This window comes from Rhinoderma darwinii, chromosome 13 (assembly GCF_050947455.1).
Source record: "Rhinoderma darwinii isolate aRhiDar2 chromosome 13, aRhiDar2.hap1, whole genome shotgun sequence".
NCBI lineage: Eukaryota > Metazoa > Chordata > Amphibia > Anura > Rhinodermatidae > Rhinoderma > Rhinoderma darwinii.
The window spans coordinates 20150792-20222880 of record NC_134699.1 but is presented as its reverse complement, the minus strand read 5'-3'; the positions used below and the strand labels follow the sequence as shown (position 1 = coordinate 20222880).

The 72089-nt window shown below is 45.2% G+C and overlaps 1 protein-coding gene across 4 annotated transcripts; it reads right to left on the bottom strand.

The window, feature by feature from the left end:
* Window positions 1-42116: 42116 nt before the first annotated feature.
* Window positions 42117-69659, bottom strand: LOC142665978 (keratin, type I cytoskeletal 47 kDa-like). 4 transcript variants are annotated; one of them, XM_075845823.1, is made up of 9 exons: window positions 69231-69659; window positions 45204-45332; window positions 44758-44840; window positions 44521-44677; window positions 44185-44346; window positions 43944-44069; window positions 43241-43461; window positions 42873-42907; window positions 42117-42328 (listed from the first exon to the last, which is right to left on the bottom strand). In XM_075845823.1, exons 1-9 carry the CDS (start codon window positions 69267-69269, stop codon window positions 42186-42188), a joined length of 1095 nt encoding a protein of 364 aa, XP_075701938.1. In that variant the 5' UTR covers window positions 69270-69659; the 3' UTR covers window positions 42117-42185. The 4 variants fall into 4 exon arrangements, with proteins under 4 accessions (XP_075701938.1, XP_075701937.1, XP_075701939.1 ...); XM_075845822.1 differs by having other exon boundaries at window positions 69162-69657; XM_075845824.1 differs by lacking the exon at window positions 69231-69659 and adding an exon at window positions 53658-53710.
* Between the last annotated feature and the right edge of the window lie 2430 nt (window positions 69660-72089).

Genomic DNA, 72089 nt, shown 5'->3' with positions numbered 1-72089 from the left:
CCACATGCTATAAAACATGAGCAAGCAAGGGAGATGTATACCTGCCTGAAGACCTTCTCTACTACTGGTGTGGCTGTCACTGGAATGGGTATAAGGCTTTTTTTTATAGGACCTCCTTTGCTGTCTGCCGGGGGGATACGCAGGATTTTGTTGAGAGGTATGGTCATGGTTACATATATATATATATATATATATATATATATATATATATATATATATATATATATATATATATATATATATATATACATAAATAGATTCACATGCATCCAGCAATGCAATCAGTGGCATCATTATAAAGTGAATAAATAAATAATTCCAAAATAAAAATAATGCTGCCATACTGTAAACATGACTAATGCCACCATACAGTACACATGAATAATTCTGCCATACAGTACACATAAATAATGCTGCCATACTGTACATATAACTAATACCACAATACAGTATGCATAAACAATGCTGTCATACTCTACATATAACTAATGCCACCATAAAGCACGCATAGATAATTCTGCCATACTATACCCATAACTATTGCCACTATACAGTTCACATAAATAATTCTGCCATATTGTACCCAAAACTAAAGCCACCATCTAGTACACATAAATAATGTTGTCATACTGCACACATAACTATTGTCGTGATAGATAGATAGATAGATAGATAGATAGATAGATAGATAGATAGATAGATAGATAGATAGATAGATATGCCAAATATAGATAGATAGATAGACAGACAGACAGACAGACAGACAGACAGATAGATAGATAGATAGATAGATAGATAGATAGATAGATAGATAGATAGATAGATAGATAGATAGATAGATAGATAGATAGATATGGGATGGATGGATGGATGGCCATGTCTTCAGTATAATAATCCCCAGATATTTCTGATATGTTTATGTGTGATAATTACAGCATGCCAGTTGCCAGTGTGATTGGCACCAATACAGAATATACAGACACCACTCCCATCAATTTTAGTTTCCCAGAGGAAGTATTTTCCTGGAACATGATCTGTCTGGATCAGAGAAAAACATACGGCACAATAAATCAAAGAGGAATAGACAATTAGATCTCTAACCATCTAAAGATGCACACAGAGATTACATTGATGATGCCAAGAAAGGACTTTCCTGAAGTCTACAATTTATTATGTTGGTAAAAAAGTCCTCCATATTGCCATAGAGAACAAAGGACCATGATAAAATGAACTCCATGGAAACATATGTCTCAGATTCTGTGCACAGATATTATTAACCCCTTTACCAGTGGCGGATTATCATTAGGGCGGTTCGGGCGGCCGCCCCAGGCCCAAGGCTCCCGGGGGGGCCAAGACTCCCAGGGGGCCCATGGCCTGCCGAACCGCACATGATCTCACGGGCCCCCTCATGCCCGTTGGCGTCACTAGCACCGGAGAGGGCCCCGGTGCTAGTGGCAGCCACATTCAGTGGCGTAACTATAGGGGTCACAGCAGCCAGGGGGGCCCGCGGCCCCCCGCACCACATCAATGAAAAGTTACTATAGTAACTGGGGCCTATGTAATAAACTACCCGTCCCCTGTTACCATAGTAACTGACAGTACTTACCCCTCCTCTTCCTGGAGCGCATCAGAGGTTCTGACGTCACAGCGCTATGCACAGCGCATAATGTCACGACACTATGCGCTGTGCACAGCACCCCGACACTTGATGGAGTGAGGACCTGCGGGCAAAGAGGAGGTAAGTTTAATTTTAGTGTCTTGCTGAAGCTGATGGGTCGGGGTCAGACACCCGGGACCCCCGCCAATCAGCTGTTTTGAAGGGGTTGCAGCCGCTCGTACGAGCGCTACTTCCCCTTCATTCCGGTCACTTTCTCACACTGAATCGCCGACACGAACGTGTCAGCGATTCACAGTGTGAGCAAGTGAGGGAAATGAAGGGGAAGCAGCGGTGATGTGAACAGACCGCTACGGGGATGTGGCGGCCGCCACGGGGTAAGGTAAGTAAACTGTATATATTTTTTTAGGTGGGGACTATCGCTGTTTGTATATTCAAGGAGGGGGGGATTGCTCCGTTACACTATATACAAGGGGGAGTGCTGGATTGCCCTATATACAAGGGAGAGGGTAGCGCTGTGTGGGCCTGTATACAAAGGGGGGAGTGCTCTGTGACACTATATACAAAGGGGGGGAGTGCTGTGTGCACTATATGCAAGGGGGGAGCGCTGTGTGGCCCTATATGAAAGGGGGAGCACTGTGTGGCCCTATATACAAATGGGGAGCGCTGTGTGACACTATATACAAAGGGGGGAGTGCTGTGTGAGACTATATACAAGGGGGGAGCGCTGTGTGACACTATATACAAAGGGGGAGGGCTGTGTAGCACTATATACAAGGGGGGGCTGTGTAGCGCTATCCACAGCGGTATGTGTGTGGCGCTCTTTATAGGGGGTGCTTTTTGGCGCTATTTACAAGAGGGGGAGGGCTGTGTGGCACTCTCTATAGGGGACTGTATGGCACTATCTATAAGGGGCTGTGTGTAACGCTCTCTACGGGGGGTGATATCTACAGGGGGCTGTTTGTGGCGCTATCTATGGGAGTGTGTAATATCTACAGGGGGCTGTGTGTGGCACTATGTACAGGGGGCTGTGTGTATGTGGTGTTTTACAGTGTGTGGTATTATTATATTCAGGCGCGCAGTGTTTAGAAGAAAAGAGGAAAAAAACTACTAGAATCTGAGACGTCCTCACCTGTGAGTCACTAGATTTATAAAGAATCTGTCACCTCTCCTGACATGTTTATTATAGGAAATCCTTGTATTTCACAAAAAGTCTTTCTGCAGTCCAGGACTGATAGACAATTCCCCTTGTCAGGAGGATGTGTTCCTGCACAGTGTGATACTGTCAGTATGTAGGGACACAGCCCTGTGACAAGGGGAATCGTAACACCCATTTGTTAATGCTTGCCCAAAAAGGTAGTGTTAAAAATAGTTACGGCGGGGCACGGCAGCAGTGCGGAAGGGGGGCCCAAGTTTGGGTAACAGCCCAGGGTCCATGGTCTACTTAATCCGTCACTGCCCTTTACGAGCACCCACAGTGTTTGGTATAGGGGAGACTGGCTGTATGGAGCGAGCTCATGGGCTGAGCCTGCTCCATACACTGCGGGTGTCAAAATAACCTTAATCCCAGCTGTTTAACCACTTCGATGCCACAGTCAATAGCACCTAAGCTGTTAGAAAGAGAGGGCCAGCCCCCTTCGACAACCCAGTGGACCACCCACATCGTGATCGAGGGGTACCGATGGTTGTCATGGCCCCCCGGTCTGTCAACTTTGTGCTCCTATTAAACTTTGTGCTCCAACAACTGCAATCGAAGTTTAAAATAGCGACCGCGGCATTTAACTTGTTTACAGAGGCAGGGAGCTCCCTCTGTCACCCAGCGGTGGCCCGCAAATGCAATCGCGGGCCTCCTATGGGGTGTCATGGCAGCCGGGGGCCTGATAAAAGCCCCCAAGTCTGCCCTGGACATATGCCAATAGATTGCCTGTCAGATTTACACTTACAGGCAATAATGCTTTGGTATACTAAGTATACCAAAGCATTATAGCAGCGATCTGAAGATCGCATAGTAAAGTCCCCTAGAGGGGCTAAAAAATAAGTAAGTAATGTGAAATAAAAATTATTCATAAAATTACAGTAAAAGAAATAAAAGTACACATATATGGTATTGCCGTGACCGTAATGACTCAAACAATAAAGTTAATATGTAATTTATCCTGCAAGGTGAACACCATAAAAAAAAACGCAAAAAACAATGGCGAAATTGCTATTTTTTTCCATTACCCCCCAAAAAGTCATAATAAAAGTTAATCAAGAAGTACCATGTACCCCAAAACAGTACCAATCAAAAGTACGTTTCGTCCCGCAAAAAAAAAAAGCCCAAAAAATCACTACATTGATGGAAAAATAAAAAAATTACGGCTCTTGGAATGCGACGATGCAAAAATAAATAATTTTAGTTCAAAAGTGTTTTTATTGTGTAAACGTCGTAAAACATTAAAAAAAACTCTACAGATGTGGTATCGTCGTAATCGTACCGACCCATAGAATAAAGGTAACGTGTTATTTACACCGCACAGTGAACGGTGTCAATTTAAAACACATAGAACAATGGCGGAATTTCAGGGTTTTTTTATTCCCCCCAAAAAAAGTTAATAAAAGTTAATCAAAAAATATGTACCCCAAAATCGTGCCATTAAAAAGCACAACTAATCCTGAAAAAAACAAGTCACCAATGCATTATATGGAACATTAAATGGTGCGATTAAAAACTACAACTTGTCCCGCAAAGAAAGCCCTCATACGGCTATGTCAATGGAAAAATAAAAACGCTATGGCTCTTGGAAAGCAAAGAGGGAAAAACAAAAATGAAAAATGCCCTGGTCATTAAAAGGTTAACATTCTAAGATGCTGTAAGGGGTCGTCTGGTTTAGAAGGCCCATTTAGGACCCTAATCTATGAGCCAGAGGTAGAGGGACTAGAAAGAGTGTCTCTCGCTCTGGAGGACCCGGTACATCCATGCATTATATGGACAGATCATTAATATTCACTGTGGTGGCGCTGCAACTCTTGGTGCTGGTTTCTCTTACCGTTTTTGCAGGACAACCTGTGACCAGCTTGTCATCAAGGGAACGTTTTGCATAAGTTTGCCCATAAGGGCAGATGCAGGTAAATCAAATGCTCCACATTGCTCTCCCCAGCGGTGTCAACAAAATATAGGATCTGTAAACAGCACCTATATTCTTTCAATGGAGAGAGGGTGTCCACTATGCTCTCCTAATGGAGAAAATGCAAGCAACTTTAATGGTGACAGGGAGAGCAAGCATGAGTACATTTGATTTCTTGGTTTCCCTATATAATCCAAATCTCTTCTACCCATAAAGGAGGTAATTCAGGTAATGAATAAATATTAAATTGAATTGGTATAAAAAATATTTATTTAGTTTAAATTGATCCTTTATGAATATTACTCTGAATTGAAATGTTTTCAGATAATTGTAATTACGACCCATGAGGGATACATTTTTGACATAGTGAAATGCAGATTTAAAGGATTTGTCTGGCTTAGAAAACTAATTTTTAAAAACCCATTTCTAAACTAATAAAAGAGGTCCCCATTTATGACACTTATATATTAGCGAGAATGTAAAGTGGCTGCAAAGATCATCCCTCACTCTGGAGGACCCGACATCTCTACACATTACAAGGACAAACCATTGATTTTAATGAGAACTCTGTAATACTTCACATCCCCTGTGGTGGCGCTGAAGAGAAATTAGACACTTGATGCTGGATTCTCCCACAGATTACAGATGATGGCCAAGGGTCCCAGCAACTGGAAATCCTTCTTACAAAGAGGGCAACCCTTTAACTTGTTAGTGACTGACAGAGCAGAGCTGAGTAATAACTGATACCAGGAGTGAACCCACAAAGGCAATTCACATGATAAAAATAAAAAAAAACATGCCAGTTAACATGCCAGTCTCGCTTCTTAAGTAAAACCACCCACCTGTGACTTAGATACAAACATCAAGGCATACAGAATACAATACTCAAAAGCCATGAACAGAGATCAGCAAGACCATGGACTCACTTAATTTCCAATTCAAGATCTCCATCAATCCCCTTGTAAATACCCCCATTAACTTAGTGACTGCCAACTCACATTTCTTAAAGCAGCAGTACCCTGATCCAGCATACAATCTAGGGCAATGTCATCGTCTCCTTAGAGAGTCCTTTATTATATATCATTAATATGTATATTTATAATTGTCCGGAAACTTTAATGTTCAGAGAACCATTATAACTATAGACAGACGGACAATTTTCTAAAAGCTTTCTAAAATGTTCCAAGAGCGCCCTCTTCTGAGAAGTAGCTGTAGTTACACCCTGAACCTCAAGCTTAGAGAAGTGATCCTTCCTGATCAGAAGAGTATGACTCACTTTTACAAGCAACTCAGTGTTTGATATGAATATATATATGTATTATGTAACCTGGATGAACATTTCACATAAAAGGAACATTCAACAAGGAATCTTGGAAGTTTAGAACTCTGTATATTGATATAGGTCAGCAATTTAAAGGGGTTTTCTGATTTAGAAAACCCATTTTTAAATACCCGCTTCAGGACCCTCATCAAATGTCATCTAGAAAGAGCGTCTCTTTCCCTCCAATACTGTATCGAAAACCCTCAGTAAGACGGGTGCATTAACCATCAAGATTGGTGTCATGCTTTTTACTTAAAGGGGTTGTCCATTTCAGAAACCCATTTTTAAAAACTCTATTATGGAATTATGAGTGAACAGAGGGGGTTCCTCTGTTCAGGATCCTCATCTCTTGGAGGATCATCGCTCTGGAGGACCTGTCCTGATTACACAGACAATCCATTGGGCTCTGTGTAATGCTTAATTTCCCCTGTGGTGGCAGTGCAGGAAAATTTAAATGGTGGGGAGGGGGGGCACTTAAAACACAAGGGAATGAGCAAAGTGCTGCTTGGAGGAACACACCTTTTAAGGGGATTTCCAAACAAAATGTAAAATTGAACATATATTCGTTTTTGCCAAGAAATATACAGATCAAACACAGGTCTAATATATAGTGAAGTAAAAGATTGAAACATTGACGATGTTGCAGTCATTTGGGACTTCCATGCCATTCGGAAAGTTCACAATTATACTTGTATGTCCACCCAGGATAGGAGCTTCTCTTCATCGTGGACAAAGAAGTGACAACCAACCTGTATTTTGTCACCAGACCTGGAAAAAAATGCAATTATTATCTGAGCCAAAACCTCTATTTTGTCCAGAATTCCCGTTATAGTGAGGAAAAACACCATTTTTTTTTACTATGTATGCCATGCTCCTTTAAATATATAGGCCACACCCCCAAAATGCACCCAACCTAATACCCTTGAAGACATAACAGTGCAGCAACTGTACCCCAATAACCGTGTCAGAAACAGTACCCCCATAAAAGTGACAGCCATGGTGCCTCCCCCCAAAACTAGTAACAGCCACAGTGCCCACTTTAAAGTGCCAGCTACAGTGCCCCTCTAAAATGCAGTTATATAGTCCTCTTTAAAGTGCCAGTCACAGTGCCCTTTCTCTGTTCTGGGGTGGCTGTGACACCATTGGTGGTTCAAGGATGGCAACAGGGACTGGCATTTGTCAAAGTGGGTGTAGAGAACCAGGGAGCATAGTCTACTCTTGCGGGAGCCCAGGAGCTCTCAACTTTTTTTTGTCTCCCGAACACTTTGCTATAGTAGACAAGTATGATCTTAAAATGTCTGAAATTGACGACTATTAAAACAATTTGTAACGCTTCAACGCTTTCTCTACAGTGTAATTTATCAAAAAGAGCGCTTAAAAAGATCTTGATGCAATACCACTTTGTATCCATAGGTGGTGATAATGAGCTGTGTTCTGTATCCTGCAATAGAAACCTGCCACACCCAGTTTAGTAATAGGACTATGTTTTAAATATGAGCCAATCAGAAATTTCCAAGTGGCATAGCTCTAAAGCTATGTGATGTCTTGTAGATACATGAGAAAAAAGCGCAGACATTTCTCGTGTTCTGAATGTGTAATATAGTATGTCATGTAGCAGTCGAGTAATGTCCTATCCCAAAACAGAACATTGTTCTCATCTCAGGACGCGATTCTGATAAACCTTACATCTCTCTAACAATAATTGTGAGCCATTGTAATTTGCTCAGACAGTATAAAGCTGCTTTTAAGATGGTAGTGGGCCCCCTACCTACTGGGTCCCCGAGAAACTGTACAAGTTTATATATGTTATGTCTGCCCCTGCTGCTGCTGCTGCTGCTGCTAATAATACTAATACAGTTGTGTTCACTCTTACCTTTGCTGGAATTAGGACTCCAATTTCTCATGAAACCATTTCAATACAATATTGCGATATGCTAGCAAAATCCTCATCAGACTGCAATACACATTACAGCCACTGGGTGGCCACACATAGCACAGACATCTCGTGACAGAGTATCTTGAAATCATGATGTTGTTTTTTTAACGCTGGTAATATACTGTATTAGGAATTCCTATTTTCTATAAATATTAAAGATATTTTAAAGGGGTTGTCTAAACCATGATCATCCTTACCCTCTGATAGTCAGAGGAGATTAGCTACAATGAGTGGCTCTTGTTCTGGAGGCCCCATCCCGTGTGTGCATAACATGGACAGCTCATTAATTGCAATGGAAACAGTGTAATACTGTATTTCACCTGTGGTGGTGCTGCAGGGAAATTGAACACTTGCTGGCGGGTTCATCCACAGATTCTATCTGATCATTGGGGTCCCACTGTGATCAGCTTATTTTCCGGAGAACTTTTTAAGTAAAAGGAGTAGTCCAAAGCAGAAAACCCTTTTAAGGAAAATAAAATATGAAACCAAGGACAACATGTTAAAAATAAGCGTAAAGGTGTTTTCTAGTTTATATGACTAAAGCTTATTGACTACACATTGACATGCTCTGCAGCTTTTTCATATATTTTGTTTATCAATTCTTCATCATTTTCAAGATCTCTGCTTGCTATCAGATAATTAAAAAAAAGTAATTCTTATTTAAATTCAGGCTGAAAACCTGTCCTGATCATGTCCTGCTCAGTGTATCAGAGCTCTCTTTTGTATCTGTGTCATTTGGATATAATCAGGAGAGGTTTTCGGCATCCGGATGTAAACAGGAATGTCTCCATTCACTAACAACAAGCAGAGTTCTTAAAAAATGTAAGGCACAACTATAAAATATAGTCTCATATATTCAGCTAATATATTTTACAACTATAATCAATTTGGAATCCCGCCCAAATCCTCTTGACATTGTTTTCTCCCACTATATTGATGTTTTATGTCTGATCTGTTGATCTGGATCAGTAAATTCACACATCATGCTAGGGGAATACCATCTGGGCAACCTTTGTCTATATGCCGTGGGCATATGGCTGACATGGGAGGGAGCCTTTTTCTGAGGACCCCCCTCCTCTATTAGCCAGAGGAGATCTGCTGTAGAGAGTGGCTAGCGCTCTGGAGGACTCATCACAACCTTATAAATGGTTTCCTATTCATTTAAATTGGCGCCAAGTAATACCACATTACCCCTGCAGTGGGCGCAGCTTCTCCACCGCTGACAGTTGATTACCCGACAGTTACCTGATAAGCTCAGTGATTGTTGTCAATTGTGATCTTTGAGGCAAAGGGGTCTTCAAGAAAGGATAAGCCTATCTGAGGCTGACAAAAGGAGATCACTGCTGGTATTTCTCACTTTTTGGGTTATTATACAAGTACCCTTTTATTCCTCATTGATGACATGATCTGTGCAGGCAATGATAACATATGCGATTGAAGGTGGGCATGGTGGCGGGCAAAGCAATCCCAATTCAAGGACACATTTAGTCATGGTGGCCATATAAAATCATAGCAAGTATAAAACACAGTATGGCGCTGTATGGCATACTGCATGCATTGAAATTTATAGATGGATGCTGACGTATTTTTGGTTATATTTTCCCACGCACTTAGATTAAACCGCAAAACATAGGAACTGCCTCAATACTTGTACCCATGAGGCCGGGTTCACACGTAGCATAAATACTGTGGATTTTCCGATTTCATTGAGGAAAATCCGCAGCACAATGCAGTAGAGTGTGGATGAGATTTGTTCAAATCACACCCACATGCTACGTAAATGATAAACGGAAAAAACGCTCAGAAATTGACCTGCGGTGCGTTCTTTTCATTTGCAGCATGTCAATTGTATTTGCGTAATCGCTGCTTTTTTGTTGCGTTTTTTCCCCATTGAATTCAATGGGGAGGTAAAACCCGCAACAAATAGCAGATGTTGCGATTTTTACGGTGGAAAAGCTGCGATTCCGCCGTAAAAATCTCAACTCAAAAAAAAAATCTTATACTTACCCAGAAATCTGTGCTTCTTCATCCAGGCCGGCCTCCTGGGATGATGTTTCAACCCATGTAACCGCTGAGGCCAATCACAGGCTGCAGTGGTCACATGGGATGAAATGTCATCCCAGGAGGCCGGTCTGCAGGTCATCAAAGGGTAAGTATGGGCGATTTTCATTGTTCCCTTCTGTCTCCCGCAGCGGACATTCCGGACGAAAAACTGCACCATAATCTGATGCGGTTTTTCGGGATGGAATTCCCAGGGTGGATATGCTGTGTACCTTTACTCAGCGTATCTGCTCTGTGTGAACATACCCTTAAAGCACAGGCTGCCATGCTCTACCTGCTTTTATATTTTTTTTTATCTATATATATATGTATATATATATATATATATATATATATATATATATATATATATATATATATATATATATATATAAATATATAAATGTTACATGGAATAATTATATATTTACACTTCTTATTTGTTAAATACATCGATATTGCATTAAATAATACAATATTACCCACAAAACATCAGGGTTAATGATTTAGGATTCATACGTAGCCCCATATAGTAGTATGAAACTGTATACAGCTGGGGTTTCCATGCTCAGCTTCAGACCGGTTGCACACAGGTGTGTTCAGGAATGCTGCGGCTCTGCCCAGACAAGCAATGACAGGCGGTGATTATCTTGTCAGGGCGATTATAGCCTGGCGACACCCTGGCTGCAGGGCAACTTTGAGAGAGGGTCGTGGGGTCAGGTCAGAACTTGATGCCAAAGTCCAGTCTGAATAAGAGACCTATTGAAAACATAAGTGCATGATAAATCCGGGGAAATATGGAACTTATAGATATGGTAACTATTGGCAATTTGTATGCATGCAATGTATGTGCTGTATATTACAATTGACAGGCAAATGCTATATACCTGTATTTACCTGTAGTTAGACCTATATACGCATGCCCGCTGCATGTCCATTTTGCATGTACTACCATAATACGGTCACATATTAGGGTCTGTATAAGAGCGGCAATGCCCGGACTCTGCAGGGTTCTGGTGGACTGAACTGAGATCCCAATGGAGCCCTTTGGTTTTCTACATTTGCTTCAGTAGAATGACAGGAGGCCCGGGTATTACATCCGTAATGTGGACACATGCGCAGTACACCCGTCTGAGTATGCCCTCAATCTGTAAGGCAGTGCACACAACCGTAGTTTTTTGTCCATCTGCTATCTGTGATTTTGCAGATAGCACCCAAAGCATTGCATTTCTATGGCCCCATGCACACGACCGTGATTTTAAAGGATTCCATGTGGGGGCCGCAAAAACTCAGGACCAGTCATTTTATGGTTCCAATTTGCAGCTTCACAAACTAGTGAAAAAAGTTTGCCCGCAAAAGCACCACGGTCGTGAGCATCAGGCCTAAATTTCATATAATACATTCATGTAATTTATACATTATCTTCGTTTAACAAAAGCTGGATTTTCAAAAATTACAACCTCAATGGCAGCCATTACACTGCCCATAATGGCTATCACTCACAGAATACGACAGGTATATAAATCTGCATTGTTGGGTCAGTTTCACGTGAACTTAAAGGGGTTGTCCAGGCACGGGATGTTTTTTCATACTGATGACCTATCCAATGGATAGGTCATCCGTTTATGATCGGTGGGGGTCCAACACCTGGATCCCTCACCGATCATCTGATCTGGCTGACTCTGGGCACCGGATGTTGTGCACTGTATGCAGTGTTCAGTGGCTGAAGCAGATAACTCCCCACACTGCATAGCGGTCGTTCTGCAGGACTACAACTCTGCTCCCATTCACTTGAATATGAGCAGAGCTGCAGTACTGCAGTATGGCCTCTATACTGTGACAGGAGCCACCTGCTTCCGGCACGAACATCAGGTGCCTGGAGGAAGCCGGAGCAGCTGATCGGTGCAGGGTCCAGGTGTCGGACCCCTGTGTATACGTTATCAGTATGAAAAACATGCCCCATGCCTGGACAACCCCTTTATTATGGCTGAAAATGCCACCGCCAACCGCGGATGACCCGAACTAACAGTATCAGAGGTCCCTATTGTGGCTATAATACAAGCGCAGTATCATCCTGGTGAGAAACTGGTCTTATATACATATGTTATATCACCATTAAAGGGGTATTCCCGTTACAACAAGTTACCCCCTATCCGTAGGGTATGGGGTAAATTGCTGATCGGTAGGTGTCCAATAGCTCGGACCACCACCATTTACGAGAACGGGGAGCCCGAAGTTGCCTGAACCCCAAGTTTGAAACGCGCGGCATGTCGCTCATGCGCACTGCCGCTCCATTAATTCTCTATGGGAGAGCCGGAGATAGCCGAACACTGCACTCGGCTATCTCCGGTGCTCCCATAGAGAATGAATGAACCGGCAGTGCGCATGAGCGACCTGTCGCTCGGTTCAAACTTGGGGTTCAGGCAACTTCGGGCTCCCCGTTCTCGTAAATGGTGGGGGTCTGAGCTGTTGGACACCTACTGATCAGCAAGTTACCCCTTACCCTACGGATAGGGGGTAACTTGTTGTAACCGGCATACCCCTTTAACTCTTCATAACTATGTGTCATAGCATATCTGGCAGTTCTGTTTTTCGGGCATTATGTCCATGAACCGGGAAGCTCAGGATGAGCAGTTCTATAGGTCTCTCCCAAACATGGGAAGCTGCAGAGCATGAAATTGCAGGAATCTAAGAAAACGTGAATGTAGATGGAAACATGAATACAATTTTCATCATTGAGCAATGCTGCAGCTGTAACTGCAATGTAAGGTGGGGTATCAGAATGGTAGAAAACTAAGGGTATGTCAACACGCCCTATTTATGGACGTAATTCAGGCGTTTTACGCCTCGAATTACGCCCGAAAAAACGGCTCCATACCATCTGCAAACATCTGCCCATTGAATTCAATGGGTCTTACAGTGTTCTGTGCAGACAGGCTTTTTTTTTATGCGCTGCTGTCAAAAGTGCATGTCACGTCTTGGAACGTAATTGGAGCCGTTTTTCATTGACTCCAATGAAAACCAGCTCCAATTAGGTCCGTAAAAGATGCTGCGAAAAACGCGTGCTCTTGACAAAACGTCTGAAATTCAGGAGCTGTTTTCGCCTGAAAACAGCTCCGTAATTTCAGACGTAATTGGCGTTGCCATGTGAACATACCCTAAGACTTGTGGGTATAGAAATTTGGAGGACAAGCGCCTGGCTCAATGAAATATAGAAAATGTTCTGTGAGAGTTTTCCAAATATATATATATAGTCTACAAAATAATAGGTAGCACTCCTGGATCTCCAAGTGAAAAAATCAAGTGATGAACTCTATTCCATAAGCAACGTTTCGGCAGATACAACTGCCTTTCTCCCCCTAGAGTTCGATAATCCGGGAAAAATATGCAGCAGAAAACTACAATGTCCAGGGAGATGTGCTGCTGACATGATGGAAATGTATGGGGACGAATTATCATAGTAACGCACGCTCGTCCACATACATAACCGTTCATTGCTCCTTGTCAAAGAAGCGAGTGCTGATCAACGAGCTGTCTTGTTGATCGGCACTCAGTTAAAAGGACCCTGAACTGATCTACAGGAGAAAGTTTACTCTATTCTATTGGCCAATGTCAATATAGCTGTGAGGGCTGCATTTGTATTAGAACTAGATATGGCGCTTAAACACTAAACACACAAACATGAAAGCTGCTTCCTACAAGTCCTGGATACCCCCCAGAAATGATAGCATAACCGGCACATTTTGTGGGCGCAGCCAGTTCCAAAGTAAATTACCCTGGCGATGCTTGGGCTGCTAATCTGCAGAATACAAAGGTGGAGATTAATGAGATTTCTCAGGGTGGGACGAGGCGAGGTGCGACCTGTAGAGAGGACACACCTGAAGCCATGAGTCAGGATGGGAGCAGCTCAGACCTTGGCACACATCGGCTCTCAACTGCAGCACAGGAAAAGGATTATGGGAATATTCTGTCTTTTGTGCTGTGCTGGCAATATCACATAGGAAATATATGTAGAATTTTATAAAAGATTGCCAGGTCATCAGCTTAATGCTGGATACATACATTTGAACATTTTTCTACTTACATTGTAGATAATACATATGATAGCTTGTTTGCCTATATGACTACATATATATATATACACTACACTAGTGAATGATTGTGTGGAGCAGGCAAGATAAGTGGGGTTTTGCTACCCATGCCCTTTTCAAGACCCATGGGCCAATACCCCACCTTCTTGTTTGCATTGCCTTTATGCAGAAGTCCTGTACAGTTTCTCACCAACTTATAGCAAAGGGGAATGGGATCAACCAGGGCTGGACCACCTCTCTTTAAGTGCCCTTATATCAGTCGCATAATCTGCCTCTGTGGTAGGGGGCAAGGTCATATAATTTGTCTGACAAGACTCAGTCAGAAGTGTACCGTGAAGCAGAGCTGGCGTCAGAACCTGGCAAACCCGGTCAAGTGCCGGGGCCCACTCGGCCACCGGGTGCTTTACGTTGCCAAGCTGCAATTTCACTTTACATGGTGGCGGGCGCAGAGACAGATGGGCCTCCAGACATATGAGCCTAGTTGTGATTGAAACTATTTCTCTAAAACTGGCACCAGGTTATTTACTATTCATTCCTTTTTTTATACTTGGTGTAATGTAATCGTATTTAAAACTCTTTTTCTGTTTGATCTTCAAGTCATAGCAAGCTTTCCATAAAATACATTGAAGTAGGAGGGCTATTAATGGACCTTTGCTCTAGATAATATACAATATACAACAAAGAGATTAAGGCTAAGTTCACACAGAGTTTTTTGACGCGGAAACCGCGGCAAAAAGCTCGTAAAAAACGGCCCGAAAATGCCTCCCGTCGATTTCAATGGGAGGCGGGGGCGGTTTTCTCCCACGAGCAGTAAAACCGGCTCGCGGGAGAAAGAAGTGACATGCCCTATCTTCGGGCGTTTCCACCTCTGACCTCCCATTGACTTCAATGGGAGGCAGAGAAAGCGCATTTCGCAGCGTTTTATGCCCGCAGCGCCCAATGGCCGTGGGCGAAAAACGCCGCGAAAATCGGCGTGCAGGGAGAGGAAAATCTGCCTCAAACTTCCAAATGGAATTTTGAGGCAGAAATTCTGCCTGCAAAATACTTTGTGTGAACATAGCCTTAAGGCTATGTAGACCTTTGAAATGGGTTTTTAATAAAAATGTCTTTCAGTGTGATTGGTGCAACTTTCAAAATACTTTTTATTAAAAATATTTTTTACATTTTGAGATACAGCCGCTTTGTAGCCTGTATACAGAGCAGCTGTATCGTGTGCTAAGACCTGTAACCCGTCAGGTTAGCGGCACTGATGGGTTCAGTGACAGCGGATCCTGCCTGTCTCTGACACGCAGGATCCACCAGTTATCAATCACATCGAAGTTATGAACTTCGATGTGATCGATAGCAGCTTGATCCTGCGTGTCAGAGAGGCAGGATCCACTGTCACTAAACCCGTCAGTCCCGCGGAGCTGAAAGATACAGGTTTCAGTGCTAGATAAAGCTGCTCCGTATACAGGATATAAAGCAGTTGTATCTCAAAAAATAAAAATAATTTTTAATACAAAAAATTTTGAAAGTCGCACTAATACTGATTAAAACGTATATACTGCCAGCTCAATGAAGATAGATGTATTATGGCTCCGTACATTGTACGAGTACTGAACCTTAATAGGGCACTCATAGCAATGTATAGATGGTGACAGTGACTGAAACTTATAGAAACTCTGGTTGGCATATGGGAGCTATTTGGCTGGCTGTAATGATGGGGGTAGGGAAACGGACAAGTGAGCCCTAATCTACCCGCCACTCTGTCCCTGCCTACTTGCAACGACCCGCCCTAGGCGACGGGGTACAACTGGGCGACGGTCCCTACGCTCAGTAAGTGCACGAGACAAACAGACAAGGGTACACAAAGCTAAGGGAAAAGGGGCAGTTGCCCACGGCAACACCGTGAGCAACAAGAGTGGTGAACGAGCCGAGTCAAACCAGGAGTGTACGAGGTACCAAACGCAGAGCAGGAGAGTAGTCAGTAAGCCAGGGTCAGTATGGAGCAGGATCAAATAGTTAGAAGCTGTAGCTGGGTCAGGAAACCACACGAGAAGAATCACAAGCAAAAGGAGGAACAGGAAAGGCAGGTATAAATAGACAGAGGGCGGGAGCTAGCTCCGTCTGGCCAGGCTGCGATAGGCTCTCCCACTCCTAAGCCTGCCATCCTGAGTGGTGGAAGATGGAGTCAGTCTCAGAGACATAGACTCAGGTGCAGACTGATTATCTATGAGCGTATACACAGAAGTTGTGCCTGGAAGATCCTTTACAGTACCCCCCCTTTTATGAGGGGCCACCGGACCCTTTCTAAGTGGACCTGGTTTATTGGGGAAACGAAGGTGGAACTTCCTGACCAATACCCCAGCGTGAACATCCCGGGCGGGTACCCAAGTCCTCTCCTCAGGCCCGTATCCTCTCCAATGGTCCAGGTACTGGAGGGAGCCTTGGACCATCTGTCCACAATCTTGGCCACCTCGAATTCCACCCCCTCAGGGGTGAGAACGGGAACAGGAGGTTTCCTCGAGGGAGCCAAGGACGGGGAGCAGCGTTTAAGGAGGGAGGCATGAAACACGTCGTGTATTCGAAAAGATGGGGGCAACTCCAGTCGAAAGGAGACAGGATTGAGGACTTCAATGACCTTATACGGCCCAATAAACCGGGGAGCAAACTTCTTGGACGGGACCTTAAGGCGCAAGTTCCTAGACGATAACCACACCAGATCCCCGACCATAAACAAGGGGTTAGCAGAACGTCTTCTATCAGCCTGAGTTTTTTGTACGCTCTGGGGCGCCTCTAGGTTCTTCTGAACCTGGGCCCAGACTGTGCACAGTTCCCGATGAACGACCTCTACCTCGGGATTGTTGGAACTACCAGGTGAAACGGAGGAGAACCGTGGATTAAACCCAAAATTACAGAAAAAGGGGGAGACCCCTGACGAGTTACTGACCCGGTTATTAAGGGAAAATTCGGTGAGGGGAATGAATGAGACCCAATCATATTGACAGTCAGAGATAAAACACCTTAAATATTGTTCTAGAGATTGATTAGTCCTCTCAGTTTGGCCATTAGTTTCAGGATGGAAGGCAGAGGAGAAGGACAGATCAATCGCCAACTTTTTACAGAAGGCTCTCCAAAACAATGAAACAAATTGTACCCCTCTGTCCGAAACAATATTGACAGCGACCCCATGGAGACGCAGGATGTGTTTGACAAACAAGGTAGATTACGTCTTGGCATTGGGTAGTTTCTTGAGGGGCACATCTTACTGAAGCGGTCTACTACAACCCACACCACCGACTTGCCTTGAGATGGAGGCAAATCGGTGATAAAATCCATGGGGATATGGGTCCAAGGTCTCTGGGGAATGGGCAAAGAACGTAGTAAGCCCGCTGGTCGGGACCTGGGAGTCTTGGACCTAGCACAAACCTCACAAGCGGCGACGTAGGCCTTAACGTCTTTAGGCAACCCAGGCCACCAATAGTTTCTGGCAATGAGGTGTTTGGTACCCAGGACGCCTGGATGACCAGATAGTGCGGAGTCATGATTTTCCCTAAGTACCCTTAGCCGGAATTGCAGGGGAACAAACAGCTTGTCCTCAGGAAGGTTCCCGGGAGCTGAACCTTGATCAGCCGCAATTTCAGAGACTAAATCAGAATCAATAGAAGAAATCATTATACCAGGAGGCAAAATACAAGCAGGATCTTCCTCCAAAGGAGGGCTGGCCATGAAGCTACGCGACAGTGCATCGGCCTTAATATTTTTAGACCCAGCCCTATAGGTAACCAAAAAGTTGAATCTGGTAAAAAATAGCGCCCATCGAGCTTGTCTCGGGTTTAGCCTCCGGGCAGATTCTAGGAAAACCAGATTCTTGTGGTCGGTAAGGACCGTTACCTTGTGCCTAGCCCCCTCCAGGAAGTGGCGCCACTCTTCAAATGCCCATTTAATGGCTAAGAGTTCGCGGTTGCCAATATCATAGTTACTCTCAGTGGGCGAAAACTTCCTGGAGAAGTAGGCACAGGGACGGAGATGGGTGAGGGACCTGGTACCCTGGGACAAGACAGCCCCCACCCCCACCTCGGATGCGTCAACTTCCACGATAAATGGCTTCATTTGGTTGGGCTGAACCAGCACCTGGGCCGAGATAAAGCACTTCTTAAGGACCTCGAAAGCCTGGACAGCCTCAGGAGGCCAGTGGAGGAGATCAGCACCTTTGCGAGTGAGGTCCGTAAGAGGCTTAGCGATGACCGAGAAGTTAGCAATAAATCTCCTGTAATAATTAGCGAACCCCAAGAAACACTGTAACGCCTTCAGGGAGGCAGGTTGGACCCATTCCGCCACAGCCTGGACCTTGGCGGGGTCCATGCGGAATTCATGAGGAGTGAGGATTTGACCCAAAAATGGTATCTCCTGTACCCCAAACACACATTTTTCGGTTTTCGCAAACAGTTTGTTTTCCCGAAGGACCTGGAGCACCTTCCTGACATGCTCAATGTGGGAGGGCAAGTCCTTGGAAAACACCAGTATGTCATCAAGGTACACTACAAGAAATACCCCCAGGTAATCTCTTAAAATCTCATTTATGAAATTCTGGAAGACCGCAGGAGCATTACACAACCCAAAGGGCATGACGAGGCATTCGAAATGACCTTCGGGCATGTTAAACGCATTCTTCCACTCATCCCCCTCTTTGATGCGGATAAGGTTATACGCCCCCCGTAGATCAAACTTAGAGAACCATTGGGCCCCCTGAACCTGATTAAAGAGATCAGGAATCAAAGGAAGGGGATGCTGGTTCCTTACAGTGACCTTATTCAAGTTACGGTAGTCAATGCATGGCCTAAGACCACCATCCTTCTTCCCTACGAAGAAGAAGCCAGCACCTACCGGAGAAGTAGAGGGGCGAATGTAACCCTTGGCCAGGCATTCCTGGATATACTCTCTCATGGCTTCACGTTCGGGACAAGAAAGATTAAATATCCTACCCTTAGGGAGCTTAGCTCCTGGTACCAATTCGATAGCGCAATCGTATTCTCTATGAGGAGGTAACACTTCGGAGGCCTCCTTAGAGAAAACATCAGCGAAGTCCTGAACCAATTCAGGTAGCATGTTCACCTCCTCAGGGGGGGGAATAGAATTAACAGAAAAACATGACGTCAAGCATTCATTACCCCATTTGGTAAGCTCCCCAGTATTCCAGTCAAACGTGGGATTATGCAACTGCAACCAGGGAAGGCCTAAAACCAAATCGGACGATAATCCCTGCATCAACAGTACAGAGCACTGCTCCAAATGCATGGAGCCAACAAGGAGTTCAAAAACAGGGGTATGCTGTGTAACATAACCATTAGCAAGAGGAGTGGAGTCGATACCCACTAACGGGACAGGTTTAGGCAAATCAATCAAAGGCATAGCTAGAGACATAGCAAATTCCACAGACATGATATTAGCAGAAGACCCTGAATCCACGAAGGCACTGCCGGTAGCAGACCTACCACCAAAAGAGACCTGAAAGGGAAGCAAGATTTTATTACGTTTCATATTTACGGGAAATACCTGTGCGCCCAAGTGACCTCCCCGATGATCAATTAGGCGCGGAAGTTTTCCGGCTGCTTATTCTTACGCCTAGGACAGGTGTTCACTTGATGCTTGTCATCCCCACAATAGAAGCAGAGACCATTCTTCCTGCGGAACTCTCTACGTTGTCGGGGGGACACGGAGGCCCCGAGTTGCATAGGTACCTCCGAGTCTTCCGTGGAAGAGCGAAGCAACGGGACCTCGGGAGGCATCATGGGGGAGTCAGAGGGGAAAACACAAAAACGTTCAAGTTGTCGTTCCCTGAGACGTCGGTCAAGTCGTACCGCTAAAGCCATAACCTGGTCTAGGGAGTCAGAAGAGGGATAGCTAACTAGCAGGTCTTTCAGGGCGTTCGACAGACCCAATCTAAACTGGCACCTTAAGGCAGGGTCATTCCACCGAGAAGCTACGCACCACTTCCTAAAGTCAGAACAATACTCCTCAACAGGTCTCTTACCCTGACATAAGGTTACCAGCTGACTCTCGGCAAAGGCAGTCCTGTCAGTCTCGTCATAAATGAGTCCGAGAGCAGAAAAGAAACAATCAACGGAGGAAAGTTCAGGGGCGTCAGGAGCCAAGGAGAAGGCCCACTCTTGGGGCCCTTCCTGGAGCCGGGACATAATTATACCCACCCGCTGGCTCTCAGAAACTGAGGAGTGAGGCTTTAAGCGAAAGTAGAGCCTACAACTCTCCCGAAAGGAGAGAAAAGTCCTCCGGTCCCCTGAGAACCGGTCAGGCAACTTGAGGTGGGGTTCAAGAGGTGAGGGGCACTACCATGGTAGCATCATGCTGGTTGACCCTCTGAGCCAGGGCCTGGACCTGTAGGGAGAGACCCTGCATTTGCTGGGCCAGGGTCTCAAGGGGGTCCATAGTAGTGTCAGGGACCAGGGTAGACTAGGTATATGGGCTTGTGATTATGTAATGATGGGGGTAGGGAAACGGACAAGTGAGCCCTAATCTACCTGCCACTCTGTCCCTGCCTACTTGCAACGACCCGCCCTAGGCCACGGGGTACAACTGGGCGGCGGTACCTACGCTCAGTAAGTGCACGAGACAAACAGACAAGGGTACACAAAGCTAAGGGAAAAGGGGCAGTTGCCCACGGCAACACCGTGAGCAACAAGAGTGGTGAACGAGCCGAGTCAAACAAGGAGTGTACGAGGTACCAAACACAGAGCAGGAGAGTAGTCAGTAAGCCAGGGTCAGTATGGAGCAGGATCAAATAGTTAGAAGCTGTAGCTGGGCCAGGAAACCACACGAGAAGAATCACAAGCAAAGGAGGAACAGGAAAGGCAGGTATAAATAGACAGAGGGCGGGAGCTAGCTCCGTCTGGCCAGGATGCGATAGGCTCTCCCACTCCTAAGCCTGCCATCCTGAGTGGTGGAAGATGGAGTCAGTCTTAGAGACATAGACTCAGGTGCAGACTGATTACCTATGGGCGTATACACAGAAGTTGTGCCTGGCAGATCCTTTACACTGGCACAATAGAAGTACTGGCTGTCTCCTCTAGAGGCACTCGGTTTGTCAATGGTTTAGGAACACTTTGGATTGCGCTCTTAGGGTGCCCTTACACACTGCCTTTAGGATAAATGCTGTTGTATTTTGCAGAATTTTTCTTAGCCAAAAACACTGCAGCCAAATGTTAGTTGATAGTTAACATATTGAACCCACTACAAACATTGCCCTATTTTTGTGGTATTTTATTTTCTTTTGTCTTTTTTGGGTCAGTGGCATAATTTTTCAAAATCATAGCAACATACCTCCCAACCGTCCCAGATTCAGCAGAACAGTCCCGGATTACGAGCGGTGTCCCGCTGTCCCGGGCGGCCGGGGGTATGTCCCACTGTCAAACTAATTCCGAAGCAGGGAACCATCAGCTCCCTGCTTCAGAATTAGTTCACAGCGGAGGAGCAGAGGGAGCTCCTCCACTCGCCGAGGACTCCCCGGGCACAGCGCTTTTAAGCGCTGTGCTCGGGGAAGCCCTGGACGGTACTGTCCATATATGGACAGTGACGTCAGTGGCTACTCATGGAGCGGAATCCCTGGCCAGGGTTGGCAACTGTGCCTGTGGAGCCCTCGGCGAGCGGAGGAGCTCCCTCTGCTCCTCCGCTATGAACTAATTCTGAAGTAGGGAGCTAATGGTTCACTGCTTCAAAATTAGTGGCTACTCCTTGAGCGGAATCCCGTTACCGATGATCTGGCTGGGGATTCCGCTCCTAGAGGAAACCCCTGAGGTCACTGTCCATAAATGGACATTGACGTCAGTGGCTACTCCTGGAGCGGAATCCCCGGCCAGAGTCGCAATGGGGATTCCACTCAAGGAGCAGCTACTGACGTCACTGTCCATATGTGGACAGGGAGAGCAGGGCTTCCCTCTAGGAGCGGAATCCCCGGCCTATGCTCGGCTGAGGTTTCCACTCCTAGAGGGCGTCCCAATGGCACTGTCTTCAAGGGGGGTGTGGCACTATCTACAAGGACACTGTGGCACTATATAAGGGCACTATCAACAGGGGACACTGTGGCGCTATGAACATGAGCAATATGTACATGGGCACTGTGTCACTATCTACAAGGGCGCTGACACAAGAGGCTGCTAAGGGGGCATTATACTGTATGGGGGCAGCTATGGGGGCATTATGCTGTATGGGAGAATTTGTTTGGGCATTATACTGCATGGGGGTATCTGTATGGGCATTATATCGCATGGGAGAATCTGTGTGGGCATTATACTGTATGGGGGCATCTGTGTTGGCTTTATACTGTATGGGTGCATCTATGGGGCAGTATACTGTATGGTGGCAGCTATGGGGGCATTATACTGTATGGTGGCAGCTAGAGGGCATTATACTGAGTGGGGGCAGCTATTTGGTATTATACTGTGTGTGGGAGGGACTAAGGGAGCATGATACTGTGTGGGCTGAATCGGGTGTGTATGGGCGGGGATTGGGTGGGATTAGAGGAATGGCTTAAAAGAAAAAAAATTGTCGCGACTCGCTGCGCGCGCTGCATTGGTTGTCCCTCTTTGTGATACTTGAAAGTTGGGAGGTGTGCAGCAAGGGGTTAGTTTGGCATTTTTCTTCCATAGACCTCCATAGGCATGTGTCAATGTGTTTTGCATGTGTTTTGCATTTTTTTTCATGGCGTATTTTCTGAATAAATTATGTGTTGCAAAATCTTTGAATCACATGATTTGCAATGTGAAGACCGCCAGATAAAAAAAAAATGCATGTATAAATAAGGTACTAAAACACAATTTAAAAAATAAAAATGCCACAAAAATGGATATACCATTAAAAAATAACAGTCATTTTACATTTAAACAATATTGCAAAAAAAAAAACTTGTGTGAAGGACTATGGGGGCACATAAAGTGGCATGTACAAAATTTGCGGCATAGTGCATCTTTAAAACTCTCTATAATTTGGTTGCTGGTTATTTGGTGTCGTACGGTGTCACAGCAGGTGGGTTATCCATGAAGTTAGGGGTTAAGTTCATTTAAATTATCGCCATTAAAGGGAATGTGTCGCTAGAAATTTATTTTATTTTTTTTAGTTAAACAGTTATTACATGATTAGACATTGTAGTAATTTTTTTCATTTTTTCACAAGTCAGGAAATATTATAAATTAGATTCTAATTTATAACATTTCCCTGTGCTGGTCACTAGAGGGAGCAATTCCCAAAATTGCAGCATTGGCATGTGGGAAAGCAACCACATTGCTTTATGCTGCAAAATTTGAGAAGACACACTCTCCTTAGCGTCCTCAAACAATCCCCCCTCCCTTATCCTGGCTAGTGCCAGGAGAAAGGAGGGGATTGAATGTACAAACCTCCTACACTGTGTGCCGCCATTTTTTAAGCGAATGCACAGTGTAGTAGGCTTACATACAGTGGTAATCACACACTAAAACACGAACATACACAAACATAACTTACCTGCTCCAGCCGCCGCCGCTCCCTTCGCTCCGTCCGCTCCTAGTACTTGCTTCTAATCACATGTCCGGAAGCCGTGACCGGAAGTAGTCATCTTACTGTCCGGCCGCGGCTTCCGGTCCCCTTGAAAATGGCGCCGGATGTCGCTCGGCCAAAGACCTTTCATTTGGACTGTGTGGGAGCGGCGCATGCGCCGATCCCACACAGGCGGCGTACACCATAGTGAATGGAACGGCGTACACCATAGTGAATGGAACGGCTCCCGTTCGCATTCTCTATGGGGATGTATGTGCCGTATTCCATCTCTGTATGTGTCGTTAATCGACACATACAGAGATTTTAAAAAAAATGGCAGCCCCCATAGTGAAGAAAAAGTTAGAAAAAAAAAAAAGTAAAACACAAACACACAAATAAATACTATTTATTTTAATAAAACACTAAAAGCAAATTAATATAAAAATAATTTTTTTCGCGACACCCTTCCTTTAACTAATGACCTGGCATACAGTCCAAAATTAGGGAAATTTAGGTTTGCAAGCATGTTCTCATACAATGATCTGAAGGAAACAATGACTAGTGCGGACCCCCAGCATCGCCCCCGTCCTTGTCAGCGTTGTCTTTATATATAATAAGAGGGATAAGTGATAGGTTTATTCATAATAACAGGCTTCGCTGTGCCCATAAAAGCTTATGACAGGCCCAGCTCATATGGTAAAAATACATGATGGCACAAGGCCCAATTTATAAAAAAGTACATAATAAATAAAAACACCAAATTCAGAAATGTGGGTAAAAAAGGCGGCAATATTTTTATTAAGGGTTACCAGTAAATATTAATACTTGAACTAAATAAATTATTAAAAACCATTATAATTAAAATCACATATAATAATAATAATCCAGTTTCAAATCAGTCCACCCAGCAATAAAGAGACACAAAACCCCACTAATAACACATCGCGACATAATAATTTTATTAAAAAAATAATGGGATGTAGGGGCGCTGGTCCTTGGAAAGCTGGAACTGACATCAGACCCTCGGAACCTGGACTTTATAAAGACCAAATTTTCCCGCCGTTTGATCCAAACGGCCAATCAGTGACAGTCTTGGTGCTGGGCAGAATAAATGAATCTTTTAGAAACAACCAGAATCTTCCCAGGTAAGAACCATTTGAAATAAAAGAAGAGGGGGAGGGAAACTGGACCGTACCAACTTAGAAAACACAATAATTAAATAATAAAGCCCGAAAAACATGTTAAAAAAATAAGTAAATTGAATGCGCCTGTGTCATCATGTGTCCCCCAAGCAATACTGCTCTGGGGGGCCCATGTCACTAGGCCCAACAAGTGCCCTTGGTGCTCATAGCAACCAACAAGTGCCCTTGGTGCTCATAGCAACCAACAAGTGCCCTTGGTGCTCATAGCAACCAACCAGAGTTCAACTTTCATTTTCTAAACTGCACTAGAAAATGTGTTCTCTGATTGGTTGCTATGGGCAGTTGTGTGGTCTCACTTAATAAAATATGTGAATTAGCATGTAATGATAGAGGCGGCCATGACAGGAGCGGTTCATATAACTTGTGTTAATGGAGTCCTTATAAATCTGAAATTGTAGGGCAAAGGTTTATAATGCAGATTTGCTTTGACCGTGAATTACGCCAGGGTAGATATGGCACAGTATACACTGCAGCTTCTCTCTGTGCCTCTTCTTGTGCGACCTCCATAGTCTTTGTGAGATTCTCACAGGTTCTGTCACAGCTTGGAGTGTTCTCAGCACCTTGAGAAAATATGCTGAGATCTTACATTCCTCCTGCGCCCATCCCTCAGGGCCCAGCCCAGGCACGCAGGGATCTGTCAGCCAAACGCATCGCAACACACCCCAATCCCTGGGGCAGATTCCACTTACACAGCGCTAGCAACACACAAACATGTCGTGTTTATACCGGAGCACGTACCGCTTCCATGTACAATATACCTATTAAACCTATACCATGCCTCATAGTGTACCAATGCACAGCCCAGCACGAAGCCTCAAATGTGATTATTACTGTGATATTATAAGTTAAAAATAGGAAAAACGGCTGGTTTTTGTGGCGTTCACCCTGGCTTTTTTTGCCTCTTTTTTTTTTTTTTTTTTGCCTAAAACGCTGTGGCCAGATGTTAGCTGGAAGTCCATAGGGAAATATTAAACGCACTACAAATGGTGGAGTTTTTTTTGCGGCATTTTTTTTTGTGTTTTTTGGGTCAGTGCCATTTTTTTGCAATAATGGGGTTTGGCGTTTTTTCAGCCAGTTAGTGGGGTTTTTCTCCCATAGACCACAATGTTGTTGTTTTTTTAGCCTAATCCAAAAAACGCATGTTCAATGTGTATTATACAATGCTGTGCTACAGCTGCTGCAGAATATCACTATACACACCTCAGATGCTGCAGAACATCCTAATAAACACCTCAGAGGCTGCAGAACATCCTAATAAACACCTCAGAGGCTGCTGAACATCCTAATAAACACCTCAGAGGCTGCAGAACATCCTAATAAACACCTCAGAGGCTGCAGAACATCCTAATAAACACCTCAGAGGCTGCTGAACATCCTAATAAACACCTCAGAGGCTGCAGAACATCCTAATAAACACCTCAGAGGCTACAGACCTTCTTTATGAAAGGATAAGGCGGGATTCACACGACAGGGTTTCCCGGCCGGGTGCCGGCCGTTCATAAATCGGCCGGCACCCGGCTGCATTAGGAATAATAGACCACTAATGGGGCTATTCACACGACCGATTTTTTGACGGCCGGGAAAACCGGCCGTCAAAAAATAGGACATGCTCTATTTTCGGCCGGGTGCCCGGCCGCCCGGCTCCCATAGAAGTCTATGGGGCCGGGTAATACCCGGCCATCACCGGAATGTGTCCCGAGTGATGGCCGGGTCTACCGTCGCTCGCGCACTCTCTCTCCTCCTCCTCACAGTGCAGAGTGCATGTGAGGAGGAGGAGGAGGGTCTTTTATTGCTCGCTGTAGGAGTCGGAATCCCCAATCCCCGGCCGGGGATTGGGGATTCCGCTACAGGAGAAGTGCGTGACTACACTGTCCAGATATGGACACAGCGAAGTCACGCACTTCTGCAGCGGAATCCCCGACTCTATGGCCGGGGATGCCGCTACAGGAGAAGTGAGTGACTACACTGTCCATATATGGACACAGCGAAGTCACGCACTTCTGCAGCGGAATCCCCGACTCTATGGCCGGGGATGCCGCTACAGGAGAAGTGAGTGACTACACTGTCCATATATGGACACAGCGAAGTCACGCACTTCTGCAGCGGAATCCCCGACTCTATGGCCGGGGATGCCGCTACAGGAGAAGTGCATGACTACACTGTCCATATATGGACACAGCGAAGTCACGTACTTCTGCAGCGGAATCCCCGACTCTATGGCCGGGGATTCCGCTACAGGAGAAGTGAGTGACTACACTGTCCATATATGGACACAGCAAAGTCACGTACTTCTGCAGCGGAATCCCCGACTCTATGGCCGGGGATTCCGCTACAGGAGAAGTGAGTGACTACACTGTCCATATATGGACACAGTGACGTCACTCACTTCTGAAGCGGAATTCCCGACCTGTGGCAGGGAATTCCTCTTCAGGAGAAGTCAGTGACTACACTGTCCATATATGGACATTGAAGTCAGTGACTTCTCCTGGAAGGGGGGGGGGATGGGTGCAACCTACAGGGGGCTGTGTGGGATCACATACAGGGGACTTGGTGGCATCACCTACAGGGGGCTGGGTGGCATCACCTACAGGGGGCATTGTGGGTGGCATCACCTACAGGGGGCTGGTGGGTGGCATCACCTACAGGGGCAGGGTGGCATCACCTACAGGGGGCAGGGTGGCATCGCCTACAGGGGGCAGGGTGGCATTACCTGCAGGGGGCTGGGTGGCATTACCTACAGGGGGCTGTGTGGCATCACCAACAGGGGGCTGGGTGGCATTACCTACCAGGGGGGCTGTGGCATTATCTACAAAGGGCTGTGTGTGGCAACAAATTTAAATGAAATTCATCCGATTTTAAAACGGACAGGGAAAAAAACGGATGCAAATCGGGTCCAAATCGGCCGGTAAAAACGGGAACTCGGCCCGGAACGGAATCGGAACGGATGCAAATCGGATGCAAACCGGCTGGGAAAATCGGCCAAAAACGGCCGATTTTCCCGGCCGACACTCGGACCCTGTCGTGTGAATGAGGCCTAAGGGTTGTTCATATCATACAATGGTGGACGGGAATCTCTCTCCCCCCCCCCCCTCCTTGGGCCTTATGCACACGACCATGACTGTCCACAATCATGGACCGTGCACACACAAGAGTGCATTGAGTTTAATGAGCCCAGATGGGCAAATGCTGCCCGGAAAATGACATGTCCTATTTTTTTCCCGCTCCGGGCTATGCATGGACCGTGGAAACCACGGTCGTGTGCATTGGCATATACGATATAATTGTGAATAGTATGCGGAGGCAACTGAACGGTCCTGTGCATGGGGCCTTACGCTACAAAATAAAGCTCTTGGGCCTCAATGGAAAAGCTTTTTCTGCACCCTCCACTGAACTGGCGATAACCACTTTCCACCATATGTGATGATATCACTTTATATTAAATCTATATGTAAAGAAAATAACAAATTCTGTAGCAGATTATCTCTGTATAGCACATACAATGAGATTTATCAAAACTGGCGCAAAGAAAAAGTAGGCAGCTGCCCATAGCAATCAGGTTGCACCTCTCATTGAAATAATAGCCTCTGAACTGCTACACTTTTCCTTTGCAGCACTTTTGAAAAATATCCCTCATAGTGTGCACATTGTGTCAATATGTTAGGAAACAGGGCCCCTCAGCCTTGGGGCCACATGGGATCACGGTGCCAATATTATTATTATTATTATTATTATTATTATTATTATTATTATGGTTTATTCCTTCCCCCCTTCTATAGGGGGTCTTGTGGTTCTTACCTCTTTGCGTTTATTGGACAGGTATGTTGCTAGGGGAAATCACTGGATTCTTCTAGAATCTGAGTGGGGTAAGCTGTGTCTATTCCTATTGGGCAGTGGCTTTTCGGCGGGAAGATTTGAAGCTATAAAGTCCAGAGCAACAGTTGACGAGGCGTCCGTCTGAGGTGAAGACAGCCAGGAGCAGCACCCACACTCCCTCCCAAAAAAAGATAGTCGCGGTTTCTTTTAGTAGGGTTTTCGCCATTTAAATATGGGTGGAATGGTTATATTGGTGATGAACAGTTGAGCTGGACTATTGTGTCTTTTTGACTTAAAGGGAAGGTGTCATGATTTTTTTTTATTTTTTTATTATATTGCTTTTAATATAATGTAAACCAAAATTGTATTTATTTGTGTTGTCACTTTCTACTTTTTAATGTATTCATACTTTCACTTCTCTATGGGGGCTGCCATTTTTTTTTCATCTCTGTATGCGTCGATTAACGACACATATAGAGATGGAGTACGGCAGCTACAATGCATAGGGCACAATGAACGTGAGCCGTTTATTGCCTCTGCTATCTGGCTTTGTACTGCGCAGACGCAGGTCAGAGTCACACAGCGGAGAAGCTGGTTTGTAGGGAGATAGCAGACGCCATTATGAAGACCAGCTGCACTGCAGGTAAGGTGTGTGTCTCTGTCCCTCTCTCTCTCACAGACCCCCGCTCTCGTGACCCATGGCGGGCCCCCCCACCCGGCGGGGCCGACCCCAACGGGCCACCCCCCCTGTCGCTAGCTGTATTCTCAGTGTGGACGGTGTGCGGAGCTAAGCCTATCAGCTGTAGTAGAGCTGTGTGTGTGTGTGTGTGTGTGTGTTTCTGTGTGTGTGTAGTAGAGCTGAGTGTGTGTGTGTGTGTGTGTGTGTGTGTGTGTGTGTGTGTGTGTGTATTGTATGTATGTAGCAGTGCTGAGTGTGAGATGTATTCTCAGCGTGGACGGTGTGCGGAGCTAAGCTTGTCAGATGTAGTAGACCTGAGTGTGTGTGTGTGTGTCTGTGTAGTAGAGCTGAGTGTGTGTGTCTGTGTAGTAGAGCTGAGTGTGTGTGTCTGTGTAGTAGAGCTGAGTGTTTGTGTCTGTGTAGTAGAGCTGTGTGTGTGTGTGTGTGTGTGTGTGTGTGTGTGTGTGTGTGTGTGTGTGTGTGTGTGTGTGTGTGTATGTAGTAGTGCTGAGTGTGAGATGTATTATTAGTGCGGACTGTGATCGGGTGAGGAGGTGAGGTATCCGTCAGCAGGAGGTCGGGGAGGAGACTGTCAGCAGCAGATGGTTATTCCTATCACAGTGTGGTGTGACAGTCTCCTCTACTGCGGAGGAGACTGTCAGCAAGATTGTATAGGGACGCTGGAGGAGACTGTCAGCAGTATTGGGTGGTGATGCTGGAGGAGATTGTCAGCAAGATTGTATGGTGATGCGTCCCCACCCAATCTTGCTGAAAGTCTCCTCCATCATCACCATACCATCCTACTGACAGTCTCCTCCAACATCACCATACCATCCTGCTGACAGTCTCCTCCAACATCACCATATCATCCTGCTGACAGTCTCCTCCAGCATCACAATACAATCCTGCTGAAGGTCTCCTCCAGCATCACTATACAAACCTGCTGACAGTCTCCTCCAGCATCACCATACAATCCTGCTGACAGTGATGCTGGAGGAGACTGTCAGCAGTATTGGGCGGTGATGCTGGAGGAGACTGTCAGCAGGTTTGTATGGTGATGCTGGAGGAGACTGTCAGCAGGATTGTATGGTGATGTTGGAGGAGACTGTCAGCAGGATTGTATGCTGATGTTGAAGGAGACTGTCAGCAGTATTGGGTGGTGATCCTGGAGGAGACTGTCAGCAGATTTGTATGGTGATGTTGGAGGAGACTGTCAGCAGTATTGGGCGGTGATGCTGGAGGAGACTGTCAGCAGGATGGAGGGATAAAGACATTTAGCAGGAGGGGCATGTAAAATGCGCAAAAAAAGCGTGTCAAATACACGCCATGTGAACCTGTCAACTGAAAAGTCATTCACTTCGCTTTCATCATTCTAAGGGTGTGTTCACACGCAATGTTTTCAGACATTTTTAAGGCCGTAAACGTCCCGAAAAATGGCTGAAAAATCGGAAGCAGAACGCCTCCAAACATCTGCCCATTGGTTTCAATGGGAAATACGGCGTTCTGTTCCGACAGGGCGTTTTTTTACGCGGCCATTTTCCAAAAATGGCACGTAAAAAGACACCCGCCAAAAAGAAGTGCATATCACTTCTTGGGATGTATTTGGAGCCGTTTTTCATTGACTCTATAGAAAAACAGCTGCAAAAACGGCCGTAAAAAATGCTGCCAAAAACGTGAGTTTGATTAAAAAATGGCTGAAAATCAGGAGCTGTTTTCCCTTTGTTTAGTAAGCGTGTGAACAGAGCCTTAGCCTTTTGGTGTGTCCTATAGCTTCTGCCAGCTGCATTTCAACAATCCCACCCAAAATGGCAGCCGGACACTACTTCGTAATTTGAAGACACCTTTTCCTGGCTCGTAGGAGGGGAGGGGGGGTGAGATTCCCTCCCACATTTACAGCAGCTGTGAGTCAGGTTGCTTTGCCTTATTCACCTTGCTGTAATTCTGGGAAGTGCTCCCTCTGGTGGCCAACATAGGAAAACATGTCAAATTATTATTTAATTTTTAATACTTTCCACCATGTGGAAGAAAAAAAAAATACTGCAAAAAACGTAAAAATTATAATAGAAATAAGTAACTTACTTAAAAAAAGAAAGGTTTAATTAGCGACACATTTCATTTAAGTCCTTTGGTTATTTATGATTTCATCACATGGTTTTTAATGAGTTAAATATATTTATATTACTGTTTTCGGTAACCCATAAATAAATATTGCAGCCTTATTTTCCATCTATTTTTATTAGTTATTATTATGATTGATGTCATGTTTATTATGTATGTTTGGCGTCTGTAATCCCAGGATATGTCATTGTACCACTATAGAGGGACTAGAATTGTGACTGACACTCCTGCGCCCCCATAGCTATAAAATGTATGCCATATATACAGTACATGTAGACGTGTGAGGAGATAACATTGACAAAGGTCCATGCTGGCGGACACATTCTCAAAAAGATGGGACTGCGAAACTTAGTAACGTGCCGAACCCCTTTGGTGCTGCTGTGAGATTTCCATCACTGGAAACATATAACATGACATATCCGGCATTGATTTCACCAATATTATTTCCTAGCAGGTCTATACATCTAATATGTTGATGAGCTAAAATACATTCCTCACTAAAGAAAAAAGAATAAACTCCGATCAAAACTGAGGGGTTCAAGGAACGTCAAAGAGAGAATCCCTGTGTCTTGGACCACCCTCTCAGGCCCTGCATTGAGCATTAAAAAGTTTTGTCCGGAGTGTCCCTTTAAAGTTACTCGCCCGCTTGATCTAACATCGAGCGCAACTGCACACTGGGTGGTACAGTTGCCAAGACAACAATATGACGTCCAGCAAGTATCGTGCACGGGTCCTATAGGATCAATTCACTCTACTCACTGGCCGTCGTATCTTGCATGGGTCCTGTAGGATCGGTGCATGATACTCTCTAGGCGTCGTGAGGTTGCCTAGGCAACTGTAGCGCCCAGCATGGAGTTGCGGCTCTCCATGCCCAATGTCAGATCGGGTGGGAGCGGGACATTCGACTAGAGGGACATTTCTTTTTGCAGAGTTGGAGGAAGTCAATGCAAACTCAGATGCAGCACACAAACTCCATGAAGAAATTGCCCTAGTCATATTTGAGTCATGGCCTCCGTAGTATATGGCAGCAACACTAAATGCTGAGCCGTCATGGCGGGTATAAGGGTATGAGAGTGGTCGCTTCCCGTCAGGACACCAAGAACTGATGCCACCAGTTATATTTACCATACATATAAAGCAGTAGGGCTTTATCATATGTGACTTCATTAAGATGGCGAGCCATATGTAGAGCCATAATGTATGTCGGGTTTGTAAGTTACAGAGACGCTGATGTGGAAAGGGTTAATTTTCATTAATTTCCTCTCCTTTTTGGCTCCCAGGCCTCTGACTCATTGTGCAAACAACTCCCACATTAAACAGGTTTATGCAGGTCAGCCATGCCCTCCTCCCGGCATACCACACATAGGAGGAGGAGGTGTGAGAACCGCTCATACAACAGATAGTAACCAACGTCTAAACTCACATTTTGGTGCAAATTTTGTGCAAAACAGAAAGCTGAACATTGTTGTTTATGGGGGGATTGTAAAGAGCGAGATCCTCATACTAATCCTTATAATAACCTCCACTTTTACCTACAGGGCGATATTTATTTAATGCCTATTAAAATGCCAACTTGTTCTGCAGCTTTGTACAGGGAATGAACTAACTTATACAGGTCCCTGTGCCCAGCCCGTCTTGTAGTCTCCTTATTTAAGATTTTTCAGTAGTGAACACATCAACTCCATGCATTTTTGCCCTTGTCACATTTCACCCAGGACCAACTGCTAACCAATGAGTCATCCTATACCCCTAGGTGACAAGGGGAGCAGATGGCACTAATATAGTTGTCATGCCAGTCAAACTAATTCTGGCTGGCATTGCAGCTTTCTGCATTATCCCATGAACATTATGGGCACCGATCTGATCACTGGGGGGTTCCAACTGGGGGAACTACTACAAGGAATAGTTGGACAACCCATTGATCAATATGGACAGTTCCCTTGTCGAGGTAGCGCCCCCAGCTGGCACCTCCCAGTGTTCACATTATATCCACGGGGAAAGCTGATAAGGAATAATGTAGTAATGTAGTGCAATATTTAAAGGGGTTGTCTAGGGTTAGAAAAACATGGCTGCTATCTGTCAAAAAAAGCACCACACCTGTCAATTGCTTGCAACTGGCAGTGAATGGGGTTGAGCTACAATACTACACACAACCTGTGGACGAGTGTGGCGCTGTTTGTGCTAGAAAGCTGCCATGTTTTCCTATTCCTGGACAAGCATTTTAATTGGAAAAGTAGTACTGCACGACTCCCATTAGGGCTCTTCGCTTTGGCTACTAGATAGTGGAGTGCTATTCGGTGGACCCCCTGCTCGACATCCATATGTCCTGTTAGGGTATAAGGACAGTAGTCGACGTAAATGAAGAGTCTATTTAAAAGGGTGAACCAATATTTATTTATTAGGAAATTGCTTATATCGCGGTTCCCTATTATAGGTAAATTATGCTGAAACAGGATCTCACGCCAGAGCTATACGGCGACATTGCCCATGACCCAGGTCGCGCATTCAAAGATCACTGTGTCGCCGTGCCTGCATGGCAGGTAATGAAAGTCAAGGTGGTCGCTTTGCGGCCCGCAAGTTGCCACGAGATTGGTGTCGCGGTCGTGGCAACTTACGGGTCGCAAAGCAACCACATTCACTTACATTACTGCGATAAATGCAGCGTGACACAGCGATCTTGTGTCCCGGTCATAGTCGCCGTGTATCCCTGGCCTTATAGATGGGGAAATGTATAAATAATGTGGTGATGATGGCAATTTTTATTTTATTTTTTTGTTTTTTTAAACTGCTACATTTCACATTTGTGTTATACAAGAATGTCTAATGAGCTTGATCTGAAGCCTGTGACCCCTACAAAGCCTAAATAAAATTTGCCCATAAAAAAAATCATCTTTGGGATGTCCTCCAATTCTAAAGCTGGGTGACAACCAATATGGCCGCCATCACAGCTCCAACACAGCTGGTCATAGATCTTTCCCAAACTCCTGAATGGCGAATCTATCTAGTCATGTAATTCATCCACCACTCACATCGGGCCCCTCACCCACGAGTTTACCATTTAGGAGTCTGTATGGGAACTGTAACTGCTGAAAGTCTGTACTATAAGAATTCCCCTTGAAGGAACGTTCTCCCAGTAATAGGACCTGCTCTAAATCACTGAGGAATTTTAATGCGGGATCCATCTCCGCCGAGAAAACACTTAACCCCAAGCAAATTGTAGAGTTTACTAAAATTTTACAGTGCCTCAAATCTCAGACATGGAATCAAGGCTGCTGCTTTCTTCATGTACACCCAGGACTAGGTGCCCTGTCCATTACCTTAAAGTGTAGTCCCCCCCCCCCCCTTATGGCATCCCATATAGTGCCAAAATAACTCTGCTAGACAGTTGCCCATAAAACACTGCCCAATCAATAAACCAGGGAATGTATTTCGTGCATTGCCTTTCTTTAGATTTGGAGTGTGGGGTCAGGGGTGCAAGCGTTGGGTGCAGTGGTGCCCCCCTCAGTAGTGACCACACAGGTCGCACACCTCTAAGGCCACCCTGTACACTGGTATACGTGCAGTATCGCAATTCATGGATAAGTCCGAATATTTCCACATGAAACACTACTAAAAATGGAGAAACTGAGCAAGTTCACTCGGCTCACTGACATTTTTGCTTCTTCACTCATTTTTAGGTAGAAAACCAAAATGGCAGCCAACACGGTTGTCACCTGCAGAGCTGGCTGAGATATGTACACTAGGTGAGATCCTTCAAGATCTCTGTTATCTCTAATTTGCCTAAATTCTGACTTTACACTCCTTTAGGCTGCCTCTTTCCCACAAACACTGGCAGATTCAATGTCTACAGAGCACATGCAGATGTAGCAGAACTGACTTTGTCATTCCACTATATGTCTTGGGAAAGCCCAACGAGCGATGTACAGACCCATAGACTTTCTATTGAGCCTGGGCACCGCTCAATCAGCTTTCCAAGTAGAGCTGATCAGAAACAAAGCGGCACAGCACTCCCCCCTGCTTTGTTTTTATTTCAATCTGTGGGGGTCTCAGTGCTCAGACCACCACAGATCAAAACTTCTGACATTTCTCTATGACATGTCAGAAGTTTTTCAAAAGTTTTGTTACCCTTATAACTCAGTAGGTTTATCTGCAGATTAAACATCATGATAATACAAAGATTTGTCCCATATGGAAAACTCAGCTCTGCTGCATTAATAAACTTAGCCCTGCTATATCTGTAGGCATGCAAACGTTCATTTTTTAGGGGATATTAACATATTCATGTGGGTGCAATGTCAGATTGGAGTGGTTTGTCTCTAATACAGGGAGACCCCATGATTTACCTTCACTGCATATTCAGAAGCTGCAGTAGTGGAGAACATCATAACTCAAGCACTGCTAGTTCAGAAAACCCACTAGGGGGCGCACTAGAATGACAATACAATGAACAAGATTAGTAAAATTATTGTAAAATGCATATTTCCCATTTTACTTGCTCATGGTCTGCACTAAAGGACTGTGGGTAAAAAAAAAACACAAATTCATTCATTGCCCATTTACTAGGTCAATATTTTATCTTGTTTTATGTTTGGGAGAGCGTTTGTTTTGTTTTGAATAAATGTAAAACTTTTATCTAAAGAGTATTATCCTCCTCCCCCCATAAGCAGTGTTAGTTGCCCCTATAAGCACTGTCAGTTGCCCCCATAAACAGTATCAGTTGCCCCCATAAGCAGTGTCAGTTGCCCCCATAAGCAGTGTAAGATGTCCCCATAAGCAGTGTCAGGTGCCCCCATAAGCAGTGTCAGGTGCCCCCATAAGCAGTGTCAGGTGCCCCCATAAGCAGTGTCAGGTGCTCCCATAAGCAGTGTCAGTGCTCCCATAAGCAGTGTCAGATGCCCCATAAGTAGTGTCATATGCCCCATAAGTGTCAGATGCCCCCATAAGCAGTGTGAGGTGCCTCAATAAGCAGTGTCAGTTGATCCCATAAGCAATGTCAGTTGTATGTGTCATGATCCCCATGAAATTGCAGGGATAATCCAACAATTTATTGTCGATAGGACCTACTAGACCCCCATCTGAAGGGTGCCATTAACGGGGTTGTCCAGGATTTAAAAAAAAAACATGGCTGCTTTCTTCCGTGTCTTCTTCATTGGGATATGACAGGTGTGGCCTCAGTAACTTGTAACAGTCTTATAGTGACATCTACTGGCCACAAATATTTACTACAAGCCATGGCAATACCATTAAATCAATTTTTGTGCTTATACCACCATCTAGTGGCTATTTGTGAGATAACCATAGACTGGTATTGAAATTCTTTCCTAACTTGAACAAGAAGATGGAAGATATGTAGATAGAATATTTTCACATTAGTACATACGCCAGTTGCCTATGAATTAGTTCCTAAGAAAAAGTATCCTTGGTTCTTTATGCGATTGTATGTATGGGACTCAGCTGATGAATTTCATGGATCACAATTGCTGCTGGATTGTTAGAGACATACGGGGGCCTATTCGACAGCAAGGGGCCTATATACTGCTCTTGCATGTATGTACTAGTGTTTCTGAAGGCATGGGGGGGGGGAATGTAGACATTTCTACAGATAGGAAGTAGAATCCAAAAATCAGGCAGCACTCCAAGGTATAAGCAAGGTAGAAAAAGGTAAGATAATATATAATTTTCACCTTGATTATATATAAGTCATCTAAGTTATATATAAGAAATTCCTAATGGTGTGAAGGGCAGAAACCAAACATTATGCCACTGGGAAAATTCACTGTCTATATATTATGACATAGGATATATAATACAAGGCTGACACCTAGTGGACAACAGAATATTACACCATGGAGATTCTGAAAAATCATGGCACATACAGAACTGCTGCATTTGTAGAAGAGTAGGCTTTTAAAGTATGGGTCTAGTGTGGAGTCACTTTATTATATTGTGGAATTGCACTGTGAGCAATTTCCTGATAAAATGCCATTAAAGGAGCAGTAAACATAGAATCCACAGAAGCAGCAGACATGTACTGGTGTCCCAATACTATATATACAATGCATATAGCATCAGGACAGCGATATAAGGGTTTCCATTACAGATTTACATAGAAAGTCACCCAGCTTTCCTCGATTGCTGAATGACAAATATGCCTAGTAATGCAGTGATAATTCCCCCTTTCCTATATTGCGACATAATTAGGCAGGTTTGCCATTCAGGAGCTTTGGAAAGCTTGGTAACAACATTGTGGAGCTGCAATGGTTACAAAGTCCACTACTTTCCTGCATACCCAGTCAGCAGAATACAGGTGATGTTTACGGGTGAAATTCTCACATACACTGTATGGACAAAAGTATTGGGATACAGCTCTTAAAGGGGTTTTCCAGCCACTAAAAATTAATGGCCTATCCTCAGGATAGGCCATCAATAGCTGATGAGTCGGGGTCCGACTTCCGAGACCCCCGCCGATCAGCTGTTTGGAAGGGGCCGCAGCATTCGTACGAGCGCTGCTTCCCCTTCATTTTTCTTGCTCACTGTGAATTGTCGAACACTGCAGCCCCTTCAAACAGCTGATCCGTGGGGAGTCCCGGGAGTCGAACCCCGACCGATAAGCTACTGATGACCATCGATTTTTAGTGGCTAGGAAACCCCTTTAGTCATACTGTAATAAGACGCCGCCGTTGCACATGTCTGTACGTGAAATTTCTGAGTCCTAGATATTCCACGATCACCTGTGACTGATATTATTATAAAGTGGAAGCGTCTAGGAACCGCAGGAACTCAGCCACAAAGTGGAGACCACGTAAGATCACAGAGCGGGGTCGCCGAGTGCTGAGGCGCATAGTACATAAAAGTTGCCAACTTTCAGCTGACTCAATAACTGCAGAGTACAATCCTCTAGTATTAACATCAGCACAAAAACTGTGCCCCAAGAACTTCATATCATGGGTTTCCATGGCCGAGCAGCTGCATGCCAGCCTTACATCACCAAGCACGATGCCAAGCGTCAGATGGAGTGGTGTAAGGCCGGGTTCCCACGTAGTGTAAACGCTGCAGAATTTCCACAACAGAATTCTGTGCGGAAATTCCGCAGCATTTACAGTAGCAGCGAAGTGGATGAGATTTAGAAAATCCCATGCCCACACTGCGGGAAAAAACCGCAGCGTAAACGTTAATAACTTGACCTGTAATTCCGCAGCATGTCAATTTACACTACGTTTTTGTTCATTCTCCGTTGCGGGTTTTCCCCATTCAATGGGGATGCAAAACCCGCAACAGAAAGCCAAGCGTTGTGGTTTTTGCGGCATAATCACAGCGTTTACGCCGCAAAAATCGCAAAGCTGGAAGAAAAAAATTAACATACTTACCCAGCACACCCTCCTTCTTCATACAGTCCAGCCTCCTGGGATGACATTGCGTCCCATGTGACCGCTGCAGCGTCACATGGCCTGAAACTTCATCCAGGGAGGACGTCAGAGGAGGGAGGGGGTTAATATGAACGTCTTTCCTCCACAGCGGAATTTCCATCTTAAAAATCGCACCACAATGCGGGTTCCAGGTCGGACACACTGCATGATTTTTACGCGGCGTATCCGTCCCGTGGGAACCCGGACTAAAGAATGTCGCCACTGGACTCTGGAGCAGGGGAAACGTGTTCTGTGGAGTGATGAATCACCTTCTCTATCTGACAGTCTGATGGAGGAGTCTGAGTTTGGTGAATGCCAGGAGAACGTTACCTGCCTGACTGCATTGTGTGTAAAGTTTGGTGGAGGAGGGATAATGCTATGGGGTGTTTTTCAGGGGTTGGCCTGGGCCTCTTAGTTCCATTGAAGGGAAATATTAATTCTTCAGCAGACCAAGACATTTTGGCCAATTGTAGCTTCCAACTTTGTGGGAACAGTTTGGGGTTCGGCCACTTTCTGTTCCAGCATGACTGCGCCCCAGTGCACAAGGTCCATAAAGACATGGCTGGCTGGCTGGCTCTGGCTGGTTGGTTGGTTGGTTGGTTGGTTGGTTGGTTGGTTGGTTGGGTGGGTGAGATTGGTGTGGAAGAACTTGACTGGTCGCACAAAGTCCTGACCTCAAACCCATCCAACATCTTTGGGATGAATGGAGATTGTGAGCCCGGCCCCCTCCCCCAACATTAGTTTCTGACCTCACAAATGCTCTTTTGGAAGAATGGGTAAAAATTCCCACAGACACTACAAAATCTTGTAGAAATCCTTCCCAGAAGAGTGGAAACTGTTTTATCTGCAAAGGGGAGACCAACTCCATATTAATACCTAAAACAGCCGCTTACCTTCAAAATTGTTCGGCCTTAAAGGGTGTGTTAATTAATGGCCGCACATTTTTGCAGGTAAAGGGCCGTTTCAACCGCAACAACGCATGGCCATTAACAGGCTATTTGACAGCCGTGCCAAACATGGTGCCAGCGCAGTTGTTGGCCACATCGCGCACAGCTGGGTCAGTGCCACTCCATGTCACCTTGCCCTAAAAATGAAGTTCTTCAGCAGCTGCAGTTTGTATCATTCAGTGATATGTCAGAACCTCTGACGGCTGCTGTAGAATCCCATAATACACACTTCAGCTGCTGCAGATCTTCTTTATGATAAGGATCAGGGAGTTACATATCAATCAAACATGGACAGGAAGTTATATCACAGCCAAATGTTTGTCTAGGGCACATTAAGCCACTAGAGGGGATTCTCCCACTTAGGACCACCATGAACATTGGTCTTGCCAATGTGTCTTGTGTTATATCAGCTGGAAAAACAAGGATAAACAATGGCGTTAAATAAAATTGTCATCAGGTGAGTAGATATCAGCATGTGGTGGAACAGGATCTGTAACCAGCAGCTTTATTATTACCACCCAGGAAACTGCAGAGTAATTACCGCTGAGCAACAAGATAATCTGCAGAGGAGAAATCCGAACAGCAAAAATCATCCCCACAGGCTTCACCTTGACACGGAGATTACAGACACGCGTCTTGGAGATTTACGGTACCACTGCAGGCAGCATTACTTACAGGCGGCTTCAATAACCTTTTATAAGTTCTGTGCCCGGTGAACCCAATGTAAAGAGATGGCAGAGACGTGCACTGAGCGGGGAACTCAAGGGGCCACCAGTCAGGACCAGGAATGGTTTAGACATTTTTAGCACGCGTTATGATGTGATTTTTACAATGTTTTTTTCTTGATTAACGCAGGTTTCTTTTTTTATTATTTCTATACACAATTTTTGTTGTTTTTTTTTAGCATTTTTAGACTTATAGTTTAAAAAAATACAGTAACACAATATGCTTTTTTACTTTTTAGCTAATTTTTTCTGGTAATACTATAGTGTTACCCTAAAATAGACTTGTTACTTGGGATCGTAATTTGTTATATATTATATGTCTATTTTAGGGTAATTGAGGCAAGGCTAGCGTTACGACGGGGACGGGGGTGGGGGGGTTAAGGATATTTATGTATAATTTTAATTTTACATTTTTTTCCTTTACTTTTATTTTGTTATTATTGTGGCCTGTCCCTCTAAGGTCAGAAAAGACCTTTGGGGAAGTTTATTATTAAATTTTATGTTTTTTTACACTATACTTTTCCACTGTAACTGGGGCTGGAGAGCAGGCAAAATCAGCCCTCTTATAGTGACTATTGTCACGGTTAGGACTGTGCGGCAGCCCCCTACTACCGGCATCCTGGTGATCATCTTTACACAACACTCAATGAGTGCTGTATACGTGATTACAGAGAAGACAGAAGCGATGAAAACTATTTATTAAATATAGTTTTTTGGGAGTGTCCATTTCATCTCCTTCTCCCCTTCCAGCTGGAAATGGATGGGGGTCCGGCTGCTTTATCTCTGGCCTGATGCAGTTTGATGCAGCAGAAATCTTACAACATTATCTTATCTGCAATGGAGGACAAGCAAGGCAAACATTATCAGAGTAAAGTCATCTCATGGTGTAATAGATTTGATGTAAGGCCAGGTTCATCATGGGTCATGTCTATCAGTGATATGATATATACCCATGTGCACTGCCCATGAGGTGAAATAAACTTCTTCACTAAGCCAGGGGCCTTCCCTGACTCCTTGGGGGTGGTACAATTATATCTCTGTAGTCAGGAATGGTCAGTAAGGGACACTCTTGGTAGGAGGAATGTGTTCGAGATCTCTTCTATCTGGCTCAACAGGAAAATTGTTGTGCGTGACAGAACAGGGGTGGGTGAAGGAGGTAAGTGTTATGGGGGAACCATGATAAGGACTTTAATGGGAATACTGAAACTGTTACTGATATGTCTATGTCAGGAGTTATTACATGAGGTGCATGCCTGCTACTGTTTGATACTTAACTTATATATTTAGTTAACCTACAATTCCTCTTTAAATGAATACTCTCACACAGGATATTCCATAAATGTACGACCCTAATAGGAGAACGAGGCTCAAATGACCAGCATTCAGCAAACCAAGGTGCCCGCATGTAGGAAGTGGTCACTAGCAATCATGCTCAGCTATTTCTATAACTCCTATAGACTTCAATGAAGCGAGTCGTATGGGCCTCTATTCACTTTGTCTCCTATATGCGGCCACTTTGGTTGGGTGAATGGAGGACAGGAGACGACTAAGACGTGACCCAGTAAAACATCATCTAAAAAAAAATGAACACACAGAGAATAGACAGAGATGCTGATCAGAGATTTTATTGAATACAGGTCATCACAGTTGTAGACTGATCCGCTCATCCTTGATGTTTCTACTTTTTGATCTCAGACACCTCTTGCAGACTTGATGAGGACACAACTTTCCCATCTACCATTTCCTCAACAAACGTCTTCACGGTCTTGAATGTTTTTGTGCTGGAACTTTGGGCTTGTTCTTTGCTGACAATTTTGACGCCTGAAGGAAAAAACAATTCAGGGTAAGAATAGGCTCGATCAAGGATCACATTAGCAGTTGATCACAGTCAGATTAGGCTCCGGTACTCTAACACCACCAATGTAATAGACCAGGGATCCCCAACCTGTGGCTCACCAGCTATTGCTCATGCTGGGAGTTGTAGTTATGTAACAGCTGGCGTGCCACAGGATGGAGATCACTGCATTAGAAGATTATTATAAGGAAGGCAGTAGTAGCTAATTATAATGGCATTATTCTCTTATTGCTGTGACCCTTTATAGCAAATACTTTGTATGTATCCAACAGGAGCTTATACAGTGTAAATAGTGACGTGAAATAAAGGTAGAAAAATTGGAAACAACCATGTAATATATGGACTGCCCACCAAAGCAGAAGTCAATGCTTGTAAGCAGTAGGAGCCCCCTCTATAACGTCTATATGCCCTAATAGGGCATATGGCCAGGGGTCGCTCTAATGGGACATCTCCTTTAATGTTCTCCAGTATGATATACATTGATATATGTTGATAGAAGTGATTACTTACTTTTTTGTGTTTCCAATTGTGGAGCTGATAATATACTGTTAACGAAAGAAAACAAAATACAATTATTGAATCGTGGTTGTGCGTGTAATATACAAAAATACTCATGACAATTATTTAAGGTACTGGTACTACTTGCGGAGATCCAGCTGGGGTAGGGAGTCTCACAGGCAATGCTCTCTGGGAAAAGTATTCAAATGAGCTCTCCTCCAGTTTCCTGTTTCAAGGCTTTTTAATGGGTCGGACATTCATTTACATTGTAACTATCTATAGGCGGCACTAGAAAGACAGTTTTCTTCCATCTGGTGGAGAGCTAATTTGCATACACACGCTATATAAATATTATCACAGTGCTTGTCCTGGCTCCTTACCTCATGTCTTCCCCATCCAAGAGTCTCCTGTAGGTGGCAATTTCCTGCTCCAGTCTTGTCTTGATATCGAGTAGCCTCCTGTACTCCAGAGAATGGCGCTCATAGTCTGATCTCAGTTGCTGGATGTCGAGTTCAGTCTGGGAGATCAAATTCTGGATTTTCGCAAGTTCTGCTCCATAATGACCTTCAGTCTCGGCCAGTGTGCCCTCAAGAGCGTGTTTCTGAAATATAGGAAAGGAGAATGAATATTAAGACCTAGAAGCTTATCAATATTTTCTGATATGACATCTAAAAATATTGAGAAGAAATAAGTGGACATCTAAGAGATGGGACCACCATTGTCTTGAGTGGAAGGGATTTGGCCCTCCATAAGTGACCAGAACCAGTTCTGTGATTCCTTCATTATCATGATGTTCTGTAGGTCATCCATTTATTAAAATTGGTAACTTTTGTGCCCAGATATTTCAAGCTGTGGAACTGTGCAGGATATAGGCCAATCACAGCCAAGTCCCACTTAGAGCCTCTTTGGGGGTTTCAGCTTCCGCTCCCCAATGTAATTTGTGTAAATGAGACCTTTTAAACACTTTCTATTAGATAATATGGAGACATAGTAGAAAAAGTGTCACCTGACCACCCCTCGTAGACAGTTGTAGATGTGGATAGGTGTAAAGATTCCACCCTGACCAGGGACCTGTAGACTTACCATGTTCAGTAGAGTTTGTAGATCAAGTTCCAGGTTCTGGACAGTACGTCTCAGATCTGTGATCTCTGTCCTCGAAGATTCGAAACTTTGCTTGCACATGGCAACTTCCTTGCTGATGTTTTCACTCTGTCGGAAAAAAATGAAGTCAGGAATCAGTGGGACTGAGGTCATTTCTCTCTCTACCTCTCGTTTTGGACAATCACGTCTAGTCGTAATGAGTTTTGATTGAGAATGGGCATACCTGTGCTCTGTACCAGGTCTCCACCTCCTGACGGTTCTTCTCCGCCATGTCCTCATACTGCAGTCTCACGTCTGCAAGGATCTTAGACAAGTCAACTGGTGGAGCCGAGTCCAGTTCTACATTGACATTTCCTCCAATATGTCCCTGAATACCAGCCAGTTCCTGCAACAAGGGAAAATGGTGATATATAAGTACAACCGTTTATCTTCATGCTACTTAAACAGTCTTGTCCAAAAGAATGTAGTGTTAAAGTTACTGATGAAAAAATTATTAGTAAAAGTTACAGGAAGGTGTAAGATAGGCTCAGCTAAAAAAAATGACCATGGATAGTTGTACCTCTTCATGGTTCCTCTTCAGGAAGATCAGCTCCTCTTTCAGGCCTTCAATCTCCAGCTCCAGATCAGATCGGTTGATAGTCAACTCATCAAGGGCCTTACGAAGTCCAGTAATGTCCCCTTCTACTCCAAGCCTAATGGCCAGTTCTGACTCAAATCTACAGGGCAAAAGGGCAAACATTAGAGGAACATGTAGATTATACTTAGTCAAAACTATAAGGGATTTTATGTCACTTACTTGAGTTTGAAGTCATCTGCAGCCAGTTTTGCGTTATCAATCTGCAGTAGCAGCCTGGCATTACCAGTAGTGGCATTTAGGATCTAGAAAGGAAGGTGGAAGAAATTATAAAAGAGCTTAAACTAACCTAAAAAGTAATAAAACATAAAGCAATCTAATGAATGCAACCATCTCTTATAATAAATAATGAATTATACTGCCACCTAGTGGTTACATTTGGTACAACAACATGAAAATAGAGGGAAATCTATGAAGATACATAAATATACGTAAGCGCGCTGCCGTCCCTTCAAAACAGCTGATCGGCGGGGGTCCTGGGAGTCAGACCTGAGGATAGGCCATCAATTTTTAGGGGCTGGACAACCCCTTTAATGTTTTAAAAAAAGATAAAACACAATGAAACTCTCTCATTCACAATCATGGCTGTAACAGAGACGTAGCATTACCTGAGCCTGTAACTTTCTAATGTTCTCATAGAATCCGCTTGGGTCAAAAGCGCTGACGGAGGCCTTTCTCTCATAAAACTGACGGATTTTTGCTTCCAGGTCACTGTTCGCTTGTTCCAAAGAGCGAACCTGATAAAAAAAAACAATAATATTAGCGATTAAGAGCTAAAACTAGATTAATATGTGTATAATGCAGTGGTGGTCAACAGAACCCATTATGGGCACTTTCAATGTAGCCCTTGACTCAACCAGAGGGCCGCACATTGCATACAATGGACCTTTTTAGGATCCGGGGGGTCCCAACAATTGGACTCCCACCATTTAATTTATAATATATCAATTTATATAATTTCTCTTATGAAAAATGTAATGTGTCTGCCATTTATTTTGTGAATGGGAGAAGGTGAGGGACTGTACAATGACCCAGGTCCCAGCAGAGGTGTGACTTGAAATTCTGGGGCCCCTAATGCAAAATCTATCACAGGGCCCCCATAATACTAATGCCTTATGTGGGTCATTTCCCCCCCCCCCCCTCCCTACTAGGGTTAGGGTGAGACAACTACCTCTGCATCCCCTATTGTTACTCTCATGGATCCCACAATATCAGTTTTATAAGGGACATCATATAGGGCTGCATTTGCCATATTGGCCAGCGCCTAGGGCGGCACATTTTATGGAGAGGAATGATATTGGCACATAAATATATCAAGTTGGCACAATGGCGGATTCTAGTATAAATACAGTTTGCCTGGGGCATTGCCAACCGTATATAGTACTCTACAGCAGGATATATAGTCTACAAACAGATCAGTACTCACCCTCTCCAGGTAGGCAGCCAGACGGTCGTTCAAGTTGTTCATGGTCTCCTTGCTATTGTTACCAAAGGAACCAGCGTCTAGACCCCCATTAAACATCGGGGACCCCATACTGGCCATGGAGACACTTGCAGAGGACATTCTAATGCTGCTAGCACCTCCTGCCACACTGCCTGCCCTCTGTGTGCCAGCCCCACTAAATCGGCCAGACTGGGAGATGCTGCGGTTGGAGAAACTCATCATTTTCTTAAGGATATAAAGACTGGACAAGTAGAGACTGTGCAGGAGGATGAGTTGAATCAATAGCCCCCTGCCCTGTCTTATATACCCAGTGAGGGGGAGGGAGAGTCTTTATCTACACAGGAGACCTGCATAACAACATGTGCACAAAAGAACATTCCTGCAGGTATACAGGCGTGACAGTATCTCAGGATTCCCAGAAATTCCTGAAACGCTGGTTTTTATCCCATTGAATCTTCAGAACACTCATAGAAAAAAAAAAGCGTCGCTAATTCAGAACCATGGCAAAATGTTTGGTGTCCCAAGAGGTTCTGCAGAAGCTGTCAAGACTCATTTGGTTCATCTCTTTCAAGCTTCTCCTAACTGCGGAAGTTCAGTGAGGAGGAAGGGGCGCTTGAGACCCCCATTATAGTGATCTGTGGAGCCCCCAGCGATCAGACACTTATAAACCGTTCCACAATATAGTTCATAACTATTGATTCCTGGAATTCACCTTTAAGGGGGTTTACAGTTTTATGTACATGAAGTTTAATCATTGTATAATAAAAAGTTCTGCTACTTTCTAATTTACTTTTTCTATTCATTTTCAACCATTTCTAAGATCTCTGCCGGCTGTGAATGAAAAGGAACATTTTTGTTACATCCAGAGGCTGAAAAGCTATCCGGACTGGGACTCTGTGTTCTCCCAATACCTAGTGCTAGAGAGATTTGGGCACTGCTTTCCACAAAAAGTAGATATAAAACACACTGGTCTAAGCCTGAAGGACTCCCAAATACATAGTAACTCGGTTGTCGTCAAACCTGGAGTTCCCCTTTACCATTGACAATACATAGTTTCTCCATATATCTACAGATTTATTTATATATGTAGATTTAAAAAAACACATGGATAGATATGAGATAGATAGATAGATAGATAGATAGATAGATAGATAGATAGATAGATAGATAGATAGATAGATAGATAATAGATAGTTAGATGATAGATAGATAGATAGATAGATAGATAGATAGATAGATATGATCATATGAGATGATAGATAGAGAGATAGATAGAGAGATAGAGAGATAGATAGATAGATAGATAGATAGATAGATAGATAGATAGATAGATAGATAGATAGATAGATAGATATGAGATAGATAGATATGAGATAGATAGATATGAGATAGATAGATATGAGATAGATAGATATGAGATAGATAGATAGATATGAGATAGATAGATATGAGATAGATAGATAGATAGATATGAGATAGATAGATAGATAGATATGAGATAGATAGATAGATAGATATGAGATAGATAGATATGAGATAGATAGATAGATATGAGATAGATAGATAGATAGATAGATAGATATGAGATAGATAGATAGATAGATCTGTGTAGTTCATAGAAACTTAGGCCTCATGCACACGACCGTAGCCAAGTGCACGGCCGTGATTTTCGGGTCGGCCGGCAGCGGACTGTCAGCCGCCCGCAAATCGCGGGCTGTGCACATGGCTACGGTCAATGAGCCTGGACCACAGAACACGGCCTTAATAAGGCTTGCCCGTTCTTTCTGCGGTCCAGGCTCCCGAGCCATGAACGGACCGTGGAAACCACGGTCGTGTGCATGGCCCCATAGGAATGAATGGGGCCGCAATGATTTTCAGGGGAATTGCGGCCGCAAAAGCACGTTCATGTGCATGGGGCCTTATTAGGACATTCAGTAGATTAAAAAAGAAAAACTCAGAAATTTTTAACAAACATTGTCCCATCATTATCCAGGGATGACTTTGAGACATGGCTTCGGGCAATACCGACTCTATATACTGTCTGGACTAGTAGGATCAGACCTGTCATTGATAGGATTTCCAGTGTAGGCCGCATCGTGACAAAAATGTGACCTCTGTCAGTAGGAGCAGGAAGGTGCGATCACATGAAACGTGTCAGATTGTCGCTGCTCCTCCATCACAAGTAATAATTACTATTGTTCTACACGTCAAACCGTTATCCAGGTCATATGTACATAGAGACTGCTGTGCAGCCTGTGTGGTCCTGTGCAGCCTGTGTGGTCCTGTGCAGCCTGTGTGGTCCTGTGTGGTCCTGTGCAGCCTGTGTGGTCCTGTGTGGTCCTGTGCAGCCTGTGTGGTCCTGTGTGGTCCTGTGCAGCCTGTGTGGTCCTGTGCGGCCCTGTGTGGTCCTGTGCAGCCTGTGTGGTTCTGTGCAGCCTGTGTGGTCCTGTGTGGTCCTGTGTGGTCCTGTGCAGCCTGTGTGGTCCTGTGCAGCCTGTGTGGTCCTGTGTGGTCCTGTGCAGCCTGTGTGGTCCTGTGCAGCCTGTGTGGTCCTGTGTGGTCCTGTGCAGCCTGTGTGGTCCTGCTTCAAGGGGCACCACAGAAAACCAGTGGAAGTGTTATTTGACTAATGTTTGCACTGTTATTTGGGCACTATACTGTATGGCGCTTATAATTCGGCACTACATGGTGTGGTTGTGCCTGTGCACTATATGGGGTGGGCGGAGTCAACAATCAGTACCATCCATCTTTGGTCTTCTTTGAATCCCTGTGTCATGCAGCGCCCCCTCAGGCATAAGAAAATAAAAAAGACTAAGTCATAAGGGATGAGAAAGAGTGTGATGGAAATAACAGGCCTATAGCTTCATAGACAGACACATGGGGAGGAGAGGGGTATTAATCCTCTTCACTGACGTGGGAATCAGACATATAGACCAATTGCCTTCTTGCCATTCAGGGGACATCTCAAAGACATAATCACTGGTAGTTATACCATACCTCCCACCTTTCACGTATCACAAAGAGGCACAACCTATGCGGCAGGCGTAGCTCATCACGGATATTTTTTTCTTTCTAAGCCACACCCCTAACCCCGCCCAATCCCCACCCATACACACCCAGTTCAGCCCACACAATATCATGCTCCCATGTGCCTCCCCACAGTGTAATGCCCCAATAGAACCCCTCAGAATATAAATAGCTGCCCCCATAAAGTATCATGCCCCCATAGATGCACTCATTCAGTATAAAGCCAACACAGATGTCCCCATACAGTATAATGCCCACACAGATGCCCCCACAAAGTATAATGCCCACACAATTTTCCCCATACAGTATAATGCCCCATAGCTGCCCCATACAGTATAATGCCCTCACAGATGCCCCATGCAGTATGCTTTCTTAGCTTCCACCATACAGTATCATTTCTCCTTAGCTGCCACCATACTGTATGAGGCCACCTTAGCTGCCCCCATACAATATAATGCCCCCTTAGCTGCCCTAGTGCCAGTGACCACATATAAAGTGCCTGTGCCCACATAGATAGTGCCAAACAGTGCCCATGTAAATAGGGCCACTGTTTCCCCTGTAGATAGTGCCCATATAGTGCCACAGTGCTTATGTAGATAGTGCCACACACCCCTTGAAGATAGCGCCACTCACTCTGTAGATAGCACTACCCCACCCCTCTAGATAGCACCATTGGGGCTCCCTCTAGGATCAGACATGGCCATCGGTCACGCTGTGGTCTGAGATTCCGCTCCAGGAGTAGCCCCTGACGTTACTGCCCATATATGGAGAGTGACATCAGAGGTTCCCTCTAGGAGAGGACTCTCCGCCCTAGAGCGTCAGCAACGCTCTGGCAGGGGATTCTACTCCGGGAGTAGCCCCCAATGTCCCTGTCCATTCATGGATAGTGACGCCAGGGGCTTTTCCAGGAGTGGAATCTCTGGCCAGAGCATCGGCAACGCTCTTCCCAGGGATTCCACTCCTGGAGGAGCCACTGACATCACTGTCCATATATAGACAGTGACGTCAAGGGCTTCTCTTGGCTCAGCTCTTAAAGTAGCGCAGTGTCCGTGGAGTCCTCGGCGAGTGGAGGAGCTTCCTCTGCTTCTCCGCTCTGTACTAATGCTGAAGCAGGGAGCTTACGATTCCTTGCTTCAGCATTGGATTTAAATGTGAGGACAGAGATACAGTTAACACCGGGACATGCCGCCAACCGGGACTGTCCCGCTGCATCCGGGATGGTTGGGAGGTATGGTCTGATAATACTGATGTGGCCCTATAGCATCTGGCCTTAAAAGAGTTTTCCAGGATTTTACATAGGCCAGCAATTTGCGATCACTGGGGTCCCCGATCATCAATGGCCCCTTCACTGCAGTACCTTACACAGCGACATCTGTAAGCATTAGGCTGGTTCTGGTAATGCAGCTCAGCCCCATTTACGTTAATCTTCATTCTGCCGATCGGTTGGGGTCCTGGGGATAGGACCACCACTAATGACACATTGAGGGCCTATCCTAAGCATAGGTCATCAATTTCATGAGCGACCGGAAGTTGCCGTATCTTGATGGGCATATATGTCATGCAGATCGTATGGGCACACTTGCGATCAGGAGTGGGCTATCTGATTAGATTTCCTGTTGTTAGGGCATACCTACCAGTACACAGACTAATATACTGGCATGTAAATATATGCCAGTATATTAAAGTTAAAAAATAAAAATCTAAATAAAAAATCCTCCTAGGGAATCAAAAAAATAAAAAGGAAAATTAATTTAAAAAAATAATGCTAAATAAAAAAAAATCGGTGACAAAAAAAACACACAATGCACATTTTTTACAATCAATAAACATTATTAAATATAAATCTAAAATAACACACACATATTTGCTATCATAAAGACTGTAACAACCCGCACATCAAATTCGTAGCATCATTTATGATGATCGGTGTAAGGTGTAAAAAAAAAATTTAAGAAAAACTTCAGCGGAACTGCAGTTCAGCATTTTTACCAAAATAAAAATGAGTATAAATGAAACAATAACGTGAACGTGCCAAAACATGGAACCGACAGAAACTACACCTCGACCCGCAAAAAAACAAAATCTCACACAGCTACGTCAAACAACAAATAAAAAAGTTACGAGCCCCGGGATGCAAAGAGGGAAAAATCCAGAAATTGGGGGCTGCAATGACATATTGGCCCCAAAACTAACCCCTGTATTGTGCGCTGGATCACTGATTTTCCTCCTCTTTACAGGATGTGATACAAAGGATTTTTGGGTGTTGACCCTACAGTCCGGGAATGAAACCGGTCAGTCCGTCCCAGCAGCACAATACGGGTGGTAATCTGTAACCAGCCTGGAGGCAGCCCCCACGGTGAAGGTGACCACCTAGCGCTGATAACAGAAACTGGATCAACCGGAACGATGCCGAGAAGCGTCTGATGGAAATGTAGTCACACTGTACATGCTCATCGGTGGGGCTTTCACGTCTGATCTCGGGGCGGGGGTGGGGTGGAGATCTTTATATAGACCTATATATGTATTATTAGTCAGTAGGGTACAAGATATAGGGCACATGGATGTTTATAGGGGAGTCTCCCGATTGAGACCGCTTTCTCTTTTCTCTCCCACTCTGGTGGACATGGCCAATGTTACATTATTTGAATGGAATCGTGTGGGCGCAGAACCCCTATAATAGACTGGTCAAAAAATCCTTGCATGTAAAAATCTCTTTGAAAATCCGGAAGGAATTTTGAGGCAGATTTGTTCTGCTTGACGAAAACCGCTGCGCGCACATATCCTCAGGCCGGGTTCACATGTCGCATTTATGTTGCTTTTTTTGAACTGTTGGGGAGAAAACTGCATGTAAAAAACAGACGTGTTTTTTTAATTACCCATGCGTTTTAGTGTTTCAGCCGTAAGTCTATGACTAGTAAATAAAAAACGAGATTACAGTTGAAACACTTTGTAAACCGCATGGGTAATTTAAAACGCGTGGTTTTTAGGTGCGTTTTTCTCCCCAACAGTTCAAAAAAGCAACATAAACGCGACATGTGAACCCGGCCTTACAGTCCAGCATTGGCCAGATTGGTGGAAAATCGTAATAAATACCGGATGATTTAAAAAAATAAAAAAACCAACTGCTGCCCCTGTGTTAGCGGGACAGGGCTCGAGACAAATAGTCGCCGGAATTGCCCTTAAAAAATTTTGACAAGTATGATTGTTGCTAAGGGAAACTTTACAGCTTTTTTTTTCCCCCTCCCCCACTATTTCCTGAACGGGAAACGTATAAGAACCAATACCAATGAAAAACAGGGACTGTTTCCCACAGCAACTAATCAACTGTAATCTGATTGGTTGCTATGGGCAACTTCTCCATCTTCCTTTACAGCTTGAGTGCTGCTGGTTGTCGACCCTAAAGCTCCCTCAGGTACAGCGCTCGAGAACACACGCACCGTCTACTTATATTGCTAAATTAATGCCCACTAGTAAAATGGCCGCTCAGGTGTCAGCCACGCCCAGCTCACGTAGAAGGCATTGTGAGCACGCCAACTTGGGCGGGGCTAAGTTGCTACGTCATGACGTCAACGGAGTATAAATACACACGTACATGTAGCGCTTTGCCGACATCCTTACTGGGGAAATCTTATGTCCGCAATCCATCACCTGCAAGCCTTCGGTGAATATCCCGTTTTAATATGGACTGTTATTTTGATTCATCTCGTTATTATATAACGGCAGCCCGGCGCCGACTGTAGGCGAACTAATCGGGCGACGGAAGTCCAGTATCGTTTGCAGATTGTATTTACTACGGTTTCCTAGTGTTCGTAGTCTAGAATGTTTCGTTGATGGCTCACGGTATAAGTGTCGGCTGTTTTCTTATCTGAGCAGCACATAAGGTTTCTCCTAAATTGACAAGGACCTTTAATATCGGGATGTGAGGCGGGACAAGATGGCGGCTGGGGTTTCCTTTTCTGTCCGGTTGTGTCGCAGCTACTTCCCTGTGTGGTGACGTCATGGTGTGTTGTCCCGCTAGTTTTGTTTTGCGCGTGTATTTATTTTGTTTCCTTCATTCCTGACAGAGTTTTAGTTTCTTTATTAATTAATAAAATCTTAGGTATTTGTCACGTGCCAATTAGGATGGCGCTCAAGTATGTGGCAGACCTTGTGTGCCATCGTTGCCAAAGTATTCTGCCATCTCGTTTGTTAAAATACTAATGGTTATGATCTGCCCCTCACCAGGTGGGGTCGGGGGGACCCCTGCACCTATTACATTTATGATAAGTCCGGTGGCTATTCCATAAATGTCTAAGATAAGAATTAATACCCCTTTAAGGCGGCCATACACTTTAAGCTGCGTTCACATGTGCGTCAGGGCTCCGTGCCGTCGGAACGGAGCCCTGACTAAGGCCTCATGCACACGAACGTATTTTTTTCCCTCCCGTAAATACGTGTACATTGTCAAACGTATTCCACCCGTATTTACGGACCCGTTTTCTCTGCACTAATCGGCAGCCCCTTCTCTCTATCAGTGCTGGATAGAGAGAAGAGACAGCCATTTCGGGCAGAGTTTCCACAGCGATTGTAAGTAAAAGAAGTTCATACGTACCCCAGCCGTTGTCTTGGTGACGCGTCCCTCTTTTGACATCCGATCCAACCTCCCTGGATGACGCGGCAGTCCATGTGACCGCTGCAGCCTGTGATTGGCTGCAGCGGTCACATGGGATGAAACGTCATCCCTGGAGGCCGGACTGGAGGAAGAAGCAGGTAAGTTAACTTTTAATACTATGAACTCCAGCGGTAGTCACTGTCCCGGGTGCTGAAAGAGTTACCTCCGATCAGTTAACTCTTTCAGCACCCTGGACAGTGACTATCCCCTGACGTCGCCTAGCAACGCTCCCGTAATAACAGGTGCACACACGTAGCCACCCGTAATTATTGGAGCCCCATAGACTTCTATGGGCTGCCCGTGCCGTAATTACGGCCTGAAATAGGACATGTTCCATATTTTTCAACGGCCCCGGCACCTTCCCGTAAGCAAACCAGAAGGTGCCCGTGGCCAATAGAAGTCTATGGCCCCTTAATTACAGCCATTTTTACGTTCGTGTGCATGACACAAACGGAAGCCAGGTTTCCATCAGTATTGATTTCAATGGTGACGGGTCCGGGTCCGTTTGTCTCCGTTGTGCAGTGGTTCTGTCGTTTTGACTGAATGAATGCTGTAGTCGACTACGCTGTAGATTCCGTCATAACGACGGAACCCTTGCACAACGGAGACAAACGGAAACCGTTGGCACAGATTCGTCACCATTGAAATCAATGGTGATGGAAACCTGGCTTCCGTTAGTGTCAGTCAGGGCTCCGTTCCGGCGGAACAAGCCCTGATGTAGGTGTGAACACAGCCTTAGGCCTCATGCACACGACCGTATTTTTTCCCACCCGTAAATACGGGTCCGGTGTCACACGTATTCGACCCGTTTTGCACCAGTATTTACGGACCCGCGCCCGTAAATACGGTTCCGGTTGCACTTCACTAATCGGCAGCCCCTTCTCTCTATCAGTGCAGGATAGAGAGAAGGGGCAGCCCTTTCCGAGGTAAAAGTAAAAAATTCATACTTACCCGGCCGTTGTCTTGGTGACGCGTCCCTCTCGACGTCCAGCCCGACATCCCTGGATAACGCGCAGTCCATGTGACCGCTGCAGCATGTGATTGGCCGCAGCGGTCACATGGGCTGAAACGTCATTCAGGGGTGTCGGGCCGGATGTCGAGAGGGATGCGTCACCAAGGCAACGGCCGGGAGACCGGACTGGAGGAAGCAGGAAGTTCTCGGTAAGTATGAACGGCTTTTTTTTTTTTTTTTTTATACAGGTTGCTCTATATTCTGATCGAAATTCACTGTCCAGGGTGTTGAGTTACTGCCGATCGCTTAACTCTTTCAGCACCCTGGACAGTGACTATTTACTGACGTCGCCTAGCAACCCTCCCGTAATGACGGGTGCACACATGTAGCCACCCGTCATTACGGGAGCCCCATAGACTTCTATGGGCTGTCCGTGCCGTTATTACGGCCTGAAATAGGACATGTCCTATCTTTTTCAACGGCACGGGCACCTTCCTGTAAGAAAACGGGAAGGTACCCGTGGCCAATAGAAGTCTATGAGCCCGTTATTACGGGTTGTAATTACGACCCGTAATAACGGGAGTTTTTACGGTCGTGTGCATGAGGCCTTAGATGGCTGTTGGCCGAACACTATTCCTCCCAACTCCCCCATAAACGCGCACGTTGGCTCGGCTGAGCGTCTATGCTTCCAATAGGGAAATAGTAATTACTGCCGATCACTGGCAGCAGTGGTGACATCGGTGTGGTGGACACCTGACCACTACTGTCAAAGATTGGCTGCAGCAGTCACATATAGAGATGACTCGTCATTGCTGGAGCTGGGTTAATAAAGGGATGGGTCGGCACGGGAGCGTCAGGGGATTGGTAAGGCGAGTGTTACTCCTTGTTTGTAGAAGGTTTCATGGGGCTGGGTAACACCTTTAACCCCTTAAAGGGAATGTGTTGCCAGCAAAACATGTTTTTTTTTTTTTTAATTAAACATTTAGTGTGTAGGTGTTTAAACATTGTTCACATTTTTTTTTATTTTTTTCACGAGTCAGGAAATATTATAAATTAGATTCTAATTTATAATATTTCCCATTGCTGGTCACTAGATGGAGCTATTCCCAAAATTGCAGCATTGCATGTGGTAAAGCAACCACATTGCTTTTTGCTGCAAAATTGGGAAAAAAGCACTCGCTCTAGTGAGCTCTCAGCATCCCCCCCTCCTTTATCCTGGCTAGTGCCGGGATAAACGAGGGGATTGAACGGTCTAACCTCCTACACTGTGTGTTGCCATTTTTTGAGCTAACACACAGTGTAGTAGGTTTACATACAGTAGTAAACACACACAAACACGAACATACATAGAAATCTCTTACCTGCTCCTGCCGCCGCGGCTCCCTCCGGCCCGTCCGCTCCGTCTGCTGCCGCTGGTCCAAGTGCACAAGTCCGGAAGCCGCGACCGGAAGTAGTAATCTTACTGTCCGGCCGCGACTTCCGGTCCACAGGAAATTGGCGCCGGACGGTGCGCATTTCAAATTGGACTGTGTGGGAGTGGCGCATGCGCAGTTCCCACACAGACGGCGTACACAGAAGTGGATGGGACGGGACCCGTTCGCAGTCCCTATGGGACTGTGGCTGCCGTATTCCATGTCTGTATGTGTCGTTAATCGACACATACAGAAATGAAAAAAAAAATGGCAGCCCCCATAGGGAAGAAAAAGTGTAAAAATAGAAAAAAGTAACACAAACACACAAATATAAACGTTTTTAATAAAACTAACATTAAACTGACATGAATTTTTTTTTTTGTGGTGACACTGTTCCTTTAAAGCAGTTTTCCGGAACCAATTAACTAATTTCTATTTCACTGCACATATAAAAATACTTACATTTTTATTTCATCTTCTAACACCCGATTCCAGCGTCGGTCACATGATTCTTCTCCAGTAGCAAAAGCCGCTTCGATACTGTTTCGATGCCGTGCACCCTCAAATGGTTCAATATCGTTATTTCATGTATTTCGATACTAAGCTGTGGGACCACACAGCTTAGTATTGTAACACATTAATGTATGAGAGCGGGGCTGCGAGTGTGTTACACAGTCATTGCCGCGCTCCCGAGTCCTGACAAGTGCGTGCGCGGGCAACATGATGTGATGCGACCAGCGCTGCACTAATGATTGCCAGCACTGAAGACAGAACATGGCGGACGCCCTACATAACACCCCCATGTTCTGTCTTCAGTGTCTGCGCTACCGCTCATTAGTGCAGCGCCGGCCGCATCATCTCATGCTGACCGCGTGCGCACTTATTGTCAGGAGTGGGGCAATGGCTGTATTAGCTGCAGTCCTGCTGTACCTGGAAACCACTTCTCTCTGCTGTTATTCCCCTGAATGCTGGGCACACAGCTGAATGCAGCATTCAAGGGGTAAATGAGAAGGGGGATACCCTTTGGATCGCGTCACAGGTAATCCCTGTGACTGATCGAGGGCCATACCATATATGGGCAGACATTGAAGGAACCCCATGGCTGTCTGACCATATTTCCTGTTAGGGCATACTTGGGTATGTCCTAACAACTGCCTGTGTACTATCAGTATATAGATCTATGCCCGTACATTAAAGTTTAAAAAGTAAAAAATAAAGTTACATTTAAAAAAAAAAAAAATGCGCACATTTTTTTTACAATAAACATTCAAATAAGTCTCAATACATAAAATATACATATTCGGTATCGTCGCGACCGTAATAAATTTATAGCGTCTTGTGTTTACGCTGTTATCAAATAAAGCAAAACCTGCTTTCTGTCACTTATTAATGTGAGGCACGAGGTGTTATGAATTTTGAACCTCCATGTGCCTCACATTAATAGTAATTAACCCCATCATGTACCTCACACATTAACCCAATGTTGTCCATTATGACTGAGGAACATGATGGGGTTAATTACTATTAATGTGAGGCACATGGAGGTTCAAAATTAATAATACCTCGTGCCTCACATCAGAGAATGCAAGAACTTTTATTTATTACTCTTGTTAAAGCATAATTTTGGTATCGATTATTGCAATACTACACGAAGTATCGGTATCAAAGTTCAAATTCTGGTATCGTGACAACCCCACACTGAGGGAAGTGGTGGACCGGATACTCCCTTTCTTCTGATAGTTTCCGGTCTGCTGCTAGGGGAGAGAAATACTGCTAGTCTCTGAGCATGCGTGGTTTCTACACTAGCAATGTTTACCACGCATACCCACTCCTGCCCAGCGCCTCCGTGTCATTATCGCCCCCCTAGCAACAGACCGGTAACTATAAGAAGAAATTATGTGATGTGAGGAGGCGGTTGCTAGTAGTGCTCTGACAAGGACGCTGGGGTTAGGAGATTCTACAGAGTCCCGGAGCAGAGCCTATACTAGCGCTCTGCCCGGGACTCTGGCTCTGGGGAAGCCCCTGACAACACTTTCCATATATGGACAGTGATGTCAGGGGATTCCACAGAGTCCCGGAGCAGAGCCTATACTCGCGCTCTGCCGAAGCCTCTGACAACACTCACTATATATGGACCGCGATGTCAGGGGATTCCACAGTCGCAGAGCCTATACTAGCACTCTGCTCTGGGACTCCAGCTGTGGGGTCAATTGAAGTTTTTTTTTCACAATTATGTAAAAGAGTGTGTTTGGTACAGCACTGATTTGTTGCACGTTTATCGTTCGCTCTCACTGATCTAATGAGAGCAGTAAAATGGCAACGGAGACTATAAAATGTTTATAGCTAGGTATAGTAGGAGTGTTGAGTCCTTGCTGCCGGCGCATTGCATGCTGGGAACTGTATGACCGGAAGAGTAAGGCCCCATGCACACGAACGTAAAAACGGCCATAATTACGGGCCCATAGACTTCTATTGGCCATGGGTACCTCCCCGTATGCTTACGGGAAGGTGCCCGTGCCGTTGAAAAATATGGAACATGTCCTATTTTAGAACGTAATTACGGCACGGGCAGCCCATAGAAGTCTATGGGGCTCCCGTAATTACGGGTGACTACATGTGTGCACCCGTAATTACGGGAGCGTTGCTAAGCAACGTCAGGAGATAGTCACTGTCCAGGGTGCTGAAAGAGTTAAACGATCGGCAGTAACTGTTTCAGCACCCGGGACAGTGACTGCCGATCACAATATAGATCAACCTGTAAAAAAAAAAAAAAAGACGTTCATACTTACGCAGAACTCCCTGCTTTTTCCTCCAGTCCGGCCTCCTGGGATGACGTTACAGCCCATGTGACCGCTGCAGCCAATCACTGGCTGCAGCGGTCACCTGGACTGCGCGTCATCCAGGGAGGTCGGACTGGATGTCAAGAGAGGGACACGTCACCAAGACAACGGCCGGGTAAGTATGAATTTCTAACAGAGGCGGGGATCTCGCCATTACAGCCGGATGTTAGCTGTAAGATACCGCTGAGATCCGGCGATGATGGCACCGGCGCAGCTTCTGAGCCGGTGCCAAACATTTGGCGTATGGATACGGCAATTTGCGGGAAGTCATAGCTTTCCATGGCGTACCCATACGGCAAATGTCTGGAAGGGGTTAATGACCAGCCTATATTAAACCTTAATGACCAAGCTATTTTTTACGTTTTTCCATCGTCTCATTCCAAGAGTTATAACTTTTATTTTTTATTTTTGCGTCAACATAGCTGTATAAGGTCTTGCTTTTTGTGGGACAAGTAGTATTTTTTAATAGCACCATTTTGGGGTGCATATAATTCATTGATTTAACTTTTTATTGACTTGGTGGGGAAGTGTGAAAAAACGGAAATTAACTTTTTTTTTTTAATTAACAGAGGTGTGTAGACTTTTTATATCCACTGTATATGCTGTGCAATGTGTGTACATTACCCCTCAAAAATGCATATTATGCGTTAGATACTCTTGGGTTCAGTTCACACTGAGTTTTTTTTGGTGTTGCTTTTGACGCGGTTGGTATCGGCGCCAAAAGATGGCCCAAATCGCCCCCATTGACTTGTTTTCCCGGGGAGCTTTAGACCACTTGTGGGGGAAAAAGCGCCATTCTTTCTTCGAGTGGTTTCTGCCTTTGACCTCCCATTGAAATTCATAGGAGGCAAAAAAAAAAACTGCAGCGTTTTTTGCCTCCGTTTCTTGCATTAGGTTCAATGGCTGCGGACAAAAATGGCAAAAAAAAAAAACCTGTCCGTTCAAGATCTGCCTCGAAATTCCTGTGTTAACTAGGCCTTCTACAGTACACACACACACACACACACACACACACACACACACACACACACACACACACACACACACACACACACACACACACACACACACACACACACATACATCTATCGCTCCTGTAACGTAAACATCCCATCCCCCCTCATTGTTTGTTGGTACTCTGGTAAAACGCTGAAGTAATGGCCATGTGACCATGAGATCATCGATCATTCTAGAGGAGGAAATAAGCCACTATGTTGCCTGCTACTCAAGTCCATTCTAGGCATAACTCTAGAGCCTTTTGTGTTATAAGGCCTCATGCACATAAACGTATTTTTTTCCTCCCGTAAATACGGGTCCTTGGTCACACGTATTCGACCCGTATTGCACAAGTATATACGAACCCGTGCCCGTAAATACGGGTCCGGTGTCACCCGTATTCCACCCGTATTTACGGGCACGTTTTCGCTTCAAAATTGCACTGCAGTAATCGGCAGCCCCTTCTCTCTATCAGTGCAGGATAGAGGGAAGGGGCAGCCCTTTCCGTAATAAAAGTAAAAGAAATTCATACTTACGCAGCCGTTGTCTTGGTGACGCGTCCCTCTCTTGACATCCAGCCCGACCTCCCTGGATGACGCGCAGTCCATGTGACCGCTGCAGCCTGTGATTGGCTGCAGAGGTCACATGGGATGTAACGTCATCCCGGGAGGCCGGACTAAAGGAAGAAGCAGGGAGTTCTGGGTAAGTATGAACTTATATTTTTTTTGACATATTGATCTATATTGTGATCGGTAGTCACTGTCCCGGGTGCTGAAACAGTTACTGCCGATCGTTTAACTCTTTCAGCACCCTGGACAGTGACTATTTACGGACGTCGCCTAGCAACCCTCCCCTAATTACGGGAGCCCCATAGACTTCTATGGGCTGCCCGTGCCGTAATTACGGCCTGAAATAGGACATGTTCTATATTTTTCAACGGCACGGGCACCTTCCCGTAAGCATACGGGGAGGTACCCGTGGCCAATAGGAGTCCATGGGCCCGTAATTACGGTCGTTTTTACATTCGTGTGCATGAAGCCTTAGGGTATGTTCACACGCAAACTCAAAAACTTCTGAAAATACGGAGCTGTTTTCAGAGAAAACAGTCTCTGATTTTCAGGTGTTTTTTGAAGCTGAAAATGAAGTTTCTTTTAATTTGGAGCTTCTTTTGAGGCGTTTTTAAGGCTATGTTCACACGGAGTATTTTGGGGGAGGAATATCTGCCTCAAAGCTCCAAACGGAATTTTGAGGCAGATATTCCTCCCCCAAAATACTCCGTGTGAATAGCAATGATCGCGCCGTTTTTCGCCCGCGGCCATTGAGCGCCGCGGGCAGAAAACACGCTTTCTCCTGCCTCCCATTGAAGTCAATGGGAGGTCGGAGGCGGAAGCGCCCGAAGATAGGGCATGTCGCTTCTTTTCCCCGCGAGGCAGTTTTACTGCTCGCGGGAAAAAGACGCCGACGCCTCCCATTGAAATCAATGGGAGGCGTTCTCGGGCCGTTTCTGCCGAGTTTTGCGACGCGGTTTCCGCGTCAATAAACTCGGCAAAAGACCCCGTGTGAACATAGCCTAATAGTGTTCAATGGAAAATCAGCTCCAAAAAAACGCCTCAAGAAGTGACGGGCCGTATTTTGACAGCGACGCGTAAAATAAAGGCTCGTGGGAACAGAACATCGTAATTCCCATTGCAAGCAATGGGCAGGTGTTTGTAGGCATAACGGAGCTGTTTTTTTCAGGTGTAATTCGAGGCGTAAAACGCCAGAATTATGGCTGAAAACACTGCGTGTGAACATACCCTCACAAACACAGCGCCCCTCTTGTCCGTGGGCTGTGCTCGGTATTGCAGTGAATGGTTCTTGGCTGCAATACCTGACACACCCACAACTGCGCTGTCTGGGTAAACAATGAAGGGTTGCCGTGCTCGCTGGTGCGGTGGCGCCCCTTCATTCAGCTGCTCTGCTGGGAGTCAGACCGCCACCCTGCAAATATTGATGGCCTATCCATGCCTTGGAATAAAACTTTAATGTCTTGACAGAAGATACGTCAAGTATTTATTTATGTTTGTTTTTTATTTTTAGGTGTAACTGCTTATAGAAGGTTTCGGCACTGAATAAACTCTTGTGGATTTAAGCATTTCAGCCAAAATAAAGAACCGCGCCATCCAATCTCCATAGACAAACTTCGCTAGAAATATGGGTCGCACTAAAGAACTTAGTGACTTCCAGCGTGGCATTGTCATAGGATGTCACCGTTCTGAAAAGTCAGTTCGTGAAATCTCTACCCTGCTAGAGCTGCCCCGGTCTACGGTGAGTAATGTCATCGTGAGGTGGAAACGTCTAGGAGTAACAACCGTTCAGCCACGAAGCGGTAGACCACGTAAACTCACAGAGCAAAGCCGCCAAGTGCTGAAATGCGTCGTGCACCACAGCTGCCTGTCCTCACTTGAAGTGCTCACTGCTGAGTTCCAAACATTTTCTGGATGCAACGTCAGCGCGAGAACCGTCCGTCGGGAGCTGCAGGATTTGGGCTTGCGCGGCCGAGGAGCCACACATAACCCTGAAAGTGTTAAGAGCACCGCAGTGCGTCGGCTGGAGTGGTGTAAAGCTCACCGCCATTGGACCTTAGAGCAGTGGAAAAGCGTCCTCTGGAGTGATGAATCTCGTTTCACCATTTGCCAGTCTGAGGGACAAACTTGGGTTCGGCGGATGCCAGAAGAACGTTTCCTGTGCAAAAGCCTAGTGCCAACCGAAGAGTGTGGCGGAGCAGTGATAATGGTCTGGGGCTGTTTTTCGTGGTTCGGCTTGGGTCCGTTAGTTTCAGTCAATGGAAACTTTAACACGTCGGCATACAATGACATTCTAGACAATTGTGCCCTTCCAACATTGTGGCAGCAATATGGAGAAGGTCCTTACCTGTTTCAGCATGACAATACCACCGTACCCAAGGTGAAGTCCGTAAAAACATGGTTTGCAGAGTTTGATGTGGAAGAACTTCATTGGCCAGCACAAAGTCCTGACCTCAACCCCTTTGAACATATTTGGGATGAGTTGGAACGCCGATTGCGAGCCAGACCTCTCTGCCCAACAACAGCGGTAGACCTAGTCAATGCTCTGGTGACTGAATGGACCCAAATCCCCACAACCATGTTCCAAAATATAGTGGAAAGCCTTCCTAGTAGAGTGGAGGCTGTTCTAGCCGCAAAAGGAGGCCCCACTTCATAGTAATGGTTATTTTGGAAGCCGGTGTTTAAAGAGAACCTTTCACCCTCCCATATGTGAGCGGCATGTGATGGTCAGGGCTGCACACACAGTCTCACGTCTCACTTGAAATAGTTCTTCTAACTTCCTCCATTATTTACATATCGGTGCCGTTATACTTGGCGCCTGATATGTAAATAAGCCCCTGAACAGTCAATGGGGCGTTTCTATGTACCTAAATGGAAAAGTGGCGTGATGTCTTCGCTCTGACACTGTCCAATCAGCTACGCACAGTGTCAGAGCGAAGACATCCAGCCCCCTTGACTGTTTAGGGGCTTATTTACATATCAGGCGCCAAATATAACGGGACTGCTATGTAAATAACGGAGGAAGATAGGAAAAAAATGTAAAGTGAGACCGTGTGTGTGCAGCCGTGCCTATCACATGCTGCACACCTATGGGAGGGTTAAAGGTTCTCTTTAACAAGCTCCTATGGACGGGATGCCCAAAATGGTTTACATCAGGGTGGCAAGGTCAGGGTGAAATGTTAGCCTCCAGGCCCCCAATGTAGACTCTGTAACAGGAACCATGTGCTGTTTGTAATACTGGTGGCTTTTTATGTGGCAGAGGGGCCCTTGGGCACCAGGGTGAGGTGTTGGCGGTCAGACAGAAGTTTAAAACATGCTAAAAAGTAGGAGATGCCTAAATCTACAGCTCGGTCCCCAGAACAGTCATAGGTTTAATTTAGGCTGCGCCTTTGACTGATATTCGCTTTATAGCCAGGAATTCTGAAACTTTTACAATATATCTACATTAACATTTTGCTGTTTTTACTTTAGTATGTCTTCTCTCTGAAGGGTTGCGACTTAGATCCTTCAGCACCTTATGGTTTCCATCAGCTTTGGGCGACTGCTACACAGCGGCATAGCTCGTGTCTGTAGATGTGCATGGAGCCCCCAAAATTCAGCTGTGTATGGCGCACTGAGGCCGGACGTGGGGCTGATTGGTTTATCTACTCACTACAAGTTGTTGTCTGGTTTAGAAAATCCATTTTAAATATACTATTAACCTGCAGTGTAGTGCTTTAGTATTTGTAAGCCGAAACGAGGAGTCAAGCCGACAAAGAAGTAGAATGGAAAGATTGCACTTTTTCCTTTGATTTGGACCCACCCCTGGTTTTGGCTTACAAATACTGAACCAAAATACTGCTGTGTGAATGAGGCCTTAGGGAACTCTCAATAAATAGGGTCTCCTCATCTTTTAGCCTGAGCAGAGAGTGTCTACAGAAAATGTCTCATGCTCAGCATGTCCATGTACTACACTTCAATAAAAACGGTGTGATTCTTAATTTCTCCTGTGGTGGTGCTGCAGAGAAAATAAACTCTTTCTGCCAGGCTCTCCCTGGGGGCCCAGCAGCAGGACTACCTGTTATAAGCCGCTCCCCGGGGCAACAGCAACTTGTCGAAAGGTTTCATATACTGATTTTACTGTTTTTCTACGCTTTACAGCCAATGTTAATAATAGGTGAGGTGAACCCACGCCGAGGGAACTTGTTAGACTTTATGATAAATGGATATTTGATCCATTGATATTTTTTTTTGTTGAACATTTTTTCAATTCTGGAGCTGCTCATAAAGAGTAACTACACCTTCATCAAACATTTGATATGTCAGAGATATTATCAAAAGTTTGAATCTGTGGGGTCTGGGTGCTGAGACCCTCGATGTTGCTTAACCCCTTCCCGACATTTGACGTATCCATACGTCCTAGCCGGGAAGGGGAAGTATGGAGCGGGCTCAAGCAGTGAACCCGCTCCATACGATGGCGGCTGTTTGTTACAGCCGACACTTCAGAGTAACGAGCGGCATCGTGCTTGAGGGCGATCCCGCCTGTTTAACTCGTTAAATGCTGCAGTCAATAGTGACCGCAGCATTTAAATCGTTAGAAAGAGGGGGCGACCCCCCTCTAACGGCTCATCGTGCCCCCCGCAATGCAATTTCGGGGGGGGGGGGGCGATGGTTGCTATGGCTGCCTGGGGGCTTAATGAAGGTGCCCCCCCCCCAGGTCCGCCATCTTTGTGCTCCTATTAAGCGCTGCCTCCGGCAATATTGCAGTATATCGTGCAAGCGTTCTAACGATCGCTGGTTGAAGTCTCCTGAGGGGACTAATAATAAAAGTAAAAATGAGTTAAAGTTTTTTTTGTTAAAAAAATAAATAAAAAAAAAGTTTAAAAAAAACCTTTTCCCATTTTCCCCCTAGAGCATAGTGAAAAAAATAAATAAACATAATTGGTATCGCCGCGTCCGTAAAAGTCTGAACTATTACAATATGTCATTATTTAACCCGCACTGTGAACACCATAAAAAAATATATATATATATATTGTAGATGCCAGAATCTCTATTTTTTTTTTTTTTTTTTTTGGGTCACCTCATCTCCCACAAAAAATTAAATACGAAGTGATCAAACCGTCGCATGTACACCAAAATGGTATTATTAAAAACTACAGCTTATCCTGCAAAAAATAAGCCCTCGTACCACTTAAGACGGAAAAATAAAGTTGTGGCTCTTGGAATTTGGTGGCACAAAATAAATGTTATTTTTTACACTTAGGCCTCATGCACACAAACAGGCTTTTGTGGCTGCAATTCCCCCGAAAATCCAGGGGAGAATTGCGGCCTCATTCATTCCTATGGGGCCATGCACACGACCGTCGTTTTTACGGTCTGTGCATGGCCCGGGAATCCGGGCTCATTGAAAATAATGGCCACGGCCATAGGCATGGCCCGCGATTTGCGGGCGGCTCGTGGCTGACAGTCCGCAGCCGGCTGACCCGAAAATCACAACCGTGCACATGGCTACGTTCGTGTCCATGAGGCCTTAGGTTTTTACTTGTAAAAGTGGTAAAATATAGAAAACACTATATATATATATATATATATATATTTATTTGGTATTGCCGTAATCGTATTGACCCGCAGAATAAAGCTAACATGTTTTAATTGCACAGGGAATTCCGTAAAAACGGTGCGAAAAAAAACAATCTAGGAATTGCTGTTTTTTTTTTCCCGTTTCCTAGTACATTATATGGCACAAAAAAATGGTGCTAAGAAAAACTACAACTCGTCCCGCAAAAATCAAGCCCTCATAGGACTATATGGATGGAAAAATAAAGACGTTATGGCTTTTGGAAGGTGGGGAGGAAAAAACAAATATTAAAGTCTGAAAAAGGGATGCGGTGGGAAGGGGTTAAACGAAGAAGCAAAAGTTCGCTCATAGAACGTCTGAGACCCGTCTTAAGCGTGACGGGGAGCGCCGATCACAACCAAAGGAACAAAGCATTTAGATGAGCGCCTCTGCTCTTTAGTTAAAACAACGGTGGGGGCCTCAGCCCCCGGTTCCCCACCAATCCAAACTTTTCATGTCCCTACAACGTATTTTAAAAGTTTGATGATTGGGGTCAGGTGACTCCTGTTCTCAATATAGGTGCTAGTCCCTGAGCTGGGACATTTATGACAATGTCTTGGGAATAACCATTTAATCATGGTTTGCCTTGGCAGGAGATCCAGGCGAGGGTTGGCAGAGTCATTCCTTGCGGTGCATCAGTAAGAAGTAATCACACCGCTGTATGCCCAATGTTGGGTGGCTTTGAGTTGATGCAGTTCCCTCCAGTGACTGTGATGTTCCCGCACCACCGGTCCTCAGTCATCACACAGGGGGCGTCATCTGAAAACCATCATTGTATTTTTACATCTATAACACAAGTGCCTGTGAATATTCGCTGCTAGGGGGCAGGTCTAGTCAGTAGGGATGCTGGCATTGATATGGGGATCTTCGCGGGTTAGCGCGGTTACGATAAGACCCCCTATCACTGCTAACATTATATGTATTGTGGGTTGTTCTATTCTTCATGTACATCGAGGTTACACGGTTAGTTTTATAGTTACCAAAAATGAAATCACAAGAATCACGGTGACGTTATAAGATATAATAATCCAGTCATGTGACGTCTCCTGCCGGTGTTGTAATAATCAGGGAGCGGTTTTTGGCTCTAGGTGGCTGTGATGTCATCATCTTGTGACAAACTATACACGATACTCTCCACGCACAAACAGACTGCAGGGCGGCCATTTTTAATAAGGGAAAGTCCGTTTTAAATCTGATCTCTTGGACACTTTTTTTTGGTCACTGGTTTAGTTATTTGTAGCGTATAACCCTTTTATCGTCGCTGAGATAGAAATTCTCTCGACATTCTTGGGCTTCCTGGTGGTCTTAGACACTGAGGGTATGTTCACACGGCAGCGTCCGTAACGGCTGAAATTACGGGGCTGTTTTCAGGAGAAAACAGCCCCGTCAATTCAGCCGTAACGGCATGTGCAGGAGCTTGAACGCTGCGTCCCTTACGGACGTAACTGGAGCTGGTTTTCCATGGAGTCCATGGAAAACTGCTCCATTTACGTCTGAAGAAGTGACATGACACTTCTTTGGCGCGGGCGTCTATTTACGCGCCGTCTTTTGACAGCGATTCGTAAATATACGCCTCGTGTGAACAGACAAATGTCAGCCCATTGCTTTCAATGGGCAGATGTTTGCCAACGCTATCGAGGCGCATTTTCGGATGTAATTCGAGGTGTAAAATGCCCGAATTACATCCGTAAATAAGCCGTGTGAACATACCCTGAGACTCAACTGCTGCTTCCATGTGATGTGCCTATTCACAGCAGCATGGGTATGATACAGACATATGTATTGTGAGTGACACAGATTTATTATGCCCATCTGGGCAGCATCGGTGTTGGTTTAGAATTCATCATGTGACGACCTCTGTCCCGATGGCGTATTTGAGATGACACGACTTGCATGTAACACTGCATTTTCCCTGCGGCGGAGGAGGATATATAGCGGGATGACACTTCCCCCGCGATAACATCGGTCAACTTGAATCCCGGAGCTGGACCGTACTGCGATAACACACACACGCACGCACGCACGCACACACACACACACACACACACACACACGAGAATGTATCTCTCACTGCAGCGCCCCCACTGGTTAATGGAGGTCATGCAGCTGCACAAGTCACAGTCAAGACCACCCCTACAACTAGAAATGTCCACTACATATATAAGCACTAGTGTAACTATAAGCTGGAGCCGCTGCCCATAGCGACCACTCATATTACACTGTACAAGTCACGGGTCCGTCAGGCGCTATTTTACGTTATGAACGGCAACCTCCACACAGACCTGATCTAAGACAGATTGTAAGTAGAGACTTTACTGGTTGTTTATTCAACTATTTCCATTTTGAGGAAATGTATGAAAACAAGGGTTAACTGGGACTGTTTCCCGTAGTAACCAACCTGGAGTCTGATTGGTGGCTATGGGCCACTTCTCCACCTCCCTTTATGGGCATGCTGGGAGCTGTAGTTTCACAGACCCCTTTCGCCCTTCTAGTAAACACCCTGGTTACCGCTAGGAGTCATATTACAAAACTACTGCCCACTAGTAAAATGGCCGCTCAGGTGTCAGCCACGCCTAGCAACGCTTATCTCACGTGCATATTTTTAGATTCTGCTATATATCGGCATTCCATGGACCACGATGTTCTCAATGCCCATGTGCCACGGCGAACGGACTGTGCCCATCCCAACATACACGGATGATGGGGGTTTAAAACCGGAACCCCATCATCCCTGCATATAACCCCCAGCAGACCTGTATGTCCCAGCCAGCAATCCCTGTATATAACCATTGGGGTGGGCAATGTCCGTTCGCCGTAGCGCGCGGGTATTGAAGACCAATAGGATGCCTGAACCGAGTCTAACGGAATCTGACAATATACGTTGCAGCCGTTTCCTTGAGTATCCGCACAGCGCTCTGCCGCCGCCCTGAAATCTCATCTTATCGTATGTCCGCTATCCAGAACCTCCGATCCTTCGGTGAATAGTTCAGTTTCAATACGGATTATATATTTTATTAGATTCGATCGTTATTATATAACGTTCGTCTGATTAACATTGTACAGAAGCGCCGATCGTTACCAACTCCCGACCGATGAACATCTCGAGCGCTTCAGAACCGTCAGCAAGCGGTTGTGATGGTTCATATACCCGCGGTATCCAGACTACGGGGATTTTGCGGTTTCCCATTGTGGCTCCAGAATGTGTCACGATGCTGCTAGAAAGGAGAACGATTCGGCGGGCGTCTTCACGATAATATCTGTAAGTGACCCGGTGATAAGATGGCGGACGCTCCTTCCCTGCATGGTGACGTCACTGGGGTGTGGCTTCGGTGTTTTCCTAAATAGACTCCGCCCCTTTCTTTGTTTCGCTCGGTTCTTGTCTCCCTGACAGGATTTTTAATGGCGGTTCATTCGTTTTCACTGTAATTCCTAATGTCTTGTCATAAACACCAGACCGGAGCTCACACGTGTGTCATTGAACCTCGGTCATGTCTAGCAGTCAAACTGTTTTGGTTACCAATAGCAACCAATGAGAACTCAGGTTTAATTTCCAAAGATCCTTTTACACTGGGCGATTGTCGAGCAGACAAGGGTTCATATAACGCTCGTTGCCGATAATCGCCTTGTGTAAACCGGACAGCGATCAGCAGATGAACAAGCAAAAAAGTAAAGTCTTGTTGTTATCGGCAGCACATCTGTGTAAACGGAGACGCGCTGCCGACATGATGATAATGGATGGGGGCGATCGGGGTAACGACCACAGGACATAATAAATAATTTTTGGGTGTCGACCCTACAGTCTGGGAATAAAACCTGTCAATCCGTCCAAGCAACACAATTACGGGTAGGAATCTAGAGGCGGCCCCCCCTGATGTCGGGTCTGAGATAAAGTGACTCCACCTAGTGGAGCGTTCTGGTAACAGTCAGATTCATCCGGTTTCAGACTCCCATGTATGGGTATGTTCACACGCACTAATTACGTCCGAAAAATGTGGCTTGGAAGCGTTGACAAACATCTGCCCATTGAAAGCAATGGGCTGACGTTTGTCTGTTCACACGAGGCGTATATTTACGCGCCGCTGTCAAATGACGGCGCGTAAATAGACGCCCGCGCCAAAGAAGTGACCTGTCACTTCTTGGGGCGTAATTGGAGCCGCTATTCATTGACTCCAATGAAAAGCAGCGCCAATTACGTCCGTAATGGACGCGGCGTTCAAGCGCCTGCACATGCCGTTACGGCTGAAATTACGGGGATGTTTTCTCCTGAAAACATCCCCGTAATTTCAGCCGTTACAGACGCTGCCGTGTGAACATACCCTATCTGATTTCAGAAGCGTCTGATGGACATGAAGGCACAAAATAATTGGGGCTTTCACTGCTGATCTCAGGCCTGGGGGGGGAGATCTTTACATAGACATACATCTGTAGTATTAGCCAGTATAGTACAATGATATATAGGATGTTATGTAGGGGAGTCTCCCAATTGGGAGCCGCTCTTGTGGTCTCGGCACGGCCATCATCGCCCATTTATTTGAATGGAATTGAGTGTGTTCCCTTTAATAGATTGGTCATTGGTTTTGTTTCCTGATAAGCCTGGCCATAGACATAACATGACTCGCTAATAATCTGACCATGGTAATAAAATAATTCCAAGCCGTTGCTGGTTTTCTGATTAATGGAGAAATGGCATTGTACCCGATATCTGTAATATTCACAGCTGTTCCTTCCATGAATGACCCTTCGGGCATGCCCACACGTGGCGGATTTCCTCCGCAACTGTCCACATCAATGCCGCACAGAATCTGCCCAAAATGTGCAGTAAATTGATGCGGACTAGCTGCTGCGGACTGCGGGAAAAGTGCTTCCCTTCTCTCTATCAGTGCAGGATAGAGAGAAGGGACAGCACTTTCCCTAGTGAAAGTAAAAGAATTTCATACTTACCGGCCGTTGCCTTGGTGACGCGTACCTCTTTCGGCATCCAGCCCGACCTCCCTGGATGACGCGGCAGTCCATGTGATCGCTGCAGCCTGTGATTGGCTGCAGCCGTCACTTAGACTGAAACGTCATCCTGGGAAGCCGGACTGGAGACAGAAGCAGGGAGTTCTCGGTAAGTATGAACTTCTATTTTTTTACAGGTTGCTGTATATTGGGATCGGTAGTCACTGTCCCGGGTGCAGAAACAGTTACTGCCGATCGCTTAACTCTTTCAGCACCCTGGACAGTGAATATTTACTGACGTCTCCTAGCAACGCTCCCGTAATTACGGGAGCCCCATTGACTTCCTCAGTCTGGCTGTAGACCTAGAAATACATAGGTCCAGCCAGAATGAAGAAATGTCATGTCAAAAAAGCAAGAGGCATCCGCAGCACACATAACATGTGCATGACAGCTGCGGACTTCATTGCGGAAATTAGAATCTCCATTGAAGTCAATGGAGAAATTCCGCCATGAGTCCGCCACTGCTCCGCAACAGACAGAGCATGCTGCGGACACCAAATTCCGCACCGCAGCCTATGCTCCGCAGCGGAATTTTCCGCATCGTCTAAACGAACCCTACTAAATAGAAGTGGAAGTCAATAGAGAAACGGCTCCGCTGCGGATTAACGCTGCGGAGTGTCCGCAGCGGAATTCAAGAGCAATTCCACCACGTGTGGCTTTGCCCTTCCATGGACACTTTACGACCAGTGTGCTGGTTGCCTAGACTGCTATAGCCCACACATTAGTCCATAGTAAATAGTAATGCATCTATAGGATAACTGAATGGAGTAAAGATGGCGGCAGTCATGTGACCCTTGCTATTCAGGTAACACTGTCCAGGTGTGTAACAGGTTATGGAGGAGCAGAGGTTTTGAGGTATTTCTACTACAGCAACATCTCATCACCATGTCTGTCAGCGTCTATGAGGAGCCGCTCTTACATTCTTCTCCATCTACTATGTGCGTTGTTTTTTTTTTTTTTGTTTTTTTTAATTTGAACTTTATTAACACATTCCTAGAGACAGGCAGCC

Coding starts and splice junctions, on each gene's coding strand:
- LOC142665978 (XM_075845821.1), bottom strand. CDS start 46,261: ATGATGAGTTTCTCCAACCGCAGCATCTCCCAGTCTGGCCGATTTAGT. Junction 45,333..46,021: donor TGGCTGCCTACCTGGAGAGG/GTGAGTACTGAT, acceptor TTTTTTTATCAG/GTTCGCTCTTTGGAACAAGC. Junction 44,070..44,184: donor AGACCTGGTACAGAGCACAG/GTATGCCCATTC, acceptor TTTTTCCGACAG/AGTGAAAACATCAGCAAGGA.